Genomic DNA, 72,089 nt, shown 5'->3' with positions numbered 1-72,089 from the left:
AATGAGATGTGTAGTGCTCAAATGCAAGAAGCCCCACTAGCCACAATTAAGGTATTAAACAATTGGAGCACAATGTCATTAAATAATTCAATTTAGTCTGGCCCGAATAAATTTTCAATTAAATTTCACCGTAGGCTCTAAAAATTATGCCAAACACAATGGCGTAATAAATTTCGGGTTCTGTGGCCGATAAGGCCCTCGATTGAATTTCCCAAGCTGATTATTCGAACAGATATTCCTATGGTGAACAGGTAAAACTTCAAAATCATATATATATATATATTCACAGAAGGGCACACAAATCATATCAAAACATATAATCACAATGACATTTGGGACCAATTAGCATAATACAGAACAGGGGTATCACAGTCTTCCCCCCTTTAGGAAGTTTGGTCCCTCAAACTTAATTTACCTTCGTCGGGAAATAAATGTGGGTAGCGTAAACGCATTTCCTCCTCTTTTTCCCATGTAGCATCTGTCCCATAGTGTTCCTTCCATTCCACTTTCACCATTGGAATGGATTTGTTTCTCAATTCTTTCACTTGTCGATCAATAATTCTTTCCGGCCATTCAGTATATTCCATATTTTCATCAATAGCAACCCGGTGATAATCAATCACATGTAACGGGTCTCGGAGGTAACCCCTTAACATCGACACATGAAACACGTTATGGATCTGCTCGAATCCCGGTGGCAAAGCAACTCTATAAGCCACTGGACCAAGTTTCTCCAAAATTTGAAACGGCCCAATGTAACGGGGCGACAACTTGCCCTTTTTCCCAAACCTGACTTGGCCTTTCATCGGAGAAACACGGATGAATACATGGTCGCCGACCTCATATTCAAGAGGTCTTCTCCGAACGTCTGCATAATTCTTCTGTCGGTCTTGAGCTGTTCTGAGCCTTTGCCGAACAGTTTTGATCTTTTCAGAGGTGTCCTGTACAATTTCAGGCCCGAGCAAAGCTCTGTCCCCGACCTCTGTCCAACAAATAGGTGATCTACACCTCCTACCATACAAAGCCTCGTATGGTGCCATACCGATGCTGGAGTGGAAGCTATTATTATAGGCAAATTCTGCAAGTGGCAGGTAATCTTCCCAACTCCCCTGAAAATCCAAAGCACACATGCGAAGCATATCTTCCAAAGTCTGTATTGTTCGTTCTGACTGCCCATCTGTCTGTGGGTGGAATGCAGTGCTGAACCTTAGTTCTGTTCCCATAGCTTCCTGCAAACTCTTCCACAATCTAGATACAAACTTCGGATCTCTATCCGACACAATGGATACTGGAACTCCATGTAAACGGACAATTTCATCAACATAAATAGTAGCCAACCTGTAAGCAGTAAATGTAGTTTTGACAGGCAGAAAATGTGCAGATTTAGTCAGTCTATCAACTACAACCCAAACAGAATCCATACCGCGGGAAGTCCGAGGTAGGCCAACAACGAAATCCATGGTCACATGTTCCCACTTCCACTCAGGAATGGGGAGAGGTTGAAGTAGACCGCCTGGTTTCTGATGTTCAGCCTTAACTTGCTGACACTGAAGGCACTTGGACACATGTTCTGCAATCTCTTTCTTCATTTTAGGCCACCAATAGGTTTGTTTCAAATCCCGATACATTTTATTGTTACCCGGATGCATAGCAAATACGGATCTGTGGGCTTCATCTAAGACCCTCTTCTTTAGCTCCGGAATAACTGGAACACATATTCGGTTTCGAAATTTCAACATTCCATTCTCGATACTGAACTTTGCTTTTGGGCTGACTTCAAATTCATCAATTACCTTTCTGAGGAACTCATCCTCTTTCTGTTTTTGCTTGATTTCATCAACAATTGCCGGCTCGGCTGTAATAGCGGCTATCAATCCGCCCTGTTCGCACACTACCACTTCAATTTCAGACTTTTCAAAGTCTTGCAAAATCTCCCTTTGTTCAGTAAGCAAGCAAGCCATACTCCCTGTTGATTACCTGCTCAAGGCATCAGCCACTGTATTAGCTTTTCCGGGGTGATACTGAATTTCTAGGTCGTAATCTTTTATCAATTCCAGCCATCTTCTCTGACGCATATTCAACTCTTTCTGCGTGAAGAAGTATTTTAGGCTTTTATGATCTGTGTAGACTTCACACTTTGCCCCATACAAATAATGCCGCCAGATTTTCAAAGCAAAAACAACTGCGGCCAATTCTAGGTCATGTGTTGGATAATTCTTCTCATGTGGCCTCAACTGTCGGGAGGCGTAAGCAATAACCTTTCCGTTCTGCATTAACACACAACCCAAACCCTTATAAGATGCGTCACTGAAAATCACAAAATTTTCCGTACCTGAAGGTAGTGTCAAAATTGGTGCAGTGGTCAATCTTGTCTTCAATTCATGAAAGGCTGATTCTCTTTCACTATTCCACTCAAATGGTTGTCCTTTACGTGTCAATTGGGTAAGAGGCACAGCTAATTTCGAAAAGTCCTTTACAAACCTTCTGTAGTACCCAGCTAAGCCCATGAAACTGCGAACTTCTGTCACATTAGTTGGTGTAGGCCAATTCACAATTGCTTCTATTTTCTGCGGGTCCACTGAAATTCCTTCCTTGTTGACCACGTGCCCTAAGAAAATAACCTCATCCAACCAAAACTCACATTTCTTTAACTTAGCAAACAGTTTTCTTTCCCGAAGTATTTGTAAAACAGTCCTCAAATGATGTTCGTGTTCAAGTCTATCTTTAGAGTATATTAAAATATCATCGATGAAGACAACAACAAACTCATCGAGGTAGGTTTTAAAAATTCTATTCATTAAGTCCATAAATGCTGCCGGAGCATTAGTCACTCCAAATAGCATAACAAGAAACTCAAAATGACCATACCTCGTTCTGAATGCGGTTTTCTCAACATCTTCTGCCTTAACCTTTAGCTGATGATACCCGGATCTCAAATCAATCTTAGAAAACACCTGTGATCCCTGCAACTGGTCAAATAAGTCATCAATACGGGGTAAGGGATATTTATTCTTTATCGTTACCTTGTTCAATTCCCGGTAATCAATACATAGGCGTAAGGTACCATCCTTTTTCTTTACAAATAACACTGGTGCGCCCCAAGGCGAGGTACTGGGCCGGATAAACCCTTTATCAAGAAGGTCTTGCAACTGTTCTTTTAATTCTTTCATTTCGGCTGTAGCCATCCTGTAGGGAGTTTTAGAAATAGGTTGGGTGCCTGGCACAGTCTCAATAGTAAACTCTATCTCCCTGTCTACCAATTCCCCTGGTAATTCGTTTGGAAACACGTCTGGGAATTCTCTAACGATGGGAATATCATTCAATTCAACATTCACGGATTGTTCAGTCAATACATAACACAAATAACCCTGGCATCCCTTCCTGATCAATTTACATGCTTTCATTGCAGATATCAAATATGGTGGAGGTACTACCCTATTTCCCACAAACACAATTTCTTTCTGTTCTGGTGGTTTAAATACAACCCTCTTTGTCACACAATCTATAGTGGCACAGTATTTGGTCAACCAATCCATGCCCAAAATTACATCAAAGTGTCTAAAGTTTAAGGGCAACAAATCTACATACAGGGTAGCATCCTCAATATGCATGTCACAAAACCGATATATATAGTCACATAACACAGATTCCCCCGATGGAGCAGACACACATAACAAATATGGCAACAATTCTAGGGGTCTTTTCAGTCTAGATGCAAATGCATATGTCACAAATGAATGCGTTGATCCAGAATCAATTAACACAAAAGCATCCTGATTACATATCGAGATAGTACCTGAGACAACGGCATTGGCATTCCGTGTATCACCCGGAACGAGTGCAAAGACTCTCCCTTGTCTCACTGTATCCCTAGTAGCAGCAGATCTCAAAGTGTTTCCCGGCTTCGGGATCGATGCAGTGGAGCTAGCAGCTATTTTCCCACTATTCTGATTACAGTCTCGGGCTATATGCCCTTGTTTCCCACACTTAAAACAGGCTCCCGATGCACGGTAACAAACTCCACGGTGCCTTTTGCTACAGGTGTTGCACATAGGAGTCGTGTCTCGGGAAGAACTTGAGGTAGTTGAGGAGCCCGTGTTTTGCTTTTTCAGAAATTTCTTCTTCAAAAAGAAGCCTTGTCTTTTGTTGCCTCTCCATTCGGTTGTCGGCTTAGCTTGTCTAGCTATATTAGCCTCTGATATGATGGCCCGGTCAAGCACCCCAATGTAGGTCTCCAATTTCAGGACATTCACCCGCTCTAGGATGTCACTTCGGAGCCCACCTTCAAAATGCCTTGCCTTCTTATAATCAGTGTCAATTACGTGTGGTGCAAACCTGGCCAACTCAGTAAATTTGGCCTCATACTCAGCTACAGTCATACTGTCTTGTTTGAGTTCCATGAACTCTGCCACTTTCCTGTCCCGGACACACTGCGGGAAGTACTTGTCATAGAAGATTTCCAAAAATTTCGCCCAATCAATATCTCTGTGGTTTTCCCTCATCAACATCCACCATCTTCTCGCTTCATCTTCTATCATAAAGGTGGCTAGAAGCACTTTCTGTGTATCCGAGCACGGAAACACCTCAAACAGTTTTTCAATCCCAAGTACCCAAGCTTCGGCTTTTAAGGGATCTAGTCCACCATGGAACTGTGGCGGTTTCATTTTCTTGAATTCCTTGGTGAGAGCGATTATCCGATCATCATTTTGATTATCTGGCACAGGTGGTGCCGGAGGTGGAGGTGGCGGATGTGGTTGCTGCCACTGTTGTTGCCACTCCTGTTGCTGTCTCAAAGCTTCTGCCATTTCCTGAATCAGTCTTTCCATTCTGTCCAGTCTGGCAGCAGAGGATTCCTCTAACTCATCACCTCTGGTTCTCACCATCTGATTAAACTTGCATTATATTCCATACCAAAGGTACACAAGTACACATACACTAAGGAGCACATATTTCCAGATAATCCGTAATGCAAGTAGTTCACAACTTACACATATAATTATTCATAACAAAACATTTAAGTATATAATCAATGCTTCCAAACTCGTATTTATCACATGAATGCATCCTAGGTCTCATCTAGACGCTTATTGCTCTTTTTGGACAAGTGTGTGAGTTATTAACTCGTGCTCTGATACCACTCTGTCACGACCCGAACCCGCCCCCGTGGGTTAAGGACGTAACCGGCCAGTAATCATGAGATTACCTACGGCCTCAAACTGTTCTAAACGTATTTTAACAGAGCTAATGGGGGCCAAACGGAAGCAAAATTAAAAACTTTGTCCATAGAGCCGTGCTTATATGCACATCAAACAAACCATACTCAGATACGATAATAACTCACATCAAAGGTACAGCTTCACAAAATTCATTACAGACAGGATCGTCCAAAACGAGTCAACCTATAACAGACTATGTACAGACATGCACTGGGTCCTTGCCAACAAGACAAAACATAGGTACATAATAAAAGGGCAAGGATGGTCTCATGCGCGAGGCACAAGGCTGACTCTCCCAAAACTCCTGTTGTTCCTAGCAGACTTCACTGGGGCTGGGTTTGGACTTCCCTTGGCTCACCTACAAATACATGAATGAGCGTGAGCGATAGCCCAGTGAATAATATCAAATATAACAGTTACATAACAATATGTAGATCAACGTGCTCTAAACGGCCTTGGGCCCAATTCATACTTCTGTTTAACAGCAAAATATATATAACTATACGAAATGCAAGTCAAGTAACTGTAGTTCCAAACATTCTGGCCTTTGGCCCATCCGGGTTTCCATTCATGGCAAAACGGCCTTCGGCCCATCCATTCATGTCAAACGGCCTTTGGCCCATCCATTCATGTCAAACGGCCTTTGGCCCATTCATTCATGTCAAACGGCCTTTGGCCCATTCATTCATGTCAAACGGCCTTTGGCCCATTCATTCATGTCAAACGGCCTTTGGCCCATTCATTCATGTCAAACTTTTGTCCACCATCCCAATTAACAACTCATAATATTTATAGGGGAATAGCAATTGGACATTGACAAGTTTTCAAATATTGATATTACTCACAGTGATCGGCTTGTGGATGCGCCCTGGAGCTTGACCCTACACATTTCATGAATACAAAAGGGTCACTAACAGTTCAATCCGTTCTTTAATTCACATATTCCTCTTTAGGCTTTGTTCGTATCTCATTAACTCATTTACAATGCTTAACATATGCCTAAGAGTGCTTACAAGTGAAAGAGAACGGAAAACGAATCACAGAATGCATGAACAAAATTCCAGGAAACAGGGTCCCCGCTCGAGCGTAAACTTCTCCGCTCGAGCGGACCCTTAAGGCCTGCTAAAGTACTGGTTGCACGAAAGATGCGCTCGAGCTGAAGGCCTGTCTACAAGACTCCGCGCTCGAGCGTGAGGTGTCCCGCTCGAGCGGACATCCAACTCTGCAAAAAAATGCTGGGAGCACGATTTTCCCGCTCGAGCGGCCATTACCCCGCTCGAGCGGACCTCAAAAATCTGGGTTTCCCAGATCGTGTTCTTGAGCTCCAATACGGTTTTCCATCTACATTTCTTGCATGCAATGGCCCACATTACACATTTACACATGCTAACATGCTACTAATACAAGATTACAACATTAGGAAGCTCAATTTCATGATTTATCTACATGCATGTCCCAAAACATCTCAAACCCATCATCAACATGCTCAAATTCAAACATTCAAGACTTATACTTCCATGATTTGTACATGCATGTGGGAGATGCTCATCATTCCCAACTCAGATGGTACAAATGGCGATTACAACATGAGCTTTAACCAAAACTTTACATGGATCATTTGTTTCAAGCTCAAACATGCAAATTCAAGGTAATCTCTTACATGCATGAGTTCTAAGACTTCAAACTCAACAAAAATCAACTTATTACATGCTCTTGATTACAAACAACTCTTGAACTCACAAGATTACAAGTTCAATTCATAATTTCAAGAGTCAATGGCTTACCTAGAAGTCCAATTCTTCAATCTATGGTCCAATTTGAGTTGGACTCCAAGATTCCAAGCCCTCAAGATTAAACACAGATTTTTCTCTCTTCTCTCTCTCTAAAGGTCGGCCCTCTCCTCTCCTTAGAGTGAATATCAGCCAAAATGAAGGTATATGAGAGAATGAGATGTGTAGTGCTCAAATGCAAGAAGCCCCACTAGCCACAATTAAGGTATTAAACAATTGGAGCACAATGTCATTAAATAATTCAATTTAGTCTGGCCCGAATAAATTTTCAATTAAATTTCACCGTAGGCTCTAAAAATTATGCCAAACACAATGGCGTAATAAATTTCGGGTTCTGTGGCCGATAAGGCCCTCGATTGAATTTCCCAAGCTGATTATTCGAACAGATATTCCTATGGTGAACAGGTAAAACTTCAAAATCATATATATATATATATATATTCACAGAAGGGCACACAAATCATATCAAAACATATAATCACAATGACATTTGGGACCAATTAGCATAATACAGAACAGGGGTATCACAGTCTTCCCCCCTTTAGGAAGTTTGGTCCCTCAAACTTAATTTACCTTCGTCGGGAAATAAATGTGGGTAGCGTAAACGCATTTCCTCCTCTTTTTCCCATGTAGCATCTGTCCCATAGTGTTCCTTCCATTCCACTTTCACCATTGGAATGGATTTGTTTCTCAATTCTTTCACTTGTCGATCAATAATTCTTTCCGGCCATTCAGTATATTCCATATTTTCATCAATAGCAACCCGGTGATAATCAATCACATGTAACGGGTCTCGGAGGTAACCCCTTAACATCGACACATGAAACACGTTATGGATCTGCTCGAATCCCGGTGGCAAAGCAACTCTATAAGCCACTGGACCAAGTTTCTCCAAAATTTGAAACGGCCCAATGTAACGGGGCGACAACTTGCCCTTTTTCCCAAACCTGACTTGGCCTTTCATCGGAGAAACACGGATGAATACATGGTCGCCGACCTCATATTCAAGAGGTCTTCTCCGAACGTCTGCATAATTCTTCTGTCGGTCTTGAGCTGTTCTGAGCCTTTGCCGAACAGTTTTGATCTTTTCAGAGGTGTCCTGTACAATTTCAGGCCCGAGCAAAGCTCTGTCCCCGACCTCTGTCCAACAAATAGGTGATCTACACCTCCTACCATACAAAGCCTCGTATGGTGCCATACCGATGCTGGAGTGGAAGCTATTATTATAGGCAAATTCTGCAAGTGGCAGGTAATCTTCCCAACTCCCCTGAAAATCCAAAGCACACATGCGAAGCATATCTTCCAAAGTCTGTATTGTTCGTTCTGACTGCCCATCTGTCTGTGGGTGGAATGCAGTGCTGAACCTTAGTTCTGTTCCCATAGCTTCCTGCAAACTCTTCCACAATCTAGATACAAACTTCGGATCTCTATCCGACACAATGGATACTGGAACTCCATGTAAACGGACAATTTCATCAACATAAATAGTAGCCAACCTGTAAGCAGTAAATGTAGTTTTGACAGGCAGAAAATGTGCAGATTTAGTCAGTCTATCAACTACAACCCAAACAGAATCCATACCGCGGGAAGTCCGAGGTAGGCCAACAACGAAATCCATGGTCACATGTTCCCACTTCCACTCAGGAATGGGGAGAGGTTGAAGTAGACCGCCTGGTTTCTGATGTTCAGCCTTAACTTGCTGACACTGAAGGCACTTGGACACATGTTCTGCAATCTCTTTCTTCATTTTAGGCCACCAATAGGTTTGTTTCAAATCCCGATACATTTTATTGTTACCCGGATGCATAGCAAATACGGATCTGTGGGCTTCATCTAAGACCCTCTTCTTTAGCTCCGGAATAACTGGAACACATATTCGGTTTCGAAATTTCAACATTCCATTCTCGATACTGAACTTTGCTTTTGGGCTGACTTCAAATTCATCAATTACCTTTCTGAGGAACTCATCCTCTTTCTGTTTTTGCTTGATTTCATCAACAATTGTCGGCTCGGCTGTAATAGCGGCTATCAATCCGCCCTGTTCGCACACTACCACTTCAATTTCAGACTTTTCAAAGTCTTGCAAAATCTCCCTTTGTTCAGTAAGCAAGCAAGCCATACTCCCTGTTGATTTCCTGCTCAAGGCATCAGCCACTGTATTAGCTTTTCCGGGGTGATACTGAATTTCTAGGTCGTAATCTTTTATCAATTCCAGCCATCTTCTCTGACGCATATTCAACTCTTTCTGCGTGAAGAAGTATTTTAGGCTTTTATGATCTGTGTAGACTTCACACTTTGCCCCATACAAATAATGCCGCCAGATTTTCAAAGCAAAAACAACTGCGGCCAATTCTAGGTCATGTGTTGGATAATTCTTCTCATGTGGCCTCAACTGTCGGGAGGCGTAAGCAATAACCTTTCCGTTCTGCATTAACACACAACCCAAACCCTTATAAGATGCGTCACTGAAAATCACAAAATTTTCCGTACCTGAAGGTAGTGTCAAAATTGGTGCAGTGGTCAATCTTGTCTTCAATTCATGAAAGGCTGATTCTCTTTCACTATTCCACTCAAATGGTTGTCCTTTACGTGTCAATTGGGTAAGAGGCACAGCTAATTTCGAAAAGTCCTTTACAAACCTTCTGTAGTACCCAGCTAAGCCCATGAAACTGCGAACTTCTGTCACATTAGTTGGTGTAGGCCAATTCACAATTGCTTCTATTTTCTGCGGGTCCACTGAAATTCCTTCCTTGTTGACCACGTGCCCTAAGAAAATAACCTCATCCAACCAAAACTCACATTTCTTTAACTTAGCAAACAGTTTTCTTTCCCGAAGTATTTGTAAAACAGTCCTCAAATGATGTTCGTGTTCAAGTCTATCTTTAGAGTATATTAAAATATCATCGATGAAGACAACAACAAACTCATCGAGGTAGGTTTTAAAAATTCTATTCATTAAGTCCATAAATGCTGCCGGAGCATTAGTCACTCCAAATGGCATAACAAGAAACTCAAAATGACCATACCTCGTTCTGAATGCGGTTTTCTCAACATCTTCTGCCTTAACCTTCAGCTGATGATACCCGGATCTCAAATCAATCTTAGAAAACACCTGTGATCCCTGCAACTGGTCAAATAAGTCATCAATACGGGGTAAGAGATATTTATTCTTTATCGTTACCTTGTTCAATTCCCGGTAATCAATACATAGGCGTAAGGTACCATCCTTTTTCTTTACAAATAACACTGGTGCGCCCCAAGGCGAGGTACTGGGCCGGATAAACCCTTTATCAAGAAGGTCTTGCAACTGTTCTTTTAATTCTTTCATTTCGGCTGTAGCCATCCTGTAGGGAGTTTTAGAAATAGGTTGGGTGCCTGGCACAGTCTCAATAGTAAACTCTATCTCCCTGTCTACCAATTCCCCTGGTAATTCGTTTGGAAACACGTCTGGGAATTCTCTAACGATGGGAATATCATTCAATTCAACATTCACGGATTGTTCAGTCAATACATAACACAAATAACCCTGGCATCCCTTCCTGATCAATTTACATGCTTTCATTGCAGATATCAAATATGGTGGAGGTACTACCCCATTTCCCACAAACACAATTTCTTTCTGTTCTGGTGGTTTAAATACAACCCTCTTTGTCACACAATCTATAGTGGCACAGTATTTGGTCAACCAATCCATGCCCAAAATTACATCAAAGTGTCTAAAGTTTAAGGGCAACAAATCTACATACAGGGTAGCATCCTCAATATGCATGTCACAAAACCGATATATATAGTCACATAACACAGATTCCCCCGATGGAGCAGACACACATAACAAATATGGCAACAATTCTAGGGGTCTTTTCAGTCTAGATGCAAATGCATATGTCACAAATGAATGCGTTGATCCAGAATCAATTAACACAAAAGCATCCTGATTACATATCGAGATAGTACCTGAGACAACGGCATTGGCATTCCGTGTATCACCCGGAACGAGTGCAAAGACTCTCCCTTGTCTCACTGTATCCCTAGTAGCAGCAGATCTCAAAGTGTTTCCCGGCTTCGGGATCGATGCAGTGGAGCTAGCAGCTATTTTCCCACTATTCTGATTACAGTCTCGGGCTATATGCCCTTGTTTCCCACACTTAAAACAGGCTCCCGATGCACGGTAACAAACTCCACGGTGCCTTTTGCTACAGGTGTTGCACATAGGAGTCGTGTCTCGGGAAGAACTTGAGGTAGTTGAGGAGCCCGTGTTTTGCTTTTTCAGAAATTTCTTCTTCAAAAAGAAGCCTTGTCTTTTGTTGCCTCTCCATTCGGTTGTCGGCTTAGCTTGTCTAGCTATATTAGCCTCTGATATGATGGCCCGGTCAAGCACCCCAATGTAGGTCTCCAATTTCAGGACATTCACCCGCTCTAGGATGTCACTTCGGAGCCCACCTTCAAAATGCCTTGCCTTCTTATAATCAGTGTCAATTACGTGTGGTGCAAACCTGGCCAACTCAGTAAATTTGGCCTCATACTCAGCTACAGTCATACTGTCTTGTTTGAGTTCCATGAACTCTGCCACTTTCCTGTCCCGGACACACTGCGGGAAGTACTTGTCATAGAAGATTTCCAAAAATTTCGCCCAATCAATATCTCTGTGGTTTTCCCTCATCAACATCCACCATCTTCTCGCTTCATCTTCTAGCATAAAGGTGGCTAGAAGCACTTTCTGTGTATCCGAGCACGGAAACACCTCAAACAGTTTTTCAATCCCAAGTACCCAAGCTTCGGCTTTTAAGGGATCTAGTCCACCATGGAACTGTGGCGGTTTCATTTTCTTGAATTCCTTGGTGAGAGCGATTATCCGATCATCATTTTGATTATCTGGCACAGGTGGTGCCGGAGGTGGAGGTGGCGGATGTGGTTGCTGCCACTGTTGTTGCCACTCCTGTTGCTGTCTCAAAGCTTCTGCCATTTCCTGAATCAGTCTTTCCATTCTGTCCAGTCTGGCAGCAGAGGATTCCTCTAACTCATCACCTCTGGTTCTCACCATCTGATTAAACTTGCATTATATTCCATACCAAAGGTACACAAGTACACATACACTAAGGAGCACATATTTCCAGATAATCCGTAATGCAAGTAGTTCACAACTTACACATATAATTATTCATAACAAAACATTTAAGTATATAATCAATGCTTCCAAACTCGTATTTATCACATGAATGCATCCTAGGTCTCATCTAGACGCTTATTGCTCTTTTTGGACAAGTGTGTGAGTTATTAACTCGTGCTCTGATACCACTCTGTCACGACCCGAACCCGCCCCCGTGGGTTAAGGACGTAACCGGCCAGTAATCATGAGATTACCTACGGCCTCAAACTGTTCTAAACGTATTTTAACAGAGCTAATGGGGGCCAAACGGAAGCAAAATTAAAAACTTTGTCCATAGAGCCGTGCTTATATGCACATCAAACAAACCATACTCAGATACGATAATAACTCACATCAAAGGTACAGCTTCACAAAATTCATTACAGACAGGATCGTCCAAAACGAGTCAACCTATAACAGACTATGTACAGACATGCACTGGGTCCTTGCCAACAAGACAAAACATAGGTACATAATAAAAGGGCAAGGATGGTCTCATGCGCGAGGCACAAGGCTGACTCTCCCAAAACTCCTGTTGTTCCTAGCAGACTTCACTGGGGCTGGGTTTGGACTTCCCTTGGCTCACCTACAAATACATGAATGAGCGTGAGCGATAGCCCAGTGAATAATATCAAATATAACAGTTACATAACAATATGTAGATCAACGTGCTCTAAACGGCCTTGGGCCCAATTCATACTTCTGTTTAACAGCAAAATATATATAACTATACGAAATGCAAGTCAAGTAACTGTAGTTCCAAACATTCTGGCCTTTGGCCCATCCGGGTTTCCATTCATGGCAAAACGGCCTTCGGCCCATCCATTCATGTCAAACGGCCTTTGGCCCATTCATTCATGTCAAACGGCCTTTGGCCCATTCATTCATGTCAAACGGCCTTTGGCCCATTCATTCATGTCAAACGGCCTTTGGCCCATTCATTCATGTCAAACGGCCTTTGGCCCATTCATTCATGTCAAACTTTTGTCCACCATCCCAATTAACAACTCATAATATTTATAGGGGAATAGCAATTGGACATTGACAAGTTTTCAAATATTGATATTACTCACAGTGATCGGCTTGTGGATGCGCCCTGGAGCTTGACCCTACACATTTCATGAATACAAAAGGGTCACTAACAGTTCAATCCGTTCTTTAATTCACATATTCCTCTTTAGGCTTTGTTCGTATCTCATTAACTCATTTACAATGCTTAACATATGCCTAAGAGTGCTTACAAGTGAAAGAGAACGGAAAACGAATCACAGAATGCATGAACAAAATTCCAGGAAACAGGGTCCCCGCTCGAGCGTAAACTTCTCCGCTCGAGCGGACCCTTAAGGCCTGCTAAAGTACTGGTTGCACGAAAGATGCGCTCGAGCTGAAGGCCTGTCTACAAGACTCCGCGCTCGAGCGTGAGGTGTCCCGCTCGAGCGGACATCCAACTCTGCAAAAAAATGCTGGGAGCACGATTTTCCCGCTCGAGCGGCCATTACCCCGCTCGAGCGGACCTCAAAAATCTGGGTTTCCCAGATCGTGTTCTTGAGCTCCAATACGGTTTTCCATCTACATTTCTTGCATGCAATGGCCCACATTACACATTTACACATGCTAACATGCTACTAATACAAGATTACAACATTAGGAAGCTCAATTTCATGATTTATCTACATGCATGTCCCAAAACATCTCAAACCCATCATCAACATGCTCAAATTCAAACATTCAAGACTTATACTTCCATGATTTGTACATGCATGTGGGAGATGCTCATCATTCCCAACTCAGATGGTACAAATGGCGATTACAACATGAGCTTTAACCAAAACTTTACATGGATCATTTGTTTCAAGCTCAAACATGCAAATTCAAGGTAATCTCTTACATGCATGAGTTCTAAGACTTCAAACTCAACAAAAATCAACTTATTACATGCTCTTGATTACAAACAACTCTTGAACTCACAAGATTACAAGTTCAATTCATAATTTCAAGAGTCAATGGCTTACCTAGAAGTCCAATTCTTCAATCTATGGTCCAATTTGAGTTGGACTCCAAGATTCCAAGCCCTCAAGATTAAACACAGATTTTTCTCTCTTCTCTCTCTCTAAAGGTCGGCCCTCTCCTCTCCTTAGAGTGAATATCAGCCAAAATGAAGGTATATGAGAGAATGAGATGTGTAGTGCTCAAATGCAAGAAGCCCCACTAGCCACAATTAAGGTATTAAACAATTGGAGCACAATGTCATTAAATAATTCAATTTAGTCTGGCCCGAATAAATTTTCAATTAAATTTCACCGTAGGCTCTAAAAATTATGCCAAACACAATGGCGTAATAAATTTCGGGTTCTGTGGCCGATAAGGCCCTCGATTGAATTTCCCAAGCTGATTATTCGAACAGATATTCCTATGGTGAACAGGTAAAACTTCAAAATCATATATATATATATATATATATTCACAGAAGGGCACACAAATCATATCAAAACATATAATCACAATGACATTTGGGACCAATTAGCATAATACAGAACAGGGGTATCACAGTCTTCCCCCCTTTAGGAAGTTTGGTCCCTCAAACTTAATTTACCTTCGTCGGGAAATAAATGTGGGTAGCGTAAACGCATTTCCTCCTCTTTTTCCCATGTAGCATCTGTCCCATAGTGTTCCTTCCATTCCACTTTCACCATTGGAATGGATTTGTTTCTCAATTCTTTCACTTGTCGATCAATAATTCTTTCCGGCCATTCAGTATATTCCATATTTTCATCAATAGCAACCCGGTGATAATCAATCACATGTAACGGGTCTCGGAGGTAACCCCTTAACATCGACACATGAAACACGTTATGGATCTGCTCGAATCCCGGTGGCAAAGCAACTCTATAAGCCACTGGACCAAGTTTCTCCAAAATTTGTCCACCAATTGAGTCAATGAACTTATAGAACTTACATAGAAGTAAGCAATTGGACAACAACATATTTCAGATGTCTTTGTTAAGATATTACTCACAGTGATCGGTTGGTTGGTTTGCTCTGGAGCTCGACCCTACACATTCCATGAGCACAAAAGGGTCACAAACAATTCAATCCGTTCCAAATTCACATTTTCCTCTTTAGGCTTCATTCTTATCTCTTTAACTCAATTACAATGCTCTATGCATGCCTAAGAGTACTTGAAAGTGAAAGAGAACAGAAAAAGAAACACAGAATGTCTTTTCAAATTTTCAGAAAACAGGGTCCCCGCTCGAGCGTGGACTTCCCCGCTCAAACGGACCCTTGAGGCCTACAAAAGTGCTGGATGCATCAAAATTACGCTCGATCGCAAACTCTGGCGCTAGAGCGGAAGGCCTCTCTACATAGCTCTCCGCTCGAGCGTAAACTTACCCGCTTGAGCGGAAACCATGCCTGCAGAAAATACTGGAAACACGAACTTCACGCTCGAGCGGCGGTTTCCCCGCTCGAGTGGACATCAAAATTCTGGAAAATCCAGAACATGTTCTTGAGCTTCAATTTGATGTTCAAAGGTCTCAAATGCATGATTTTGGCTCAAACTTCACATATACATATTCTAACATGATATAAACACCAAATTACAACACAATGAAGCTCAATTTCACAATTTAATCACATTCATGTCTCAAATTAACCTAAACTCATCACCAACACATCAAATTCAAACATGCAAAGCTCACATCTCCATGATCTACACTTGCATGTGAGAGATATTCATTATTCTCAATTTACTTGGTGAAGAGATGATCAAATACATGGATTTCAAACAAGATTCATCATGGATTACACAATTTATGCTTAAACATGGAAATTTATAGCAATTTCCTACATGCATGCCTCTAGTGACTTCAATTACAACAAAATCAACTCAATTTCCTCATAATCAATTTAATCCATGTTCTTGACCATTATTCAAACTTGAATTCACAATTTACAACATTAAACTCATGAATTCACTTACCTAGGAGCTTAATTCTTCCAATCTATGGCAAAATCTTGAGTTTAATCCTCCAATTCTCCAAACCTTAAGCCAAGATTACACAATTCTCTCCCTCTCTCCCTCTATAGCCGGCCCTCTCTCTATTTTTGAGTTCAAATCAGCCAAATGAAGTTATAAGGGGAGAATAGATGGTGTAGTACTTTATTACAACAAACCCCACTAATTCCAATTTAATAATAATAAATAATTGGGCACCAATTCATCAATTAAATCAATTAATTCCGATCTGAATCAATTTCCAATTAAATTTCACCGTAGGCTCTAAAAATTACGTTAATCGCAATGGCGCAATCAATTTCGGGTTCTGTGGCCGATAAGGCCTTCAATTCAATTTCCAAAGCAGATAATCGAATAGATATTCCTACGGTGAACAGATAGAAATTCAAAACCACATATTTTCACATAATGGCACACAGAATCATATTAAATATATAATCATACTCATATTAAGGACCAATTAACATATTACGGAACAGGAATAGCACAGAAGAAGTTCACAATATTATTTTCTGTAACCTAAGGCCGCTCACCCACACTCATATATCACACCCACTCTCTTATTCTCTCTTCTTTATATCTCTTCTCTCTTTCTCCAAATCTCTTTCTTTACCCATATTCCTCTTATAAATTTGCTCTCTTCAAGCCCTAATTCATCACACACATCGATCCCCGTGATTCTGTTATGCGTTTTGGCCTTGCAAGCTCCTCGGCTTATGGCAGAGCCATGGTGTGGATTGAGAAGCATTGAGGCTCTTATTGAGCAGTTTCAGCTTAAGATTGCAAATGTGTTTATTTTTGTTTTAAATTTGTAGTTTATTTGTTGATATAATTCGTTAGTAAGTGGTCAATTATTTATGTTTTGTTACCTAAGAGTTTCAGGACATTGCATGATGAAAATGCAGTTGTAATTCTAGATATCTTGTTCTATATAGTCTTTAATTGTAGATTATTTTCTTTGTTTTATTGTAAGTTATCTATGTTCAATTTTGTAGTGTAATTTTTTTTGATTTGATCAAAATACAAAGAAAATTATGAACAAATTAGAAAAAATTGGTCAAAACACAGAGAAATTTGTAAGCAAATCAGAAAATTTTCAAAACACAGAGATAATCAGTAAAATTGAGCAAACCAGAAAAATTTGTGTTTTGAAATTTATCTGGATCGAAATTTCTCTGAAAAAATGTTAAGGGACTCCAACCACAATAAAAATATTGCATGTCATTTATCCTATAAAATCTTAATATCATGTATGTTAAAAAAAAATTTCCATAAATTAATTATATAATATTAAATCAATAAATTAATTATATAATATTAAATCTAAGTTCGTTTCATCAGCAACATCTCATTCTAATCTTGTAACTTATTGATGAATGGTAAACACGCCAATGAATCCAAATTTCAACCGCTATAAAAAAATGCTTAAAATGAGCATGCTAAGAGGCAACTAGGGTTTTAAGTTTCAAATAATAGTTGACTTTAATCATCTTAATTTGTTTTAATCAGTTAGTGGCATTTGAATATTTGCCAATAGTCAGACAGACTACGAAACAGGAAGGTGTTTTTTTTTAGAACTGATTAGCATATAGATATGTCAAGTATTAAAACCTTTTACATTTTGCCGTCTCGTGAGCTGGTTTGATTACATCACGAGCTATTTTATTCTTTGAAGATTCATCTCATCTCTTTTGTAATTTTGATTGGAAAAAATTATTTATATAAAAAATTTATACAAAAAATAACAAGAATAATGTCTAAATATTATTTTTGGGTTTTAAAAAAAAATAAAATAAATTACCCACATTAAAACACGTCATTATGTATAAATTTTATATTTGTATAACATTTTTTATTTTAAAATACTAATGCTAAAGAACCTTTCTCAAATATTGATGCTATTGAATACATGTTTATATAATAAAAAAAGAGGTAAGGCTTCCCTCTCGTCCTCATTTAGATTAGAGAGGACTGTTTGGGCCCATGAAACCCATTATAGACCCTGTTTTGATAATTTGAATAGTTCATTTTATTGGACCTTACATGTATATTATTCACACACAAAATCGGGTCAATCCGATATTCGTAATCTCTTCATTTTATTAAATTTGTAATTAAAAAATTCGATGATCTATTTTTAAAACACATTGACCGTTAATTTTTCAAGATGCAAATTTTATAAAATGAAAGGGCTACGGATATCAAATCGACCTAATTTTTTTAATAGATAATATATGGGCAAGGCTTGATAAAAAAAATGGTTCGAATCATTGAAACTCAATTATATGTATATCATTCATAAAAAAAATCAGGTCGATCCGATATTCGTAACCCTTTCATTTTATTAAATTTGTAACCAAAAAATGGATGATCCATTTTTAAAACACATTGACCTTTAATTTGTTTTAGATACAAATTCTATAAAATGAAAGGATTATGAATATCGGGTCGACCTAATTTTTGTAATGGATAATATACGAGCAGAACCCAATAAAATGAACAGTTTGGATCATTGCAATGAGACCCACAATCCCCCACAAGCCCAAATAGTCTTATCCAATCTAGATTAGGACCGAAAAGAAGCTAATCCCATAAAAAAATTATGTAAAGCTAAGTACTTCGAATTCATATTCTTTAAATATATAAAAAAAAAAAGAAAAAAAAAGAAAAAAAAAGAGTAACTTAGATTTTACTCTATATATAACTTTACTACAAAATAAGGTCCCATGTAATTCGCTATTCATAAGTTTACTACAAAATGTTATAATACACATCACAAACAATCATAACGTTCAATATAAAAAATCATAACTTTTTTACGATGTGCACCATTTGAAAGGATACACATTGTAAATTTCTCCTATAAAATGACTCTAGATTACTCTTTTTACTTTGTTTCTTTGTTTCTTTTTTTATTTTATTTTAAATATTTCAAAATCCCAAGTTTAGAGTTTCTAGATATTTTTGAGGATTTGAATTTGAGATCCCTAAGATTATTGAAGAAAAAAACTCAATTACTAGAAACCTAATGAAGCAAAATGAGGAAATTAGAATGGTATGACCCAATGGAAATATTGTATAGACTTTTGAAGGTATTGTTAAGATTGTGAACCCAATGGTATTATTAATTCCTTTTTGTGTATACCCAGTGAATCTGTCCGTACCTTCTATGAAGGATTGTCTATTCTTTCCTCTGTTACTCTTTTCTTATCATAACATTATACATCTAATGTTAGAAAAAACAATCAATCACTGAAATAATCAACCAAGTGATGTAAGATTTTGGTGCTTTCTTTTCTTGGATTTGGATGTTAATGGTGGATATGGATCTGGATTCGCTGTATATGAATATATATCTATGTACTAGTTTATATATTGTAGGAGAGGGTTCAAGAAAAGAGTTGGAAAATTCGAAGATCGAATTCTCTAGAATATGATGAGAGGCTTAGATTCTTCAATAATCTCAACTTAGGAACACAACAACAAAGGAGATGATGGAGATAAGAGATTGGGTGAAGAAGAAGGCAAAATGGCTAGAGAATAGAATAATGGCAAGGCTCTCCCATGGATCTCCCACTTTCACTCTCAAGGTTGATAATGGAGAAGGGAAATTAGTTCTTTTCCAAGAGTTAAAAAATCTCCAAAATCCATCCCTTGTAAAGCTATGGGTGGGTGCTATTTATAGGCACCTCATGATGTAGGATGGAGCCCATGTGCAAGGCACATGGGGGATATTCTCTCTAACCACCTTGTCCGAGGAGGTGACCTCTCCGAGGAGGTGACTTCTCCGAGGATGAGAAAACCCCGAAGAGGAGATCAATCCCTCGGCGAACCCTTCTTCTTAGCCACACCTAACCAATGATCCCCAATCATCCCAAAGGGTCAGGGGTAGTCCCAGAGGACGTCCTGCCGCAAAATATTGCCGAGTCTCATGGACCCCCCGGGGTCGTGCCACCTCGACCCGGGTATAGGCTAGTTTAACCGAAGAGTGAATTTGTCTCCACTCACCGTCCTCGGGATCGGGTCCTTTGTTCGAACTCCATTACGCCCATGGTTCTGGTGCGTAGATCCCGGAAAGCTCCGAGTCCGCAAGTGTTCTGGGACTCATTAACGGAGCGACTTCTAGATTGCGTCTGAATCCGTTCGAAGCCAAGTGTTTAGGACCTCTAGGTTCGTGGATCCGAACCCTTTCGAGTCCGAGTGCCTCGGATCTCTAGGCTTGCTTAATACCCTTTCGAGTCCGGGCCCGAGTAAGTCTCTAGGTTCGTGGATCCGAACCCTTTCGAGGCTTAGAGCGATTCAATCCGTTTGATGGCGATAAATCTGGGTCCACCGATTCTTGGACTTGCGATAAATTCGGGCCCACTAATCTTGGGCTATTGGGCCTAAATAATTTAGTGGGCTCAAATTAGCCCCTCTTACATATATATATATATATATATATATATAATATAATTAAAAATGTAATTAAATTATAAACTAAGTTAAAGAAATTAAGTTATGACATTGAGAGTATTTAGACTAATATGTGATTTTTAATTAGTTGACATGTCGTTAGGATAAAAATAGATTCTACTATTAGCACCTATCGCTGTACTTTGGACCTCTCAATTCTTCGAACCCCTACCCAACAAAATGAGTTCCCACCATTTTCTTTTTAAACCCCCACTTTAATACCAACTATATCCCTAACCCCAAATCCAAACCTAAACCTAGCCCCATTCCCAACCACCACCTCCAGCACCACTACCTTGCCTCCTGTAGCCCACATTCTTCTGCTTTTTCTTTCTGAAAGACCCATCACAAAGAGAGAAAGAGTCTTTTTTTTTTGTTTTTTTTTTCCAGATCTAGTTTTTCCCCTCTCTCTCGCTCTCTCTCTCTTCCCCTCACATCTTATTCTTCACAACAAACGCAGAGCACCACAAATCACCTCCATTTTTTCCCCAAATCAGAAGCTTTGTCTTCTACATCTTCCTAGTTAAAGCCACCGGAGCTACTGAGATTCGCGCACTTGCTATCAGGGACGAGCGGCGATAGGCGGCGACTCAAGCGACTGCTTCAAGCAACAACCACTTAAGGAACTACTATCTGTTCCACCTTGATCTGGGAGCTTCGGACACTGAGCGGCTTGAGCTGGCTAGGGATGTAAAGTCGGAGCCATTGGTTGTAGAGTTTGGAAATGTGATGGTGGTGGGTAAGACGAATCTGGTGATTAGTCTAATGTATCTATGTGTATAATCTTTCATCGGAGATAGAAAGAGAAGTCGTCAACAATAATGGCAGCGGTGGTCGCCGGTGGAGATGGTTAGGGTTTGGGAAATTAGGGTTAGGGTTAGGGTTTGGGAAATTAGGATTAGAATGCTAGGGACGAGGGTAAAAATGTAACTCCATGTTTGGACAAAATTGGAATTAAAAAAAATAAAAGAGAGGGGGGTCCAAAGAAAAAAGGTAAGTGCTAATAGTAGCACTATAAAAGTATTATATGTAACATGAGAGGGAGAGAAAGAGAATATGATAGAGGGGTACTATTGTCATTTTCCACTCGTTGTTAATGAAGTTAGTGTTACATTTTTGTCCAAAATCACATGAGACCTTTCTGATTTGTGTGGCCGAACAAATAGATTATTATTTATGACTTAAGTGCTTAACGTATGGCCGAATACAAGTCGGCCATGCCGGGTGAGGCAAGTATAGAAGCCGAGTACGAGCCATATATGGATGCTGAAGGAGCCGACCACACCCTTTCATATTCAGAAGGCCCAGGGACAGGATTAAAGCCTAGAAAGTAGTGGGCCCATGAATGGGCCCTGGAGGAATCATTATAAAAAGAAGAGCCATGCTTAAGGAGAAGTGGAGAAGAAAGTAATAGAGAAAGAGGATTAAGAAGTTCTGTTTGGACAAAAGAGTATTTATGAATTCATTTCACCATAATTGGCGCCGTCTATGGGAATACTCAAGCACGTCCATCATAGACGTTACTGACAACCCTCCATTCTTAGCAGATGATGTTACACCAAATGTTACACCAAGAATTATGCTTGGTCCGGAGAATATCAACGCTCGAAGAGCCTTGAATTTTGACCCAGTCGTTCAGTCTTCACCTTCAACCTCCATGCAAGAACCATGCAGACAATCATGGATCAAGCAAAATGAAATGAGCAGCGTCTGGAAGAGATGGCAGTTAATAACGAGCGCTTACGTAAAGAGCTGGCTCTGGAGTTAGCTAAATCTCAATAGACCGCACCACATCATGAGAGAGGCCGGTCGCCTGAACACCAGAAGGGAACTCAACAACGTCGACATCGGAAACACGATAGCAATAGCGCCTCTGACTCATCAGCTCAAGAACCTCCGAAAAAAGGGTGTGTTGGCATGTCCAATTCATCTGGGAAAGTCCATACATGCAGCAAAGACAAAGGAAGAAAGATGGGTCAGACAGAGAAGACATGCATAACCCTTTCGTACGACGAATTGCTAGGGCCGTCCTGCTGAAAAAATTTAAAGCCCCGACATTTACATTGGATGATGGTAAGTCTGACCTAACGGACCACATTCACCATTACAAGTAGGCAATGACATTGCACACTGATGATGATGCGCTTATGTGTTGCATACTCCCAAGTAGCTTAGGTCCGTTGGCAGTTCGGTGGTATTACAAACTTGAACCAGCCTCGATCAAGAGTTTTCACCAACTCCAAAAATCTTTCTAGGTAAGATTTATCACCAACGAGGTCTAGCCTAAGCAAGTCGACTCGCTCTAGGCAATGCAAATTAAGTCAGACGAAACCCTCCGTGAATATTCGACGCGCTATTGGGAGTGTTTCAATTTGGTTGACGATGCCTGTAACGACTCCATGGCCGTTATTGCCTTTAAGATGGGCTTGCAACCTGACAGTCCATTTCGAAGCTCATTAACTAGACTACCTCCTAAAATAGTGTGAGCTTTAATAAAAAGGTTGAAGAGTATTGAAAAGTGGAGAATGACGCCCTCCACGTTAAAGTCGGATAGAAGGTCGCCGAGATGGCTGAGCCTATCTTGGTACAACCGATAAGCATAGCCCCACCGGAAAGGAGCCCTGAGTGTCAAGGCAAGTCAAAACGAGAAAGTCATTGTGAGCCGCGCCGATCGAGCGAGCAATATCAAGTAGATAGCAGACACCCCAGGCGGTCCGAGAAGAAGTATACTGAGTTGACCGAGCCGATCAGCAAGATACTTCCCAAAGTCCAGCATCAGCCTTTTTTGGCCAAGATGATTGGACCCCCCGACATAAGATGCAGGGATCGACGATGTGAATACCACAAGGACCATGGATATGAAACCGACAGATGCTACGCCTTGAAGGACCACCTTGAGAAGTTGGTACAGGATGGTCGACTCTTCCAATACCTTCCCCACAAGATCACTCAACCTAATGCAGTGGCTTTACACCTGGACTCAACTCCGATGGGCACTATTCATATGATATACTATCTTCCGACGCCGACCGGCATCCATACGATCCAATCCCAAGTATCTCAACAGTGTCCATCCAAGCCATCTACACCAGCCAATCGGCCCCATCAGACTGGCAAGATTAACTTTGACGACGCAGATCTAGAGGGGCTGATCTTTCCCTACAACGATGCTCTTGTTATCGAGTTACGAATAAACAAATTCGTTGTCGAACGTATTCTGGTTAACCAAGGGAGCACATTAGAGATAATGTACTACAAGACGTTTTTGAAGCTCGGCTTTACGGATTCAGATCTATTACTAGCAGCATATCACTTGTTCGGCTTTAACGCGAATCTAGAATACCCTCTAGGCAAGGTCACGGTTGCGGTACGTGCAGGCACTAGGACCCGCGATATGGAGTTTCTGGTTATTAAACTACCATCGCCATATAACATCATCATGGGAAGAACTTGGTTGCACTTAATGCAGGCCGTACCAAGCACCTATCACCAGCCATTCTACTTCCCAACACAACATGACATTGAGCAGATTCGAGGCTCTCAGAAGTCGGCAAAGGATTGCTACCTTACTACTTCCAACAAGAAGCCAAGGGAGCTAAAAGTTAATTCAAATGAAATCTTGGACCGGGAGAACCTCGAGGATGTTGGAAAATGCCCCACTCATAAGGCAACTGAGGATCTTATGTGGATTCAACTCGGTCATGAACCAAATAAATTCTTCCTGATCGACGCTTGTTTAAATGTCAATGAACGCTAGGAGTTAATTTCATTCCTAGTCGGCAATAGTGATGTATTCGCTTGGACTCCTTATGAAATGCTGGGAGTAGACCCCACCATAGCACAACACCATTTGAACGTGGACCCAAAGGTTAAGCCCATCATCCAGAAGAGTCGCCGATCGGTAGCCGAGCATACTTCGACTGTTGTCGAAGAAGTTGACAAGCTTCTTGAGGCCGGTGCAATCCACGAAGTGAATTACCCCACCTGGTTGTCCAACACTATTGTTCTAAAGAAGAAAAACGGGTCTTGGCACGTCTACATAGACTTCACAGACCTAAATAAGGTCTGTCCCAAGGATTGCTTCCCCTTCCCACGAATCGACCAATTAGTGGATGCAACTATGCATCATCAGCGTATGAGCTTCTTGGACGTATACAGAGGATATCACCAAATATTCATGCATCCCGAGGACAAAAAAAAACAGAATTCCTCACTCCGAGGGGCACTTATTGTTGCAAAGTCATACCCTTCGGCCTGAAGAATGCCAGGCAACTTATTAGAGGCTTGTCACCACCATGTTTAAGGAGCAACTCGGTCGTACCATGGAGGTGTACATTGATAATATGGTGGTAAAGTCCAAAGAAAAGTATGTCCACTTAGCCGACTTGTCCACAACCTTCAACATCCTCCGGAAATACAAGATGAAACTTAATGCCTTAAAGTGTGCGTTCGGTATCAGATCTGGCACATTCCTGGGCTATATTGTGAACTATCGTGGAATAGAGGCCAATCCGAAACAAACTATAGCAATCTTGGAACTCGGCTCCCCTCAGTCATTAAAAGAAGTACAAAAGTTGATGGGAATGGCCGCGACCCTTAATAGATTCATTAGCAGTTTTTCGGATCGTTGCCGACCATTTTTTCACACCCTTTGACAAGGGACATCATTCATTTGGACCCCCGACTGCCAAACCGCCCTAGATGGATTAAAAGCTTATCTCCGTTCAATACCGCTCTTGACAACTCCGTCGCTGGGCAACACATTCATCTTGTACCTTGCGGTCTCAGATCGTGCAATCAGTGCTGTATTGCTCAAAGAAGAGCTAGGGGAGCAACGACCCATTCTCTATGTTAGTAAAGCAATGGTGGATGCCGAGATGCGATACCTACCACTGGAAAAGCTAATTTTGGCACTGATAGTTGCCGCTAGGAAGTTAGTGCACTATTTCCAGGCCCATACAATAACTGTGCTGACGGACTACCCTCTCCAAATAGAACTTCGCAGTGCAGAATCATCAGTGCGCATCTCTAAATGGGTGTTAGAACTTGGCCAATATGACATTCAATTCTCTCCCAGAACGGTTATCAAGGGGCAGGTTTTGGCTGACTTTTTTGCCGAATTTACTGGTTGTCACGCCGACTTTAAGCAAGAGCAGCCAACCTTCCAACCTCAACAGAAGTGAAGGATGTACATTGGAGATATTTGGCAGATGTACTGCGATGGTTCATCCAACAAACGTGGTTGTGGGGCCAAAGTAGTGATTATGACTCCCGAGGGTGGTGAAATCGAGCAAGCAGTCAAGCTCGGCTACGACGTATCAAATAATGAAGCCGAATATGAGGCTCTGCTTATCGGCCTTCGTAACGCTCATCGACTCGATGCTAAGCAATTACAAGTTTTCTGCGATTCAAAGTTGGTTATCAATCCACTAAAGGGGGAGCATGCAACTAGGGACGACTGAATCACAGCTTACATGAAAACGAAAAACTCATTACTGGTGAAGTTTGACCACCATGACCTGAATCAAATTACGCACGATCAAAATACCCATGCAGATGCTCTTACTTGCTTGGCTTCTGACATCAATTCGGAGGTTAAGCGGACCATTGAAATGGGATTCGTCAGTGAGTCAAGTATTGATCCCCCGGATTCCATTTCGATCAATGTTATTGACATAGGGCCGAGTTGGATGGATCTCATTATCACCTTTTTATCTTGAGAACAACAGCTCGCGGACAAGAAAGAGGCCTATAAGTTGTGGAATAAGGCCCTACATTACTATTTGGATCTTGATGGAAAGCTCTACAAAAATTCCCTCTCAGAGCCGTATCTGGAATATGTGCACCTGGACTTGGTAGAGGATTTTTTGGCTGAAATACCTAAAGGCAATTGTGGCATCCATTCTGGAGGGCGTTCACTAGCCCACCGAGCTGTAACCCAAGGATATTACTAGCCTACCATGCGAACTGATGTAGAGAACTACGTAAAGAAGTGTGAGTAATGCCAAAAATTCTCTCATTTGATTCATCTACCTATGGAAGAACTGAACTCTGTCACTAGTCCTTGGCCTTTTGCTCAATAGGGTTTGGACATTGTCGGACCACTACTAAGAGCTCCATGAAACAAATGATTCTTGATTGTTACAACAGATTACTTCACGAAATGGGTTGAGGCAGAACCATTGGCTCACATCCGAGACGTAGATGTCAAACATTTTGTCTGGAGGAACATTATAACCAGATTCGGCATACCGCGAGCGCTCATATCCGACAACGGTACCCAATTCGATTGTGGTGTCTATCGTAAGTTGTGCGACATATACAGCATTAGATCATACTTCTCCTTACCAGCCTATCCACAGAGCAATGGCCAAGCTGAGGCCTCCAATAAAGTGATCTTGGATGGAGTCAAAAAATGGTTAGAAAAGGCCAAGGGCAAGTGGGTTGAAGAACTGTCTAGTGTACTTTGGGCCCATCGTACTACTCCAAGGCGACCTATCGGTGAAACACCCTCTACCTTATGTTTTGTCACCGAAGCTATTATTCCTCTTGAAATCGGTTTGCCCACTCTAAGATCAAAAGCATTTGACACAAGATAGAATGACATGATGTTGGCCCTGGATTTGAATTTGAATTTGATTGAGGAACGTTGCGATCGGGCTTTTGTGCATATAGTGCGCTATCAACAGCAACTCGCCAAATCATATAACTAGCGCCGTAGCTTGACTTTTTCGCACCCCCTTTCGGAAGTCGAAATAAGCCCTACAGTTCGGACTCCTGCGATTCTGAATCCAATCTCATAAGTGCAATGTGAAATAGATAAACACCAAATAGTCCAAATTCGACAAATCTTTTGAAAAATCGATTTTGAATCTAATTGCCAAAAATGGACTACGTTACCAGATACAGAGTCGTCACCTAAATATTTTTAAAAAATTTAGGAAACCCATGACTCGTGCGAAAGGCCACGTGTCCGTCATCACCAAGATTGTCTCGACTCGGGAACTTAGGTACGAAAGGGAAAGGTCATAAATGAATTGAGCACCACTGCTCGCTCGATCAAAGATCGGCCTCTACTAATCATGATATGAATCTTATGTACATTATATGTTCTTGTTCCAGTTTATTAGGCTAACATTACTATGTGATGCGCACACACATAATTATAGACTAACTTGCAAAAATTGGAACACTTGATTTCATGTTTATTTTGAAAAGTTATTTCAAAATATGTATCACTTGAAAAAGTGATCGCATATGAAAATGTACTCAAATTTTTCCAATTCAAGCAATAAGCCTTCATCCACAGGCATTCAATCAATTATAGCACTTAAGCAATTGGCCTCATGGCAACAATCATACGTATGCAATATGCTAAAACGAGTAAAGGCTCACCTAGCACTCCAAGCTAAAATAAACAAAACAGTTAGAAAAATGCTTGATTCCTAACTATGCGATATGACTAATGCAACACATACGATATGCAATCTAAATAGGCTCGGTTACTTAACATAGCATATGAAATAATTTGATAACATGCAATCTAAGTACACATTCAAAGAAATATTTAAACTAACAATGTAGTTAGGCTGATGAACCGAGCCTCAGTGCATGCAATACAAGTGGATGCAAACATGAAGTATGCTAAACAAAACGTGATGCCCCCAAACTAACCATCAAAAACTAGTAAATAAAAGGGAGAAAGACGTGGGATTGAAAGACATATACATTATTACAACATTGCACTCTCACGAAGGAGAGTCCGAATAGCTAACTAATTATTACAACACAAATTAAATTAGCTAAACTATTTAACTAATTATTACAACAAATGAACTAACTATTCTAGCTAATCAAATTACAACACTTTACCAAATTCAACTAGCTACGAATAATTAATTACAACAAATATTTAAGCTAAATATTTAAACTAAATAGGCTTGATATGCGAGGAATGCTCATGCACGTGCTCGGTTTCCACCCGAAAAGCCACTGTTTTGCTTCCAGAAGGTCTCTGTTGCACAGTAGAACACCCATACCTCTGTCCACTTCTAGAATAGCTCTACTCTGCTAAAAAAACACACTGCTAAATTTTGCATTAGTGGCCGATCGGCTAGGAGTGAGGACCTGCCATCAAAGGTGGCCTGTTGGCCCTGGAAAGTGGCATGTCGAGTGCTGATGCACAGTTCATCTTGCTGCAATAGAGAACAAACAAAGCATGCACAGGGCATTCTCAAGGGTTTGTTTGCACAATTCACCCCTCCTTATCATGAATAAATCAAAGGAGTAGTAAACTTGGTCCACAAACTATCAACTCAAGCAATTTTATTGCATGATGGCTCATGAACCAAAGTGTGCAAGTTCAATGAATGTAACAAAATAAGACTCTAACCTCTTCCGTTTCATGAGTTGATCAAGGGAAGTGGTGACCTTGGAAACTTGAACCATTTTATCACTAATGAGTATGAAATGCCTCAAGCTTCCATGTGTTCAATTAACATCTGATTGAACACAAAACCATATTCTTATCTTGCACACTTTTAGTCCCATTTTTAATTACTTCATTTTAAATTACCAACCATCCTTTAATTCATAGAGTCCAATGGTAAGTTTAAGTCCTCTAAACGGAAATAGGGCTCAAACCAAGTATTGTTTTGGGCATGAAAGAGACATCATACTGTTGGTAATGAACCCGAAAGGAATTAAACCATTAAGCATGACATCTCAATATCATGCTTTAAATAAACAAGTTGTTTGAACCACTTTCAAAGCAAAACAAAAGCCAAGAAAGGAAGGAGCTTACAGAGGTGATTAAGAGTGATCACAAGTATAGAAAATCATAAATAAATGCAATCAACTCAAACAAGATGGTGTCGAAGGCCTAGAACACCAAACTCATGAGGACAATTACACTATAAGCATGCAATACAAAGTTCAAATGCAACTATCAACCAAAAATAATGCTAAAATAGTCCTAAAACATGTTGGAATTAAGACAAAAAAAGTTATATTAATAAGCTAGATTAATAAGCTAAAATATAGCACAAGCTAGGCTAGTAAGCAAGACACAAGAAGGGGAGGCTAACCCCTCCAATTTTGGACTTCAAAACATCATTTTGGTCACTGAAATAACTCTGAAAATCAGTATTTAAAAGCTCAAAAAAAGATAGTAAAAGGATGAGAAACACAAGGGTAAAGGCCTTCAAAGCAAGGTACAAAGAAGGGTGAACCACCCGTTAACCTTTGGTGGCCTTAAAACCCAAGCTTCAGCCTAAAAATACTGAGTTTTTATAGCCCAAAAATAGTTTGACAATTGCAATAAAAAGAGTAGATAAAGCTAGCAAAGAGGCAAAGCTTTATACCTTTGAAGAGAAAAGCCAATTTCAAGCAATAATCCAAGTCAAACACACCCCCAAGAGCTCAAACAAGGCTCTAGGATACCTCAGCTCAAGTATGGAGAGGTTTGGTTAAGAGTGTATATGCAAAGATTAAGGATGTATAGGCAAAAGTGTAGAAATTTGGAAGAGAGAAAGAAAATTATAGAGAGAGGATAAATTTTGCTCCAAAATTTTTCTAACCTTAAAGTAAGAGGGGAGGCCTTCTATATATAGAAAACATGAATTCCCCTCAAAAACATCTAGCCCTACACGTTGGAGCAGATACATGCATCTGTGTAAACAGCTGGCACAGCTGTCACAAAATATCTGCAAAAGACATTGGTGACCGGCAGGCCACATCAGTGGTTGGCAACCAAAAGTGATAGCCAGCAACCCAAAAAGGTGGCCGGCAGGCCACCAAGGGTTACAGGCTTGAAAAACTCAGGGTTTGGTCCAAAAACAAAAGCAACAGGGGTGTAGGGTTTGAAAGGTTGAAAGTTGTGGCATTCCGCTGAGGACTTCGAGTACTTGACGAACATATGCATTCATTATCGGGTGTGCAAGTGATGACATCCAAGTCGTAAGGGCCGTCAAAAATGAGATATCCACAAACATGTACAGCCGCACCGTTACGTCCCCGAAGAGTTGGTTTTTAAGAAAGTGCTTCACCTCACTAAAAATCCGGCCGATGGCAAGCTGGGCTCCAATTGGCACAACCCATATCAAATCGACTCAATTGCTGGGATAAGGGCATATTGGCTCTCTGACATAGCTGGAAAAAAGCTTCTCTGACCATGGAATGCCACCCACTTACGCAAATTTTATCATTAAACTGATGTAAGAACTGTCCATGCTTTTCAGCTTTTTAAATTATGTAGCAATCACGTATTTATCGTCTGTTTCCACCAATATGAATATATTTGTTCTATTCATTGTAGACATCCTATTTTTGACGACCCGTACGACTTGGACATTATCGCTTGTGCACCCAATGACGGGTTTATTTGCTTGCCAGGTGCTTGAAGTTCTCAACAGGATGCCACGGCTTTGCGTCTTTCAAACCCTACACCCTTGCTTCCTTATTCTTGGACTAAGCCTTCTTCTTCTTTTTTTCTTTCTAACATGCTCCTTCTGGTGGCCTGTCGACCACCAGTATAGGTTGTCGGCCTTGGTGTCTTGTTGTCAGCCATGGCCTCTTGTTGTCGGCCATTGGTGTGGCCAGTTGGCCATCAGTGGTGGTCGGTTGGCTACCAATAGTAGCCAACGGCCACCAGTTGCTTTTGCAGATATTTTGTGACAGTTGTGCCAGCTGTTTGCACAGATGCACGCATTTGTCCCCATGTGTAGGGTTAAATATCCTTGTAAGGGTTTCATGTTCTCTATATATAGAGGACCCTCTCTCACATCTTAAAGGTTAGAAAATTTTGGAGATCAAAAATTTTCCTCTCTCTCTACATTTCTCTCTCTCTCTCTAGCAATTCTCTACACTTTTGCCTATAAGTCCTTAGCCTTTGCTTACACCTCTTTAACCAAAGTGGTTCATCTTTGAGCTGAGGTTCCTTGAGGCCTTCTTGGAGCTCTAGAAGGTGGTTTTGGCTTGAATTATTGCCTAGAATTGATCTTTGCTTCAAAATGTATAACACTTGCCCTTTTTACCTTGCTTTACATACTTGTTTTTATATCTTTTTCCCACTATTTTTTGGCTGTAAAACCTCTATTTTTGTGGGTTAAAATTTTTGATTTTAAGCCATTTAAGGTTAGGGGGTGGTTCACTCTTCTTTATTCCTTGCTTGCAAGGCTTTTTCACTTGTGTTTCTCACTTTTAAACTATCTTTTTTTAGGCTTTTGAACTCTAAATTTCAGAGTATTTTCAGTGGTGAAAATCAGGTTTTGAAGTCCAAATTTAGAGGGGTTAGCCTCCCCTCATTGTGCCTTGTTTGCTAGCCTCGTTAGCTCTATGTGTTAGCTTAATTTTCTAGCCATTTATAGCTCAATCCTAGCATGTTTTAAACTCTGATGTGGACTGTTTTAACTCTATTTTGGGTTGGTTAAGTCATTTGAGTCTTGTTTTGCATATTTTTAGTGTAAGTGTCCTCACAAGCTTAGTGTTTTAGGCCTTTAGACACTACTTGTTTGAGTTAATTACATTGTTTTAGTACTTTTCTCATTTAAATTCAGCAAGCATAATCTCTGCAACCTCCCTCATTTCTTGACTTTTTGTTTGCTTTGAGAGTTGTTTTAACCTTGGGATTGTTTAAGTTTGAGATTAAGGTCCATGCTTAATGGTTTGATCCTCTTTTGGGGGTTCATTATCAACAGCATGACACCTCTCTCTTGCCTTAAACTACCCCTTGTTTGAAACTTCCTTCTCTTTTAGAGGACTTCTCATCAATGGACTTAATTGGTTAAAGCATGGAGGGGTAATTAAAATGAGTAACTAAAAGTTGAAACTAAAATCGTGCAAGATAAGAATTTGATTGTGTTTTGGTGTGTTCAATCAGACATTAATTGAACACATGAAAAATTGGGACATTTCATACTCAAAGTGATGAAATGTACCAAGTTTCCTAGGTCTCCATTACCCTTGATCATGCATGATAGGGTGAAGGTTGTGGATCTTGTTTGTGCATTTAATGAAATTGCACACTTTGGTTCATGAGTCATCATGCAATGAAATTGCTTGAGTTGATGGTTTGTGTACCAAGGTTTGTCTCCCTTTGATTTGTCTATGAAAAGGGGGATGAATTGTGCAAACAAACCCTAGAGAAATACACTGTTCTGCTTTGTTTGCTCTCTGTTACAGCAAGGAAGTTCAATCAACGGTGGCCGACTGGCCCCCTGTCGGCCACCAAAGTAAATTCAGTAGTGTACTTTTGAGATAGAACAGAGTTGGTCTGGAAAAGGAAATCAGTGCAAGTGTCCTACTGAGTAACAGAGGCATGCAGCAGCAAAATAGTGGCTTTTCGGGTGGAAACCGCGTTCATGCATGAGTTCCTCATCGATCCTTGGGATCCATGTTGTAATAGATTAATGTTATGCTTAACTAGTGGCTTTTGTAATTAGTTAGAATAACTAATTCGTATTATGTTGTAATTATAATTAGTTAGCTAGAATAGCTAATTAATTCGGTTAGTAATAATTTGTTAAGTAGTTTAGCTAATTCAATTTGTGTTGTAATAGTTAGCTTAGTTAGTTAGCAAACTTATTCATTCGGACTCTCCTTCGTGAGAGCCCAATGTAATAATGTGTATGTCTTCCAACCCCACATCTTTCTCCCTTTTATTTATCTGCTTTTGATGGTTAGATTAGGAGCATCACGTTTCAATTAGCATATCGTATGTTTGCATCCATTCATTTGTCTTGCATGCACAGAGGCTCGGTTCATCATTCAAACTTGCACTTTCGTTGATTACTTCGTTGAATACATGTTCAAATGTATGCTATGAAATTGTTGTAAATAACATATTAAGTAGTCGAGCCTATTTAAATTGCATATCGCATGTATTACATTAGTCATCTTGCATAAGTTAGGAATCATGCATTTTTTTTCTAACTCTTTTGTTCATTTTGGCTTGAGTACTAGGTGAGCCTTTACTCGCTTTAGCATGCTTGCATAAGCGTGAGTGATTGCCATGACTAGCATGCTTGCCATGAGGCTAAGTGCTTAAGTGTTGAACTGTTTGAGTGTCTGTGGATGAAGGCTTGTTGCTTGAAATGGAATGATTCAATGAATGTACATTTAAGCCCACTTTGTCAAGTGGCAAATTCATAAACTTTAAGCCCACTTTGTTAAGTGGCAAAATCAAACTCTTTTTTTTAAAGCAAACATGAAATTGAATTGTTCTAATTTGAGCAAACTAGTCTATACCTTGTGTGTGCGCATCACAAAGTAAATGCTAGCCTAATGAACCGGAACAAGAGCATATAATATTGATAAAAATCATATCACGATTAGAAAAGACCGATCTTTGATTGGGCGAGTGAGGGTGCTCAAATGCATTTATGACCTTCCTCTCTCGTACCTAAGTTCCTGAGCCGAGACAATCTTGGTAATGACGGACACATGACCTTTGGCACGAGTCATGAGTTTCCTAAATTTCTCCAAAATAAAATATTTAAGTGGCGACTCTGTATCTGGTAAAGTAGTCCAATTTTGGCATTTTTGATTCAAAATCGATTTTCCAAAAGATTTACTGTTTACCAATTTCACATTGCATTTGTGAGATTAGATTCAGAACTGCGGGAGTCCGAACTGTAGGGCTTATATTCGACCTCTCGAAAGGGGGGCGCGAAAAAGGCGAGCTAGATACATTCATCAATGGCTTTAGCTTGGCTTTTATTTGCTTGGATCTCATATGAATGGTAAAAAAGACTTTGAATTCGGAGCGCCCCTCGTGGTTGGCACGATCGGCCGAATAAAGCCTTCGAATTCGGAGTGCCCTTTGTGCTTGCACAATTGACCATCAATTAAAGACTCTGAATTTGGAACGCCCCTCGTGCTTGGCACAATCAGCCAAATAAAGCCTCTGAATTCAAAGCGCCCTTTGTGCTTGCACAATTGGCCATCAATTAAAGACTTTGAATTCAGCGCGCCCCTCGTGCTTGGCGTGATCAGCCGAATAAAGCCTCCGAATTCGGAGCGCCCTCTGTGGTTGCACAATTGGCCATCAATTAAAGAGACCAAATTCGAAGCGCCCTTCGCATTTGGCATGATCGACCGAACCGAATTTTGAAGGCTTTTTGTGCTCAGCATAATTGGCTGTTGATTAGATACTCTAAATTTGGTGCAACTATCAATCCATAGATTGGCGTAATAAAATTGGCAGAATAACTTTTTCCCATTTTTGTATTCTAAAAAGTGGTCTCACAAAAGCCATACATCATATTGAGTGAAAGAGACAAACACGATATGCACTAAAGTCCATTAAACATAATTTATTAAAGTAAAAGCAAAAGAAATACAAAGGCCTAAATCCACTAAGCTGCTCAAGCCCTCTTAGAAGTCGCCGCAGCCTCTCCGTCGTCAGCCTCTTCTTCATCGTTCGTTTTCTCGACGTCATAGGCCTTAAATGGAAATTTGTAATTTTGGTACAGGGGTGACGCTGAATCCATGCCTGTAGCTTGAAGCGCCTTGATCCATCCGTGTTTGAACCCGCGGTTCTCACATCGACATAAATCATCGGCCAGTTTTTACTTCGCCTTCCCAATGCTGATTTTCTGCCCATCAAAGAAACCCCTCTCATAGGCTCGCAATCGTATGGCCTCTTTGGAAAACACAACCGTCGTGTCTCAATCGGCAATAGCGTGATCAATCAGCTGTTGGTTCACTTTATCGGTAATAGCCGTAGTCGCCGATACTGAAAGATGTTTTTTGGTGGCTTTAGCTTTTCGCCATTCGCTCTCAGCCTTCTCGGCATGACGTTCCAAATCAAAAATTCGGCCGTCCTACTATGCTATCTCTTGCTAAGCGATTCGCAGGCGCATGCTAGTCTCGTATACACAATAGAACCCTTTAAGGGATCCATGGACACCCTCTCTGAACACTTCGTACTCGTTTCGCCCAATCATGGATTGTTGAACTTCGAGAGGAAATATCTACCTGGAAAAATCCACTGCCACGTTTGGATCATGAATGATTAAGTCTGTCTCAGTCATAGGCTTATTGCCAATAAAGACAGCAAGGCTTAGAGGGCATGGTGGCCTACTCGACTCGTGTCGGCCAGACCTCTCGCTATTTTTTTGTTGCGTCCCGCCCTGTTCGTTTTCTCTGCCTCACCCCTCGTTGGCGATCTACTTTGACGACGGGGTGAGCGACGTTTCTCCCGCTCTTCTAAAGCTACCGTACTCGCTCTGGCAGCACCGCCACCTTCTTCGCGATTTATCTCTGCCTCCAGTTTTGCCAAACTTTTTCCTTCACCTTTGTTGTTAAAGAATAACCTGCTAGACATATGTATACATTGTTCGTTGCACAAGGCTTCTGCCTCCACTCTGTTCGATGGCCACTTCGCGGTTTGGGTTCTATATCGTCTATTTAATGACGTCCCCTACATTAATGACAATGCAGCTTTTAAGATGCGCCTACGGTCACCGAAATGCATGCTTCGTCGCTATTTCAGCACTAGATGTCTCATCAACGACAGTGACAACCCATGTTCAACTGGGGCAAGGGCAGATATGTGAATCTATTCGTCGTTTTCCTTCATTTTGCCGAATTTCCCCACTTCTCCACTTGAACACTTATTTTCTTTATTCGACACTAAATGCATCATCAACGGCGGTGGCAACCTATGTTCAACTGGGGCAAGGGCAGATATGTGAATCTATTCGACCTCTTCCTTCATTTCACCGAATTTTCCCACTTCCCCACTTGAACACTTATCTTCTTTATTCGACATTAGATACATCATCAATGACGGTGGCAACCCATGTTCAACTAGGACAGGGGTAGATATGTGAATCTATTCGACCTCTTTCTTCATTTCGCCGAATTTTCCCACTTCCCCACTTGAACACTTATCTTCTTTATTCGTCACTAGATACATCATCAATAGCGGTGGCAACCCATGTTCAACCGGGGCAAGGGTAGATATGTGAATCTATTCGGCCTCTTCCTTCATTTCGTCAAATTTTCCCACTTCCCCACTTGAACACTTATTTTCTTTATTCGGTACTAGAAGCGTCATCAACGAAGTGGCAACCCATGTTCAAGTGGGACAAGGGAAGATATGTGAATCTATTGGGCCTCTTCTTTCATTTCTCTGAATTTTCCCACTTCCCCACTTGAACGCTTATTTTCTTTATTTGGCACTAGATACGTCATCAACGGTGGTGGCAACCCATGTTCAACTGGGACAGGAGCAGATATGTGAATATATTCGGCCTCTTCCTTCATCCGCCGAATTTCTCCTCTTCCCTAACTATTAAAGCTTTCAGTCTTGCGATTATTCTGCGCTAAGTGCATCAGGTACTCCCTACATTATTTGAACATGGCCAACTTAACCAACAAGGTTAAAACATTAAAAACATTCATCATTGAAACAGTACTTCAAACATTTATCATTTTAGCATTCATCATTCTAACAAACAAGGTTAAAATAAAACATCAAAACAGGCATTTTCATTCATAAAGTGTACTTCAAACATAGGCCACTTTATCAATGAAAATGACCGACTTCTACAATAAACAAAACAAAAGTATAGGTACAAAGGAAGCTTCAAAAAGACATCAAAACGGCATCCTAACAAAAATACAAAGAAAGCTAAACTAATTATCTTCAAACTCCTCCGGATCGGACTCCAGGGGCTCCACCTCCAACTGCTCATAAGGAATTGGCTGCTCAAGTGTTACATTGGCAGCCGCTAGAGCCTTCAACCAACCGTGCTTGAAGCCGCGGTTCTCAAACTTTAACGCCTCATCTGCATATAGCTCATTTGTTGCTGTTTCTCCGGCTTCATGTACTTTGGTCGCATCGGCCTTCGCACGTGCCTGCGCCTCTTTCACTTTCTCCAACTCGGCCTTTAATTTGACGTTTTCTTCCTTGGCCAACTTCAATTCTCAGTCTATATTGTTTTCCCTTTCTTTGGCGGCTCGAAAGAGCAGATTGGTGTGCTTGGTCCTCTCCTATTCGGCATCCGCCCTTAGCTGTTCTTCATCAACTCTTCTGGATTTGGCTTCCACCTTCTGTGTCGCCATTAAAAAGTCGGCCACAGCAGTTTCGACCTTGCGTTTTTCCTCTACAATTTATCCTTTTAGAATGCCAAATCTTTCTATGGTGTCATAGTGTCGGCAGCTGATTTCTGCAATTCTCCCTGCCGCGTACAAAACATCGTATAACAAAGCTAGTAGTCGGCACAAGAACGATATAACAATGGAAACGACTTACCAATATTGTCGATTGTGCTGCCAAAGCAATGAAAACGACATCTGGCTCAGCACAAAAGGTTGACTCGTCAGACGGAAGTGAAAGTGCCAACGCAACACTCAACGTGACGGCGGGATCTTTGATGGCCGATCCACTGGCCAGAACTGGCGAACATTTGGACTGGATGATGAATGGCTCAGCCGAGCAGGAGAAAGTGCCTCTATTCTTTGCCATTTGTCAATTGGTTCTTCTGATGGCTCAAGGGTCTCGGCAAGCCGTTTTCGCTTCTTTGCTTTATCTTCTCAGAGCCTAAATTTTCCGTTTGTTGTCGACTAGGTACTTCAACAACTTCATCCATAATCAACTGTTCATTTTCTGGAACAGCCACTGGAATGGGAGTTTCCAAGCCACCCCCAGAACAGGCTCTCCTCCTTGTTGCCATATTTTCGACATTCCTACTTCTGGCGAATTGGGCAAGCGACTCTCTGCCTATCTTTTCAGAATCGACCCCAAGTAAATCTCCTAATTCAGTGAAAATATCGTCTTTAGGAGACGTAACTGTAGCTCGGCCAGAAATAGAGGGCTGGCTGCTACCCTCTAGGATGAACTGCTCGAAGGCCAACTCAAGCTCTCTGCTTAAGTCTTGGTCTTCTAAATGGGCTTCAAGTCCAAATTCTTCGCCGTCTACACCTTCTTCTAAACGGTCTTCAGGTCCAGCCTCCTCGGCGTCTGAACCTTCGAACCCAATATCCTTAAAACATTTGAAATTAGGGAAAACAAGTGCCGTCAATTGTTGTTTCCCCCTCGGCACAGGAATATGATCGCCCACTGAAAAGGTTGAGTAGGTGGGATCGTACTTTAGCAAAATGTGAGCGGGACGCCCTTGTCCTTAAAGATTTAAACGCCCTTTGTATTTACGGACCGTCTTCACCTAACTAAGAACGACTTTGTTAGCCGAATGGAGGGTTCTTTTTAAGTCGTTACTTGCACACAACAAATTGGGTTGGCATCGTATTTTTTAGCCGAAGAAATCTTATTACACACCAACTGATCAGCCACCTGGCTCGGCTTTCCGTCTTGGTACAGGGTCTTGGCAATCCTCTTTCTCGCCGAATTTCTAATTGCCTTGCACGGCGATCATAACATCATTAACTCTTTTTCCAAAGCTAGCAAGCATAATCATTGAGAAGCGGAGAAGAAAGTAATAGAGAGAAAAGATTAAGAGGTTCTGTTTGGACAAAAGAGTATTTTTGAATTCATTTCACCACATGATTATTTTTTAACGACAAGAAGATAAAATGTTATTGCATTAAATCACAAGGGAATAAAATAGATTTTGTCCATATATATATATATATATATAGTTACTTAATAGAGACCCTAAAATATTCTATCACAACCTTATATAAGAATTATGTTAAACCTAATCTTAGAAATGTCAAACGATATATTGATATTTTTATTATATAATATTTTTGTGAATAGATTGTAATGATGGCAAGTTGCTGTAAATGGTGGTTCCATCGAATTAAACGATTTTGGTTTAAGACCAAACTAAATATTTTGTAAACAAACTGTGATGATTTTCACTAATTTGTCAGGGTCTGAGGTGCCTGTTGTGCGCCTAAGCACAACAGGGTTTTTGTGAGTCAATCCGGCACCGTATTGATTGATTTAGTTTTTTTAATATTTGGGCTCGATTTTGAGTCTTATAATCATAGATTTTTCAAAAAATATATTTTTCACAGAAAATATTTTTCTATATTTGGTGATTGTAGTGGTGGAACAAAGTAGAGCTGGAGGTGTGGAATGGTGGAGCGACGATAGATGCAATGATGGTGACAGCAATAGTGGTGGTAATTGTAATGTGGTGGTAGAGGTAGGGGTGCAACTCGGGCGGGCTCAACCCGAGCAACCCGAGCCCAGCCCGAGTTTTTTTAGGGCTTGGGCAACTATATCTTGTAATCTGGACGGGCTTGGACAGATTTTTGATGCCCGAATTGCAATTCGGGCCGGGCTTGGGCAGAACCAATGGCCAACCCGAGCAACCCGAACCCGAACCCGAATTCAATTTAATATATTATATAAATTATATAATATATAATATATAATATATATATATAATTTAATAAATTATGTAATATATATAAATTAAGTAAAAGAGTTAGTCTTAATTTTTATTTTTTTTTTTTTTTTTTGGTTAGTCTTCTATTAAGTAAAAGAATTAGTCTTAATTTTTATTTTTTATTTTTTTTTTGGTTAGTTTTCTACCATTAGATTAGCATCTTTTATGTCTACCCTTAGATCTACCTACAGGTTTCTGAACTCGGACAATTCGGGCAACCCGAGTTCAAAATACAAAGCTTGGGCCGGGCTTGGGCAACAATGTTCGGATTCATAGTCGGGCTTGGGCGGGCTTGGGCAGTGCCAAATACAATTCGGGTCGGGCTTGGGCAGACCCCCAGCCCGACCGAACCCGCCCGAGTTGCACCCCTAGGTAGATGTGAAAATGATAGTGGTGATGTGGTGATATTAGCAAAATTTTAATTCGTAAAAACGTTATCCGCCTTTTAAAATTGAAAAATATTTTTCACCTAAATAGGCTTGTTTTTTATTAATCATGAAAAATATTTTCAGTTAATTTTTATTTTTGATTGTACTAAATACCAAAAAATATAAAAATAAAAATATTTTTTTATCCAAACAAATACAACGTTACCAAGTATAAAGACATTTAACTCAAGAATCCAACCAATTCTATTGGACCCATAATTTTAAGATCCAAAACTGAACCAAAATATTGAAAAAACCAAACCAATTCAACCAATGGGTTTTAATTAACATCGATTTTAATTAACCAAACAAATATTGAATAAAATAAAATCATGGTGTGCTGCCTTGCACATGCGAAAATGACTCCACAACTCTCAAAACGGCGCCGTATTCATTCACCGCAACCCTGCTATACAGCAGGTACTCCGGATCCAATTTGTCATAATTGAAATACATCTCAACAATGTATTGTTAGGTTTCGTGTGGGAACATATCGGATTTGTTTGGTTTATTTTTGGGAGAGTTATTTTTGAAAAAATTTTGGGGAGAGAGTTTAGAAATTTTTTTAGTTTGTTTGGTTGTATATTTTGGGAGAGTTGTTTTTTTGGGAGTTTGGGATAATTTGAGTAGATGTATGTGAGAGAAAAAATGATTGAAAATGAGAGAAGAGAGAGAAAAAATGATTGATTGACGTGTAAAAGAGAGAAAGTGATTTTGAAAATTTTTTGAGAAAAACTCAAACCAAACAATTTTTTAGAGATTTTTTTCTAAAACTTATCTCCCAAATGCAAACCAAACATACCCATTATTTTAATAATTTTTTGATTTTTTAATTAAAATATGAAATAAAAAAAATTAGTATATTTGAAATAATTTTTTAGTTTTTTATAAAAAAGATAAACAAAAAGTAAAGGAAAAGAGAATTTTTAACTTTTTAATATAGATGATAAACTTTTTAATTTTTTAATATTCTTTTTTTACCTTTTAATTAAAACACTCGCATGACAAACGACACCTTAGTCAGGAAAAAAGATTTTGGGGTTATAGTTAGAAAGCTCAACCACATATTGGGAAGTGTCCAATAAGATATTTATTAGTATTTATCTGTCTCGTTTGGGAACAGGTTAATTTAGTAAGTTTTTAGTTATTTGGCTAAAATATGAGTTGAAAAAACTAGTATATTTGAGATAATTTTTTGATTTTTTACAAAAAGATGTGTAAAAAGTAAAAAGAAAAAGAAAATCTTTGACTTTTTAATATGAATTGTTGACTTTTTAATTTTTTTAATGACTTTGACTTTTTGACTAAAAAAATTACTTACCAAACGAGACTTATAAAATGAATAGCCACAATGCAATCCGGCTTGATTTTACCCTCTTTATAATTTTCACAGCCATACACTACTATGGGAAGTTGGCTACAAGAAAACTATAACCACTTCTATCATATTGAGAATGATAGTGGTCATTCACACATTTTACATTGCATCAAACTCCATTAAATATGCTGCAATTGTTTATGATTGAATTCAAAGAGAAGGAACGTGTGAGATGTAATAGATATTAGTTAATTTGGTCGTTTCACCACTTTCGTGAAGAGTATTAGTTAATAGTACTGAGGGTAAATTATAAATACACTTTTTGAGATTTATTTAAATTATAAATTATTTCTTGTGATTCTAAGGATTATATTATGCCCCATATAGCTTCTAATTTTATAACAAACATGTCTTTTTATTAATAAATCATCAAGTTAATTAACAGTTTTTAATAATGTTAAAATTTTATTTCAATTAATAATTTAGATAACTTTATTACTGTATAAGTGAATAGTTAAAAATTTTACTTTTTCAATTAATTTTATTAAATAAAAATTTATGATAGAGAGGTATTTATAATTTTTCAAACTACAAAAAATAATTCGTATTTTAAGCAAATTTCAGAGAGTGTATTTATAATTTATCCTCGTATTAAAGAGTCTGTGATATTTTGATAGTTAAAATATTTAATTATACACTTTTATAGTTAAAGGGTAAAGTGATACTTTATAATAGTTTATGGGTAAAATGATATATGGGTGTGTAACATATATCCATATTTTACAGAATTTCACACACATTTTTCTTTTTTCTTTTTTCTTTTAAATTCTTTCTCAAATCCTCCAACCAAACATAACCTAAATATCACAAAATTAGAATCAGGGTGATAAATCCTATAACAAGGATTCTCAACTTGATTCTAATAAAGTTTTGGATACTTTTTTATTTATTTTTATAGTGCATTTTTTTATATATCAATTTACAAATACAAAAATATTACATTAAATAGATCACTATTACTAAGCCCAACAGTCACTAATTGTTAGATATAACCCAGTAATTGGAGAGAAATAAACATTATTATAAAAGATATCAAATTTCTCTTTATAAGAGTTAGATTCAAAATCTCACACCATAAGTGATGTTACACAACCACCAAGCCAAAGATCCTCATTCCATGATGCAATTCAAGCAGGCCTAACTCACATAACCTTAATTAGGGGTGTAATTTTGGCCCGGCCTGGCCCATTTAGGTTCGGACCAGGCCGGGCCCATGTCGGGCCTTGTAGGCTGCTGCCAAAAAATGGGCCGGGCCAAGCCAGCCCACAGACCAGAAAACTAAGCCCAGACCCAGGCCCTGGACCAGGGGTATTCGGGCTATGGGCAGGCCAGTGGGCCGAGCCCATGGGCTCGAGCCTGGGCTCAGGCTTTGGACGGGCCTAAATAATTTTTTTTTATTTTTTCTACCAAAATTTTATTATTTTACATTAAAAATAGCACTGGACATCGGGTGGACTGGGCTTTTGGCCGGGCTTTGAGCAAGCCAATGAGTCGGGCCCATGGGCTGAGTTGGGCTTCAAAACGATGGCCCAGGCCCAGGCCCAAAACCTCTCAGGCTGGGCTTGGACCTAAATGGGTCTTAATGGGCCGGGCTCACCTCGGGCTGCAGGCGGACTTTGGGCCACCCGCAGGCTACGGGCCAAAATTACACCCATAACCTTAATCTAACTCATAAAATTTTAAGAAATGAACAATAAAAATTTATATTTGGTGTAAATTTAACCAGGGTGTTTAGACTTGGTGATTTATTTGTAATGGTTGTTGGACTTGTAAATATATAATTGTTCAATTTGATGTAATTGTTTTCATATTTATAGTCAAGCTCATATCAATTGATTTAAAAAAAAAAAAAACCTTTACAAATACAAACAAATCTTTAAGACTCTTTTCATACGTAAATATGAACAAAGAGAAAGATTGTTGATGATGTTTCCAAGGACCGGCTAGTAATAAGAGCAATACATGTACCGTTTGGTAACACTTACGTTTTCAGTTTTCTGTTTATATTTATAAAAATTTTAAAAACTCAAATAAAAACTTGTTTGGTAAAATTTTTGATTTATAAATCAGTGGTCTCAGTTTATAAATTTGGCCAAAAAATGAAAACACAAAAAATGTGTTTCCATTTTGGGTTTTCAGTTTTTTTTTTTTTTAACCACCCAACACTAGCCACCACCCGCCACCATTTTCCACTACCGTCTTCCGCCACCACCACCCACCACCCACCCCCACCCCCACCCCCACCTGCCACCACCACTCACCACCCACCTGCCACCCACTCGCCACCACCACCCACCCCTTGCCACCACCACCACCACCACCACTACCACCCACCACCCACCTGCCATCCACCACCCGCTACTACCATCCATCGCCCGCCACCACCACCCGCCACCTACTTGCCATCACCACTCACTACCCACCTACCACCACCATCCACCACCTACCACCACCAGCCACCTGTCACCCACCCACCCACCCACCCACCCTCCCCCACCACCACCACCACCACCACCACCACCACCACCACCATCACCCACTGCTCACCCGCCACCTACTTGCAACCACCACCCACTCGCTACCACTTACCACCCGCCACCGTCACCCACTCACCCACCCACCACTACCACCACCACCACCACCATTACCCACCACTCACCCGCCACCTACTTGCAACCACCACCCACTCGCTACCACTTACCACCCGCCACCGTCACCCACTCGCCCACCCACCACCACCACCACCCGCCACCATCCACCTCCACCCGCCATCCGCCACCCACTTGCCACCACCATCAACCACCCGCTGCCACCACCGCCACCACCACCACCACTACCCACTCGCTACCACCCACCACCCGCCACCGTCACCCACCCAACCACCATCACCACCTACCACCACCCACCATCACCTGCCATCCGCCACTCATCTGCAACCACCACCCGCCACCGCCACCGCCACCACCACCACCACCCACTCGCCACCACCCACCACCCGCCATTGTCATCCACCCACCCACTACCAACACCCGCCACCTACCCGCCATCCGCCACCCACCTGCCACCACCACCCGCCACCGCCACCGCTACCGCCACCACCACCACCGCCACCACCACCCACTCGCTGCCACCCACTACCCGCCACCGTCACCCACCCACCCACCCACTCGCCACCACCCACCACCACCAGGTACCCACCATCCACTGTCACCACTTTCCACCACCCGCCACCGCCACCACCACCACCCACTCGTTACCACCCGCCACCATTACCCACCCACCAGCTACCCACCACCCACCGTCTTTCGCCGCCACTTGCCACCACCGTCTTTCGCCGCCACTTGCCACTACTTGCCATTTTTCACTCTTTTTTATATTTTTTAAATTTTGTAAACATTTTGTCAATTACCAAACGCGTTTGTAGTTTATATTTTTCTAAAATTAAACAAAAAATAAACAAAAACCAGTTTATAAAATTTTTGTAAATATAAACTGAAAACGTAAACGTTACCAAACATACCAGGATGTTTGTTTTTTTTTTTTATTTATTTATTATTTTGTAAATAAATAAAAAAAAGTCAGCATACAAATAATTGACAACAAACAGAAGAATTGGAGGAAAGGGAACTAACAGAAAATATTAACAATTTATTTGGGAGAAAATTATTTTCACAGCCACCATCACCTGGCCACGCCACCTCAACTCACTGATATGGATCCACACACAGATGATGGAAACTAATGCAATATGAAGTAAACTCAATAATAATAAATGAAGTAAACTTCTTAAACCTATAAATAAATAAACAAACGGTGGTGCTAGATACACCCATTAGTGTACCAACACTAGTTATGATATTATTATTGAAACCATTCATTATACAAATTACAAATACCAAAAACTTCTTAAATTATATAACACCATCAATTGATACACTAACTGATGCATATAATATTATTTTGAAAAAAGAGTAATTATTTTACCCAAGATTACCTTTCCATTCATTGCTCTCTACATCATCGACATTGTGTAGTTGAATTGGTTCAATGCTCAACAATTAACCAGAGGTCCTAGGTTCAACTTCTACTGCAAAGCATGCCCTATATAAACTCGCAGAGGAACCCATCTTCAAAACACAAAAAAATTCCTCAATTCTTACAGCAAATTCATAATGCAATAACAATGGCATGAAACTGTATTTTCTAATTTAAAGAATTTCTAAGCCGGAACTGAAAATAAGCATATGTATAGCAGATTATGAGTGGGCAAATGATCCAATCAGATAATGTTACATCCCATATAACATAAACTAAATGTATTAATACAACACAAAAGGCGCTTTGATACTGGCCTGAAACTGCAGTTTATAATTCGAAGACTTTACAGGGCAGAAGGAACAATAAGCTCAGGAAATTTCTCAATATTACGTTACAAGACAGCACAGTATAGCAGATTACGAGGGGGACTCAAGATCCAAGCAGCTTCTTCGATCTGGCGTATCCAAAAATAAGCACAAAAACTAATAGAAAGAAACCAGTACAACCTCCAGCGAAATAGCCGAATATCCCATTAATATTGTACAATGGACAAGGGATATTCATACCAAACATCCCAGAAACCAGATTACAAGAAACAATAGCAAACGATGCGATGTTCAATATCAACTGGAGTTCAATAAGATCATTTCGCTGGTTGTCGAGTTGGATATTGACATAATCCTCTGTGTCATCAATATACTCACGAACCTGCAGATTCCATTGAGAAATTTTTTTCATAATACCATAAAGAAAATGAATGTAATCATTATTCTCATGCGTACCGTTTGAAAGAACAACATCAATGCATTATACTAAATACACATCAATAGATCCAGTGCCAAGAAAGATTACAAGGTGCCAAACTAATCAACCTCACCCCGGATGGCTCCGTCTCGTTTGGTTTTTGGTTTTGTTTTAAAATCATGATTTGAGTGTGAAATTATAATTTTGTAAGTTGTGTTCAGAAAAAAAAAAAAAAAATAAAATAAAATAAAAAATAAAAAATAAAAATGTTTGGTCGTGAGTTTTGAAAATATTTTTGAGTTATATTTTGAAAAATTTTGGATTTATTATTATTTTTAAATATTTAAAAAAATTTAAGAAAATTTTATTTATTTTATTTTTAATATTTTAAACTCAAAATACAGTTCCACACTCAAATCATAACCGAATATATAACTCAAAACTCAATTAAAAAACTATTTTAAAAACTCATAACCAAACACATAATACAAAACTCAATTCAAAATATTTTTTGAAAATTTTAATTAAAAAAAATTCAAAAAAATAATTTTTATTTTGTTTTTTAAAATTATTTTTTATTCTATATTTTTTGAAAAAAAAATTTCAAAATATTTTTTTATTTTTTCACAAAATAATAATAATTATTTTTTTAAGTATTGGCTAAATAATTTGTAATGATTTAGATATATATAACGATCCAAAAAAATTTTAAAATGTTAAAAAAAAAATTAAAAACTTTTAAAATATTTATAAAATAAAATAAAAATTATATATTGAAAATAAAAAATAAATTTTTTAATATTAAAAAAATACAATTCAAATATTTAAAAAAATAATGCGCACAATTATATGAAGTACAATGCACATTAAAAAAATACAATTCAAATCTTTTTTCAAAACTCATAATCAAACAAAATTTCTCTTTTCAAAACTAAACTCAAGACTCGTAACTTAAAACACAACTCTACACTAAAATCAACTAGTTGGCCACCATACCTTCTTTAGGGCTTAGTCCCAAAAAAGTCATGGGTTCAATTTTTCTTAGAAGAGTTGAATTGAGGGTATGCAAACACTTAAGCTCTTTGCCAAGAGTGGTGAGATTCTCTCCCATAGGTGATAATCTAACAACTAACATTTACCAATTGATTAAAAATAAAAACAAAAAAAATAAAAACACTCAAATTATGATTTTAAAAATAATTTTTAAAAAAAATAAAAAAGAAAATTTGAATTTTTTTTTTTAAATAGAATTTTGAAAAGAGTTTTGAGTTGTATACTTGGTTATAAATTTTGAAAATTGAATTGAGTTTTAAATTATGTGTTTGGTTATGAGTTTTGAAAAAAGTTTTGAAATTTTTTTATTAAAATTACAATTTGAAAAGAGAACCAAACGGGGCCTCACATCAGCTTTCAATGACATTCTTCCATCACAAAATATGAAACTAAATACACAGACTATGTCTGGATGGGGCAAGAATGGAGGGGCTGAATGAAAATCTCAATGAAGCAGCCTTCATAACGTTGCTTGGGTGCATCCAAGAAGTGGAATGTGATACGGGCTACCTTTCCGAAGGCAGAATGAGATTAACATACTAAATGGGACTCAAATGATTTTTTTCTACCGTCATTGCCCAATTAGGATCTATCTTACCAATGGTCTTGAAGGCAGGTGGATCCAATTAATTTCACGACCTCAATAAGTGTCCACGTTGTCTTGCCTAGCAAAAACTTGAAAGATTAATACTGAACTTCAAACTTCTCATTTGCATGAAACTAGCATTCCGTTTGTTTTGTTAAAAAATAATTTCCGCAGAATTTTTTTTGGAAAATGTTTTTCACAAATAGCATTTTCCTATGTTTCGTTGCGTCCTTGAAACAATTGTACAAGTGGTTGCATTAGTGATGGTGGGATGGTGGTGGGGTGGGAACATTTGTTTCTACAATCCACAGAGCATCAAGAACCGTTCCATGGAAAGTACTCTACAGATAGAAAGGACAAATTTGTGAGGAGCTATTGACTTTTGTCTCTATAGAAATTGACTCAGAAGATCGTACAGCAGCTGCAATATTTCGGCAATCAACCAAAGTTGTATTTCCTAGAGTCACATAGGTGGTTGGTTGGGTTGAATAATCCAACTTCACAAAATGCTTAACCTTAATTCTATGAAATTAGCTTGTCATCCTTCAATATATACAATGTACAGTGAAAATTCAATGTAGGAACAATGTCATAAGATGGTTTAATGTGATTAGTTTATTTTCGACTATGCTCATGCTATTGTCAATAATAATAACACTTACAGATAGTATCTTGTCACGGGTACCATCCAGCTGCATGAAATAAGCCTCGAGCAACATTTCTAGATCTTCCACATCGTGGTCATTCAAATGGTTGCTCAACAATAAACTTCCACTCCTGTTAGAACTAAGACGGCGAAGTTGATGTCCAGCACTGACAATGCTGTTAGAAGCTGTACCTGCTAAATAAGCCTCAAATTGCTGACTCTGAATCCATTTCCTTGTTAAGTATAAATGTGCCATGTCTTCATTGTCATCTAAAAGATGTACAATTTCATCACGCACCTAACAACCATTTGCTCCACATTAAAGGCAATACGACAAATAAATGAAGAGGCATAGAATCAATCTCATGCAACAACATCAATACACGTTTAGTATAAAAGCTACCAAAACATTATCAGTAGATGCTTCCGTAATTTGAACTTTGCAAGGAAATGGCTCAATTGACAATAATGACAAGAAATAGGCCTCAATTAAAATTGAGAGACTTCAGCTACACCTTCATAATTTTATGACGATTGATGATCCTTTGGTCGCATTTATTGCACAATTTTGATAGATGTACAAACTACTTGTGGGAATCAGAGCATATCCCGCCAAAAGAAGTCCATGTCTAAACTCTTTGCTATGCTCATACACGCACAGTTCAATATTGAGTTCTCTGCAGTATATTTAACTGCTCCTGCATGGAATGGCACCACAAGGGGGTGCTGAAATCTATGACAATTGACATGCATTATGAAGCATGCCACTAAATTACAAGATTAGAGCACAAAAAGTGTAGGAGAGTGCAATTAGCCTTGAACCATTAGAAGCCCTAATTTTCCCACTAGATATTAGCATCCAACGGCACAAAAGCTGTACAAACCAGTTTCTAAATTATCTCAACACACTGTTCTACTTCAATGGACCTCTCCTCCCCAAAGGACACCTGATTCATCTTACCAAATAGCCACTAGAAGGATACACCAAACACATCCATAAATTCTTTACATGCAGATAAACAAAAGAGGGAAAATGAATGCAACAGGACCCAATTGCCGCCAATTTAGCCGACGACCAACATCTACACTCCAACCTGGTTTTACACTTCATGCAAAGAAGATACACAATTTAAAATAGACTACTGGGGATACATGGGCTTTCCTCTTTTCTCATGTATAAGTTTTCCACATCAAAGTTGATAAAACAAAAATAAATAAATAACTAGCAAGTGCACCAACACCATGAAGTAATCTGTTGTAACTAGTAGAAAAGAGAAATCAATAATGTATACCTTTTGTACCCGTGCAAGTAAACTGGTCAGATTGCTTTTCAAACTCCTCACGTGCTCAAGATTCTTGGTACTAACATTCCTCGCCAGTTCATCCAATACAGGGTAAGCATCTCTCTCAAGGTCTGCTACACTAGAGTCCAAATATGTACAGACAACCTTCAATGCAATCTCGAGAACTTGAAACTCAAATGGGAGGCCACACTGCAAACCTTCAACGGCTTCAGGAACGGGTAACCATTGTCCCCCAGATGATAATTGCATTTCATTATCTTGTACATCCATTTGACCCCCTCCTTGACTTTTGGACACGCTTTTATGAGGAAGTTGTTGCCGCAGCTGATCCACAAACGGAAGAACCTCCTGGCAGAGAGGATCAAGCAACAGCACTTCTTCAGCTGTAACTATAGCCTTTATAAACTCTAAGTTGACAACCATAGCTTTCTCCCTAGCTGCAGAAGGGAACAATACAAATTCACTCTTATCACAACCAATCATTATATACAAACGTATGAATCTATGCAGGTATCACTGGCAGCAAATGAAAATTAAATAAGTAAATTCCACCCAGATCATTACAACAGAAAAGAGATTAAGGGTTTTCTTGATGAGTTGATGCTGGACTATATGAATAGAAAAAAGAGAAGCTATTAGGGGATAAAGAAACAAAAAGAGATGGGACTACGGGATTGTTTGGCAACCCCATTAAATGCTTAAATCTAAAAACTTTTAGTGACCTATTAAGTTTGTTAATTAACATGTTCAAACTCAAAATTTTACATCAAAGAGATTCAACTCATCACTAAAGGATATATGTGATTTTGACTTGTATTTATAATGGATAAACTTAAACTTTCAAAACTTTAATACTTGCGAATATTCAGTACTATTAATGAGGTTTCAGAAGACTCGGAAGTGTGAGCCTTCCTGTTCTATTGAGCTAACACCCTTCCATCCTTGCCTTATTTTCATTTTTAATTTTAGAAAAATCCACATTCCTACTCATTCTCCCAGGAACTCCAACTATGATAAGTAATCTAAACTCAAACTCATGTATTACCCCACTCATACTCAGTAAAAGCAGCCATATACCCTGATTTTAATGGCTGGTTGTGCTGCATCCATTTTCACATCAGAGCTCTGCCACAATGCTTCCACGTTGTGGAAGATGCTACACAAGTAGATTGACAGAGTGATTGTGATGTGAGATGAATCACTCATCCAGTTTCCACAACAAGAGAACAGGCAAAACTCAATCCTCAACACCCGTATCACGGGCTGATGATACTTTTGATGACATGTCAGCCAAAATCACGTCAAGGTAAGACTCAAAATTCTTCAACTTTCGAGATGCAAAACAATTATAAATGAATGAAAAAAAAAAAAAAATTCAATTCAAGGTCATGAAAAGTAGATAATAAAGTCCAACTATATATATATATATATAAGGCACTATTTGGCATCCTCTATTTTAGTACACTTTTTTCTCTTTTTATTTTTTTTACACTTTTTTTCATTAAAAAATAAATAAATAAATACTTATTTAGACATTCTAAACACCCAGTTTGAAAAAGAAAATTTGTCAACAAGACCTGTTAAGGGCATATATCCAATCCTTGAGTCAAACCTATCAAAACTTAAATTTGTGTAAAAATCACCAAAAAAAAATCCTCCACTCCTTGACCCAAACTTATACCAAAATCAATGGGAAACTAGTCGAAGTGTATTTTGTGGGTCCTAAATTTACCACTTTGAAGCTTGTACTAAAATTTATGGTTCCATTGGAATTCTTCATATCAAAGTAAAAAAATTAGAGTAAAGTTTAGAGTTGTGAATGAGAAAATGAGTTAACCTAGAAGATGAAAGACTGAAAATGATTACCAAGGATATGGGAGGAGTGAGAGAAGACAGGGCCAAGGATCCTCAAATCCCTAGCAGGAATAGAGACGCGCTTGATGATTGTGCTCTTGTCGCACTCCATGAGCTCCGATTGCCCCAACTTATCCAATCTCATCCACAGCTTCGCCCCTCCTGCCTTCTTCTTGGTCTTGCTCGACGACCCCGCCACCATCGCCGACGTCGAATTATTATTCGGCGACGGAGGCGCCGGCGCCGTAGCCGTCTGACTCGACTTCTTAGGGCGGCGACGGCTCATCTTCCGGCCAAAACAGAACGGCCCCTTCCCCATTCTCTCTCTCTCTCTCTCTCTAATGCCTCCCTCCTTCTGCTGTTTTTGGATTTTGAATTTCTCACTCTAGATTTGTGTCTATGTCTCTCTCTTTCTCTCTAGACCATGATTGCTTTAAACTGTCTTCTTCTCCTTCTTCTTCCTCTCCCGCCATAGAAAAGCCTTCTCCGGATTGTTTTTGATTTTGTTGTTGTTTTTGTTTTTGTTTTTTAAACTTTCAGGTTTCAGGCGTGGAGCTGCAGGCTGCAGCTGTGTACGTCAAATTTGGATCCCTCTATTACTTAATTTAAAATTATGGGGAAGAAAAAAAATTTATAGAGAATGCTTAGTTTCACTTTTTAAAAAATATTTTTTAAAAAATTTTATTTTCTTATTTTTTTGTTTTTATTAATTTTTTTTAATATTTTAAATAATTTTTAAATTTTTAGACATACTTAATTTAGATGTATCTAAAAAGTAAAAAATTGATGAAGAAAATCTTTTAAAAATTCACTAAATGTCCAAAATACAAAAAAAATACGAAAATTCAGTACATTTTTTATATTTTTATGTATTTATTAATTTTTTAAAATATTTTTTAACAAATTTTTTATTTTTTAGATACATCTAAGTAAGGTGCATCTAAAAAGTAAAAAAAATGTTTAAAATTTAAAAAATATTCACTAAAAACAAAAAAATACGAAAACCAAAAAATTTAATTTTCAAAAAACTTAATTCAAATAACTCAAACCAAACACACTGATAATTATTTTAGAGAGTCGCCTATTATGAAAAAATGTTTAAAAAATATGGGGATGATATGATTTTAATAAGCTAATAAATTAATAAATTGGCTTATTTCACTTTTATGGGGATGAAATTACATTCCACCCCTTGAGGTTTCTAATTTCGTAACAAATTGTCACTTTTATTAATAAATCATGAAATTAATTAACAGTTTTTAATAATATTAGAAATATGTTTCAATTAATAATTTAGGTAATTTTGTTATTGTATTAGAAAGTGTACGGAGTGCAAATATTCTGGGAAGCCCGTACTCCTTTCTTCCATGCTCATGTTTGTTCGATCGACCTGCGAGCACAACGGCGGTGAGCTACCCGGCGGTGTGTGGCCGAAAAACCCCTCTGACGATCAAGTTAGACACACACAGGGATAGAGAGAGAGGATTGAGTGTTTAATGTAAATCTCACCAAATGTTTTTCTGCCTCGACATGGGGGGCGCAGGCTCGCTTATATACCTTCTGCGCCCCAAATCTACTCTCATTAGTCTCTCGACACGTGGTGCTGCTATCCCATCTGTCAGCGCAAATCTAGCTGAACATCACCTAACCAAACTGCCAGCCCACACTACTGGGAGTTCGGCAGCCGGGCTGCAGCATCTCGGCTGCCAAAGGCCGTGCTGTGCTGCTAGCCAGAGCGCTCCGCTCGCCAAGCTCAATGACGACCGAGCTCGGTTGCATTCTGGCATAGCCGAGCTCGGGACAGCTCATGCTAGTTAGCCGTCGGCCTTCCTGCTGGGCTAAACCACGAACCGTGGAACCCAGTGAGGCAGCGGACATCTCGGCCGAACCATCACTCGACCGGTTTCTGCACACTGAAGCCAAGTAACTCGGTCCAACCATGCCTTGCCTCAGCCGAGCAAAACCTTTCAGGACAGGCCTATGCTACCACGGCCCAACTGTGTTCGGCCCAAATCTACCCGGCCATTACCACAACCCAATCCAGATCATAAATCTCCCTCTCAATTGCCCCTTAATCCCCTCCGCGCAAGCGTGACTGGGATTATTTGTTCTGACTGGGGTAAACTCTTCCTCGGTCCTCGATTTGCAAGACGACAGCTGGGCTAGTTGATATGACTGGCTTCCGAACTTGCCCGGTCGACGCCTCGACTTGCCATCTTGTCTCTTCAGTACTGACGCCGCCGCCAATAGGGACACGTGTCGCTCGCCTAATTGGCCTCGAGCAGCCAACCATTACGTCCCTTCACATTCAAATTTTTGGCGGTTCTTCACCCCAACAAACACGCCATCTCCCCCTTCATTTCACTCTTACTGACTCCCCTTCATCTTTCGATATTCCAGAGCTCCGACCTCCATTCTTGTTCCTTTTCTCCATTCGTGCGTGAAGACTTAGATTCAACCCCCTTCCTGATAAGTCCTTCGAGCATTTTATTGTTATTTCAATGGATATTTCACATATTAGGGCACAAAATCCGTAGGTTTTAGGACATAACCCTCCCAAAACCTACACTTGCCCTTGTTCTCTTCGTTGTTCTTCAATCCCAGTGATGAACACATGAACACACGAAGAACTGGAGCGGACTAGGCTCCAGGTCGCCTTTTGATCCAAAAAACAATTAGACCGACCAATTTACAAGTTTGCCAAAACCTTAGTAGAAACTGAGGTAGACAGAGGACTTGGCCGCTTGACCGGGCTAACAACTGGTCTGTTTGAGCGACCGAGCTCCTTGGTTTGCCTTCGCGACCGAGGTGGTCTGGCACACTTCATGACCGAGCTAAAGTCAAGCTCGTTTTACGCGACCGCGCTTCCACTTACACTTGCCATCATTTTCCTGCAGAGTCCAAGGGGACCGCTAACTAATTACCGAGGCTCTCAAAGACCGAGCAGCCATTAAACGCCAGCCTGTGCCAAACCACCTCAGCCGAGCTAAACCAGCTGGCTACACATGGGGCGCTTCCACTTCCTTGTTGACACTCCGGCCGTTTTGGCCGTATTCCGGGAAGAGTACGGTATCCCGGCCGACGTCCATCTAGAGCTCAGCGAAATTGAGACAATCCCTTGGGTCAGATTAGACCAGTGCCCTTTCACCGTGCTATCCATCGTTGAAGGAGGCCTCCGCTTCCCGGTCAACCCACTGATGAGCGAATTCTTGCGCCGCACCGGGCTAGCACCCACTCAAGTCTCGACCAACACTTACCGAATAATCAACGGAGTCCACGAGTTGAACAACCGGCTAGGAACCAACTTAGGTTTAGCCGAGATACTCCGTCAATACACCCTTGGGCACACGGGCGACGGCCTCGCCTATTACTTAAAAATTCGACCGGGTAAAGAAAAAATAGTGACCGGCACCCCAGACAAGAACTTACATGACGACGACTTTTTCTGGGTGTCTGGCAACTATGAAACGGCCGACATACCGGGCTGGTTTATTAACAAGAACTTCGGCGAGACATGTAAGCCGTGCTAACTGCTCGGTCAGCTTTTCTTTCTTCACTATTTTGTACTTGACACTTTTCTTCTTTCCTTTGCAACGATCCAAGCCTTGCAAGCTAACTACCACAATCCCAACGAAGCAGCCATCAGGACCGTGCTCTGTTACCGCAACCGGGATTGTAACGAGCTTCTCGGCTACACTCCAACATATCGGTATTCTGCTCCACGCCGGATTAAGGTCACAGACTTTCTCCGTGCTCCATTACCTCCTCCAGATCCCACACTGCCAGACGTCCCCTTCATCCATTTAACTGAGGCAGAAGAAATGGCAAAGAGAAGTCGTATCAAGAACCTTCTTACAGCAACCTCCACCGAGATACTGAGCATACCAACCCGCTCTCCTGCTGCCGGTCAATCCAGCGAGGCCGTGGTGGCGTTGGCATCTCCCGCCGACGGGCAAGCAAGCCAAGACATCCACCGTGCTGGGAAAAGGCCTCGTGCAGACCCATCTGCCGAGCTAGTTGCGGAGCTCAATACCGAGCAACCTGTTGTCATGGTCGACCCAACGCCCACGTGGAAACCACAGCTCAAACACCGGGGCAAGGAGATCCCGGTAACAGCTTCTGTCAAAGGCGACAAAGAGCATTTGCTCGCCTTTGACCTCACCAAAGAGCTCTTGCTACCGAACGACGTGGTTGGCAGTGATCATGTGCCAGACACCTGGTTGGTGAAGTCATCGGTCAAATCCATGACCAGGGTAAGAATCTCAAACTTCCTTCAAAATTTCTCAAGTGTTTGCTCGGTTTCCTTTCTAACCAAACTTTCTCCTTGTAGGCCATCTAGAAGCAGTACTTGGTCATGGAGCGCATTCACCAACTCCGGCAGAAGGCCAATGATTCTGCCAGCCAGGTTGCAAGCCTCCAAACCGAGCTCGGACGGGCCAAGTCTTCTCTGCAAATCGCGAATGCGGATAACACCAAATTGCTCGGCCAGCTTGGTGCCGCCGAGCAGGAAAGAGATGCAATAAAGACCGAGCTGGAGGCCTTGAAATAATCAAGGGAGAAGGAGCTGGAGGGCGCCAATAATGCCGGCTTCAAGGAGGCTGAGGAGAGCTACACAAAGTAGGTTCATGCCACCCAAGACATCTACTTCAAGGCGGGTTGGAAGACTGCTTGTGAACAGCTTGGCCAAGGATTTGGGACCGACATATTTGCCTCGCCTCCAGCTGTCTTCTTACTAACTTATCTTGTGTCATACGCCAACGATATCTTCAGTGCATTGCAGGCTGAGGCCGAGGAAGGACGAGAAGAAGAAGCCGGGGAAAATGCTCAACAGGGGAACCATCCAGAACAGCCCGCCGCCCAAAAGCAAACAGCAACAATCAACCTAGAGCCAACCGGGGACGAATTCACTGACCTTTCTCCCCTAGTTTAGTTTTCTTTGTTCTCTTTTTGCCTGAAGATGTAACCGAGCTAAGTGCCCCACCTTTTGTACTTATTTTTCTCATCAATGAAAAAACTCAATTTCCTTCAAGTGTTTGTACGGTCTTCAAGCGAAATAGCTTCAACCGAACAAAGTACCTCGGCAAGACTAACCAGCTTGAGTAATCGGAGTAAAACATTGCGGTTAAAGTCAATCGAAGTTGAATAAATCATCAACTAATTCGACCGGAATAAAACATCTCGGTTGGGAATCTCACGAAGTTGAATAGATCATCAACTTAGTAAAACATCTCGGTTTTAAACTAAAAGTTGAGCAAATCATCAACTTAATTAACCGGAGTAAAACATCTCAGATTTAAACTAAAAGTTTAGCAGATTATCAACTCAATTAATAGGAGTAAAACATCTCGGTTGAGAGTCTCAGAGTTGAGCAAAACATCAACTCAATTAACCGGAGTAAAATATCTCGGTTAAGAGTCTCAGAATTGAGCAAAACATCAACTCATTCAACCGGAGTTAACATCTCGATTGAGCATCTAAAAATTGAGGAAAACATCAACTCATTCAACTGGAGTAAGACATCACGGTTGAGAATCTAAAAGTTTAGCAAAACATCAACTCATTCAACCGAAGTAAGACATCACGGTTTTAATTTCAAAATCAACCGGAGTAAAACATCGCGGTTGAGAATCTCAAAATGGAAAAGCAACAATCAGAATGCTAAGGCAAAGATAAAACACTTCTATATATTGACAAAAAGAATATTACATTCTGAAGTGTAAGGCAAAAAATTCTTTTGCACAAAAAGAAAACAAAAGTTAAAAATAGTACAGTTTGAGGTTGGTCGCATTCCATGGCCGGGGTATTCCTCTGCCTTCCAGGTCCTCTAAATAGTATGCCCCCTTGCCCACCAGACCGATTATCTTACAGGGTCCTTCCCAGTTTGCCCCTAGTTTGCCTTCACCTGGCACCAGGGTATTGCCCATGACCTTCCTCAAGACCCAGTCACCTACTTTGAACGGTCTGGGGTGCACCGTTTTGTTGTATTTCCTTGAGAGCTCTTGTTGGTAGGCGGCCACATGGATGAGAGCCTTTTCCCAGTGTTCTTCCACGAGGTCTAATTCCAGGGCAATGACTTCGGCGTTCAGCTTGGGCTCAAAACTTTCACTTCTGAGGGTAAGCATTCCAACTTCCAAGGGTATGACCGCCTCCATGCCATATGCCAAAGCAAAAGGTATTTCCCCGGTAGATCGCCGCGGGGTTGTTCGGTATGCCCAAAGGACGTTGGGGAGTTCCTCGGCCCATTTTCCCTTGGCTTTCTCAAGCCTCTTCTTCAACCCATCAAGGATGGTCTTGTTTGATGCTTCGACTTGACCATTAGACTGGGGGTAAGCTGGGGTAGAATTGTAGAATTCAATCTTTAAGTCTTCACAAAATCCTCTGAATAGGCGACCATCAAATTGGGTGCCGTTATCAGATATCAGAATTTTTGGGATGCCAAACCGCGTTACCACATTCTGCCAGACAAACCGCTTGACGTCTTTCTCCTTGATTGTTGCCAAAGGCTCTGCTTCAACCCATTTGGTGAAGTAGTTTGTGCCCGCGATGAAGAACTTCCGGTTGCCTGGTGCAGTTGGGAGTGGCCTTACTATATCGAGCCCCCACATCGCAAAGGGCCAAGGGCTGGTGAGGGAAAGAAGTTCTCTGAGCAGTTCGTGAATTTGGTGGGTAAACTTCTGGCACTTCTCACACTTGCGAACATACTTCTGCGCGTCAGCTTGCATGCACGGCCACCAGTAGCCTTGCGAAATAGCTCGGTAGGCCAAAGATCTGCCCCCTATATGACTGCCACAGATGCCATCATGAATTTCGTACATGAAGGCGTCCACGCTACTCGGGTGCACACATTTTAGATAAGGACCGGTAAAAGACTTCTTGTATAAAGCGCCTGACGGAGAGAGCCAAAACCGCTCTGACTTCACCCGGACTTTATGTGCTTCCTTCTTCTCGGCCGGAAGGGTCCGGTCTCTGAGAAAAAGGATAATAGGGTCCATCCATGAAGGACCTAACTTGGCGCAGAGTACTTCTGTCTGCCCGGTTTCCTCAATGTTTGGCCGCGGAAGGAATTCAATCAGGAGAGGGTTGGGAGAGGTGCTATCGACCATGGAAGTAAGGCCGGCCAATTCATCTGCTCGGCCGTTTTCTTCTCGGCCAATCTGTTGGACCCTTATTGCCTGGAATCGCTTGATGTGGTCTCTGACCAGAGCCTGGTACTTCATCATTTTGTCATCCTTTGCTTCGTAAACCTTAGAAACTTGGTTAACCACAAACTGGAAATCATTGTAAACCATTAGCTTGGATACGTGCATCTGAAGCGCGCTCTTGAGCCCAGCCAAAAGCGCTTCGTACTCAGCCTCGTTGTTTGAGGCAGGGAATCTGAGGGTGATAGAATGTTCGATAGTAAGCCCTTCTGGCGAAATTAGAACTATACCGAGCCCGGCACCGTGACGGTTCGAGGCTCCATTAACAAAAATTTTTCACATTTCGCCAACAAAGAGTTTTCAATAGTCAGGTCCTGAGAGGCGTGAAGGTTGATGGGATCACGGTTGTTCGGCTGTTCGTCTGTTCAGCTGTTCGGCTGTTCGGCTTCGAGTTCTGTGCTGAGCGGTTCCACTTTAGCCTCCCTCGGCGATTCGGCGCTGGACTCAGCAAGTTGATCCGTAATGCCTAAGTCCGTAGGTGAATCGCCGGGTTACAGTATTAGGCCGGCTGCAGGCTCTATGTTGAGTGGTTCCATTTCTTCCCCCCTTGGTGATGCGGGACTGGACGGAGCAGGTTGGTTGGTGATACCCGACTCTGTCATTGCATCGCCGGGCTGTGGTACTGTACTTACCGAAGGTTCTTCGGTGGGGTGCGCAAGTTCTACGTCGCCTTCATTGTCTAGCTGTGTTATTGTGGTCTGGCCTGCATTCACCTCCTCATCTGCCGCGGCAATATCTACCGGGCACACCGGATGAGTTCCAGGTGAGAATTCAGCAACGAAGTCGGCCAATGTCTGAGCTTTTATGGCAGTTTGTGGCTGGAATTTGACGTCGAATTGTCCCAACTCAACCGCCCACTTGAGGATTCGACTGGAGAAGTCTGCCCGTTCGAACAAAGCTTTGAGGTGGAACTCGGTCAAAATGATGATTGTATGGGCATGGAAGTAGTGCGCCAATTTCCTGGAGGCCATCATCAATGCCAATGCAAGTTTTTCCAACGGCAAATATCTCGACTCTGTCGGTAGCAAGGTTTTGCTGACGTAGAAGATAGGGAGATGCTTGATTCCTTCCGACCGGACAAGCACCGCACTGACCGCATGTTGTGAAACGACCAGATAAAGGTAGAGCTCTTCGCCAGGTTTCGACGTGACCAACAGGGGCGCTGAAGACAAATACTCATTGAGCTCGACCAAAGCCTGGTCACATTTTTCATCCCATGAGAACTTTGATTTCAGAGCTTGAAAGAAGGGGCGGCAGCGATCTGATGATCGGCTTATAAATCGGTTAAGCGCGGCGGCCATTCCGGCCAGATGCTATACGTCCTTAGCCGAGCTCGGCTGCTTTAATTCTTGTACGGCTCTGATTTGTGTGGGGTCTGCCTCGATGCCTCGGTTCGTGACTAGGAAGCCTAAGAATTTTTCGGATCCCACGCCAAAGGCACACTTGGACGCATTCAGGCGTAGCTTGTGTTGTTTGAGAATGGCGAACATCTCGGCCAAGTCGGACAAGTGGTATGCTTGATGCCGGCTCTTAACCACCATATCGTCTATATAAGCCTCCATTGTCCGGCCTAGCAGAGGAGCGAACATCTTGGTCACCAGCCTTTGAAAAGTTGTCTCGGCGTTCTTCAAACCAAAAGGCATGACTCGATGGCAGAAGAGTCCTCTTGGTGTAGTGAATGAGGTGATCTCGCAGTCGGGGCCATGCATGGCAATCTGATGATAACCGCGGTAGGCATCTAAGAAACTGAGCCTGTTATGTCCAGCCGTCAAGTCCACGAGCTAGTCTATTCTGGGCAATGGAAAGCTGTCTTTAGGGCAAGCTCGGTTGACGGTCTTATAGTCGACACAAACTCGCCACTTCCCATTCTTCTTTGGTACAACAACTGTGTTTGAAATCCACCGAGGGTAGTGCACTTCCTGAATAGCTTGTGCCTCAAGCAAGTTCTTCACTTCCTCTGCAACTACCTCGGCGTGATGCAGCGCCGATCTCCTTGTTTGCTGAATGACCGACTTGGCTCCGGGAAAGACATTTAGGTGATGGCAAATAAAACTCGGATCGAGGCCGGGCATGTCATAAGGCGACCATGCGAAGACTTCGATATTGGCCATTAAAAACTCAACCATCTCGGTCCTTTCTTGTGCAGTAAGGCTTGAGCCGAGCAAGAAGAACCTGTCCGGATTCTCTGTATCAATTCGCACTTCGACCTATTCTTCGACGGCTTTGCCCTTGGCCCTAGTGCCCACATCGTCAAGGACTCCTCGGTCTTCCGGTCCCTCTATCATTTAGACGAAACCTTTGGCAGCTCGGCTCCCGTTGACTACCACGAAGCATTGCTTCGACATGACTTGATCGTCCCAAATCTCCTCAATTGCCCCCGTAGCCGAGGGGAATCTCATCACCTAATGGAAGGTCGACACTACGGCTTGCATAGCGTAAAGCCATCCCCTTCCAAGGATCAGGTTATAAGTAGATGGCACCTGCAACACCCAAACTCCACTTGCTTGACCATGGATCCCGCTTTGACCGGCAGGATAATTTTTCCCAAAGGCCACTCCGGTTGCGAGTTGAAACCAACCAGTGGCGAAATTGCTGGAGCCAAGTCTGTATCCCGGAGCTTAAGCTGTTTGAATGCGTCGTAATACATGATCTCGACTGAGCTTCCCTGATCAATCAAGATGCGCTTGACATCGAATTCTTTGACGCGGAGTGTGACCACTAAGGCGTCGTTGTGCGGCGTCTGAATGCACTCTAGGTCTCTTGTGGAGAAACTGATCATGTCTTTTTCTTCGATCTTGCCCCTTTTGATCACGGGCTGAACTGACAAAACTTCCCTCATGTGCTCCGCCTTCTTGATCATACCTCGGAGTTCACATACACGCGCCGGTTCCACTATGTCGTGGATGACATTAATCACTCCTTGAGGGGGCGCCTCCAAGTCACCTGGTGCACGCGGATCAACAGGGGCTTGATTTGCCTTCACGTCCTCGTCAATGTAAAGGTCCAGGTGTCCGGTTGCGACTAGCTCTTCCATGTGTTGCCTCAAAGGCAAACAGTCCTCTATCCGGTGGCCGCGCTCCCGGTGAAATATGCAACAGTACCGCGGATTGAAACCCTTCTGTCCGTCGCCCAACTTAGCAGGAAATCGGACATAATCCTCGTCACGGATTTCACTAAGTATACGATAAATTGAAATCTTAAAAATCGTGGTAGTGCATGTCTTGGCCTTCAACCTTCTGTTTGCATCAGCTACGTCGTCGCGGGGGTATTCATCTCGGTCATTCCGTCGACCCCTACCCCGGTTTCAACGATTTGAACCTCGGTTAGATTCCTCGACACAATCATTTGAACAGTTGGTCTCCTGTCCGACCGCGTGCACCTTGCCAGCCGACCTCTTGTCTGTTGCTACCGGAGCTACCCTTGCGGTAGATGTTGCCGCATCATCTTCTACTTGGATGTGCTCGTTGATGCGCTACATTAATTGGCCCATGGATGTCGGTTGGTGTATAGTAAGCGAGTCTGGCAGTCTATGTCCGACCGGGAGACCACGCTTATACTACGTGATTGGAAGGTTAACCGGGCAATCCAAGATCTCGTTGAAGGTTTCCTAGTATCTGGAGTTGTATGCCTTGAGCGTGTCGCTCAGCTCCATCTTGACACTGAAAAGGTGGTCAACTCCCTTCGGCGTCTTAGTGTTGGTTTTGAAACGCGTCACAAAGGCTTCCGCCAACTGCTGCCACCCTTCGATGCTTCCCCCCAGCAACCTCTCGAACTATTTCAAGCCCAGCTCGCCTAAACTTGACGGGAAAATAAGGCAAATAAGAGCGTCATTTCGCCTATGTCCGGCCATGACCTGTCGGAAGTGGCTTACATACATATATGGATTAGTTTTTTCGTCGTAGAGCTTGAACTTTGGCTGGTGGAAGCCCGTCGGAAGCGGTGTTGTTTCTATCTCCAGGGAGGCTGTGTCTAAAAGGAGTGGTGCAAAGAGGCGGGGTTGAGGCATTCCGACCCCTTCACTGGCGTGAACCCCATAGGATAGCCGCTGGAACGCCGGCACTCTCTGAGCCTCTTGTCGGCGAGCTTGTTCCTTCAAGACTGCCCGTAAATCCTCTGATCGAGCGGAATAAGAATACCTCGACGTCGTCGCCGGACGTGAGGGTTGATAGGTGTTGTTTTGCGCGCTGGACTTCTCTACGTGCGTGTCAGAATCTCCAACCTTGTAACTTCTGGTGATTGAGATGGACGGAGTACGCCGCTGGCTCTGACTGCCTGAACGGCAGGGTTGGGTGCGCTCACTGTGGTCTCACACTCCAACTACACCCTTCCCCTTGACATGCCGCTTAAGATCCTCCATCTCTGCCGCCATTCGCCGGATGATGGCGTCTTGGTCCTTTAGCTTGTTTTCCAGTCATCTGGTATGCGATTCTCTCCGCCACCGGTGACCGTCTAGACTTCGTGAATGACCAAAGCTTCTTCCGCACTTATCTCGCGCGTCTCTTGAATGTCCTCCTGGAGAAGTCTCCAGGTCTGCCATAGGAAGGATGGCGGGATGTCCTTCTCTCCGTCTGCCTGACTCCGAGGTAACTCCGTTGATGGCAGACAACGGAATCTCGTCGTTGTTCGCCATGGACGGCGATCAGATGAGCCTGAAAGACAAGGTTTTGTCTGTCAACTTCCCACAGACGGCGCCAATTGTACGGGGAGCAAATATTCTGGCAAGCTCGTACTCCTTTCTTCCAAGCTCCTGTCTGTCCGATCGACCTGCGAGCACAACGGCGGTGAGCTACCCAGCAGTGTGTGGCCGGAAAACCCCTCCGACGATCAAGTTAGATACACACAGGTATAGAGAGAGGGAGAGGATTGAGTGTTTAATGTAAATCGCACCAAATGTTTTTCTGCCTCGGCATGGGGGGCGCAGACTCGCTTATATACCTTCTGCACCCCAAATCTACTCCCATTAGTCTCTCGACACGTGGTGCTGCTATCCCATCTGTCAGCGCAAATCTAGCTGAACATCACCTAACCAAACTGCTAGCCCACACCACTGGGAGCTCGGCAGCCGGGCTGCAGCATCTCGATTGCCAAAGGCCGTGTTGTGTTGCTAGCTAGAGCGCTCCGCTCGCCAAGCTCAATGACGACTGAGCTCGGTTGCATTTCGGCATAGCCGAGCTCAGGACAGCTCATGCTAGTTAGCCGTCGGCCTTCCTGCCGGGCTAACCCACGAACCGTGGAACCCAGTGAGGCAGAGGACATCTCGGCCGAACCATCACTCAACCGGTTTCTGCACCTTGAAGCCAAGTAGCTCGGTCCAACCATGCCTTGTCTTAGCCAAGCAAAACCTTTATGGACAGGCCCATGCTACCACAGCCCAACTGTGTTCGGCCCAAATCTGCCCAGCCATTACCACGGCCCAATCCAGATCATAAATCTCCCCCTCAGAAAGGAATTATGAATTTTATTTTTTTAGTTAATTCTGTTAAATAAAAAATTTTAACAAGGAGGTAATTGTAATTTTTGAAATCACAAGAAACAATCTGTACTTTAAGCAAACCTCAAAGATATATTTGTAATTTATCCTATTTTTTATTAACAAAGATAGGGCAAATGACAAAAATAGTCCCTATAGTTTGGGGTTTGTGTCACTTTGATCTCTGACTTTTCAATTGTGACACATTTGACCCTGAATTTTGAATCTTGTTCCAAATAAGGACAATTGAATATATAATTAAATTTTTCAAGGGTAAAATTGTCAATTTGATAAAATATAAACTAATTTGACAAAAATAAACGTCAAACAAATATTTTTGAATTTTTAAAAATTATTTCCACCTACTAAAAATAAAATTATGTAAAATTGATAAATCTTTTCGACATTTATTTTTTTGGTTACCAAATTAATTTTTATTATGTGTTTGGATGATGATCATGTTAAATTAATTTTAAAAAATTAATCATGTAATTTTTATTAATTTTATCATTGGTGGATAAAAATAATTTTTAAAAAATTAAAAATATTTTTTTGACATTTATTTTTGTCAAATTAGTTTATATTTTATCAAATTGACGACTTTATCCTTGAAAAATCTAATAATATTTTCAATTGTTCTTATTTGGAACAAGATTCAAAATTCAGGATCAAATGTATCACAATTGAAAAGTCAGGAACCAAAATGACACAAGCCCCAAACTATAGAGACTATTAGTGTAATTAACACACAAAGATAGAATCCTTTACACTCCCCCCCCCCACTGAATTTAATAAGAATACAATTAGTTTTATATTTTAATATACTTAGCCTCCGTTTGGGAAGTGGGTTGGCTTTTTGGCTTTTTAGCTTTTTGGCTATTTTAGCCTGGGCTATTTTAGCCTGGTTTGGGAAGGGCTTTTTGGCTTTTTGACTTTTTTGGCTTTTTTTGTGAGAGAGGATTGTAATGATTATGGGTTGGATTTGATGTTTTGTTTTTTGTGGCTAAAATAGCCTATTTTGTTTTTTGTGGCTATTTTAGCCAAAAAAGCCTGGGCTTTTTCTTGCCAAACGGAGGCAACATAATAATTTTGTAAAATTATTAGTCTTATGAATGAAAAATAATATAACCATATTTTTTTTTTTTTTTATTTCAATGTCAATCTACTATATACTCTTTAATTATATCAAAAAAATATAGAATTAATTGTATTCTTCCAAATCTCAAAGGAGGTGAGTATAATTTACTCTTTATGGGTTGGCTTTCTTCCAGCCTAGATCTGTACTAAAAAATGTTGTTTACGCTGATGAAAAGATAAACTCACCACGGATATCATATTGATAATTTAAATTGTTCATTTATAAAATCTTTCATGTATATCATCTATACATAAAAAATTAATTTAATTTAATAATCATGTTACAAAAAAATAACAATTTATTTTTAAAAGTATCTGTATCATCTAAACTTTTAAAATAAGTACGATAAATAAAAAAGTTATGATTAGTACAATAAATAAATTTAATTTTTATAATGAATAATTTAATTTAATCGGATTTGACTTCTAAACAATTTTTGTGATATTAAATTTTGATTTAGAGTTTAGGTGGTTGGCCTTGGCCTTGGCATTGTTCGTATATTATTGTAATTTAAATTTATGGGCAAATTTCACTTAATCATGAACACAATCTGTTTGTCAACCAAAGTCCACCAGTAAGAAAATATTGCGGAAATTAGAGACTTTTGTTATTTGTAAATTGGCTGCAGTCGAGCCGAGCCGATTCGAAACAAGCTTTAGTATGTTTATATTTGTTTATTAAGATTTTAAAATTTTGCACTCGATGTCGAATTCAATAAAAATTTAACAAACCAAACTAAGTTAAGTTGGCTTAAATTTGACTCGAGCTCGAGCCTGTTCACGAGCCTTGACAAATCAAAAAATTTATAAATTCATACTTGCGTATAAGATTAAAGTTACAATTAAAATTTTGATTATACAATTATATATAAACATTCTTAAAAAAAAAGTCAACATTTTTCAAAATAATAATATTTATTGCAACTATTATATAAATGTACTATTTATAGTTAATTATTATTTTCATTTATATTTTTTAAATATATAAATAATATATTTATGTTATTTTTTATACATATTTTTATATTATTTTATATATAAATAATAAATATTAAACGAGTCAGTTTACGAGCCGAGTTTTAAAATGTTTGGGTTTGTTATTAAAAATTTATTGAATCGAGTTTGAATGAGTTCTTATAGAGCCGAACTTTTATAGAGACGAGTTCGAACCTGTTCACAAACGACTCTCTTCATTTGCAGCCATATTTGTTGGGGAGCAAAATCACTTTAATTTTGTCTTATTTATTTTATATGTATTTTATTTTCTCAGTGTCTCTAACATTGTTATATTTGAAAATAAGTAAATAATACTTTTACGTAGACGAAATGTTAATAAATAATGCATTATAATCTACAAATTATGAGAGTTATATATTTATATCTAAATAGCTTGAGTTAAAGCACACATGAAATAAACTACAACGGGTAAAAGTGAAGTAGGGGCAGACAACCACCAAGTAGGGGTCGAACAGCACCGGCCAGTCTGATCTCGGACTGGAGGCAAGCTGGTTCCTTTTTGGGAGCAGCTTGCCTTCAGTTCGAGATCAGACTAGACGGTGCTGTTCGGCTCGTGGGGGCCCATCACGTGTTCCATTTTGATAATCTGAACCGCTGAATGTGTAGAACTTGTCGAATACTATATATTTATAAAAAATCACGTTTATCGGATATCGATAGCTATGTGATCAAATCAGTTTTGTATTTAAAAATAAATAAACGATGAACAAATTAACGATTGACAAAAAACGAATCTGATGAGATAGTTATCTATATCTGATCAACGTGATTTTTAATAAGCATATAATACTCAACGAATTCTACATATTGAACGGTTCAGATTATCAAAAACAAGATCTATAGTGGCCTCCCACAAACTGAACAATACTGTTCAATTCAATCTCAGACCAAAGGCATACTGTTTCCTTTTTTTAATGTATAATTTCATACATATAGTAATTTTTTTTTCTTTCTTTTTAGAGAGATTTACCGTCTTTATGAGAAAGATGTTTCTTACCCTCATCCAATAAATTAATTATATAATATTAAAATCTGAAAAAGATGTTTCCTTATCCCCATCCAATAAATTAATTATATAATATTAAATCAAGTTCGTTTCATCAGCAACGTCTCATTCTAGTCTAGTCTGCCATCTTATTGATAAATGGTAAACAAGCCAATGAATCCAAATTTCAACCACTATAAAAAAAATACTTAAAATGAGCATGCCAGGCAACTAGGGTTTTAAGTTTCAACTACTAGTTGACTTTAATCATCTTAATTCGTTTTAATCAGCTAGTGGCATTTGAATATTTGCCAATAGCCAGCCAGACTACCAAACAGGAAGCTTTTTTTTAGAACTGATTAGCATAGAGATTCATCTCATCTCTTTTGTAATTTTGATTGGAAAAAATTATTCATAAAAAAAAATTATACAATACATAACAAGAATAATGTGTATATATTATTTTTGTAAGCAAAATTTATCTGTGTGTTTTGTTTTAAAATAAATTATTCACATTAAATCACGCCATTATGTATAAATTTTATATTTATATAATATTTTTCATTTTAAAATATTGACAATAAAGAACCTTTCTCGATATTGATGTTATTGAATACAATTTTATATAATAAAAAAAAGGTAACGTTTCTCTCTAGTTCTCATTTGGATTGGAGATGACTGTTTGGGCCCATGAGACTCATTATAAGCTCAATTTTAATGATTTGAACCATTTATTTTTTCAGACCCTACGTGTATATAATTTATAAAAAGATCAAACCGATCTGATATTCGTAATCCCTTCATTTTATTAAATTTGTAACCAAAAACATGGATGATCTATTTTTAAAACACATTGACCTATAATTTTTTTAGATACAAATTCTATAAAATGAAAAGGTTATGAATATCATATCAACTAATTTTTTTTTATGAATAATATACACGCAAGACCTGATAAAATGAATAGTTCAAGTTATCGAAACGAGACCTGTAATAAACTTCACAGGCCGAACAAGTCCTCTCCGATCCAGATTAGGACGGGAGAGAAGACAATCTCATAAAAAAATTATGTAAAGCTAAGTACTTCGAATACATATTCTAAACTATAGTATAAAAAAATAAATAAAATAAAAGCATGATTAACTTAGATTCAACTCTATATATAAAATAACTCTAGATTACTTTTTTTTTTTTTTTTTTTGGGAAATATTTCAAAATCCCAGGTTTAGAGTTTCTAGAATTTTTGAGGATGAGTTTGAGATCCCTAAGACTATTGAAGAAAAAAACTCAATTACTATGAACCTAATGAAGCAAAATGAGAAAACTAGAATGCATGTAACTAGGTTTGAGCACAAAGGAAAAAACATAAACCAGTGTGGTCTTACATGGCTCAGTCCAAATTCTTTAAACAGCTAATAAAATCATGATTTTATAATAATGTTTTCATCTATACGAACGGGAATTACGTTAAAGCTAATCTTAGTAATGTCAAAACTATACATAGATATTTTTATTATATAATATTTTTGTGAACAGATTGTGATGATGGCAAGTTGCTATAAACTGTGGTTCCAAATCGAATTAAACCATTTAGGTTTAACACCAAACTAAATATTTTGTAAACAAATTGTGATGATCTTCACTAATTTCTCAGAGTTGAAATACATCTCAACAATCTACTAATAGTAAGGGCAAAAGATTTTGGGGTTACAGTTAGAAAGCTCAACGACACATGTTGGGAGTGTCCAACAAGTATCGCACATTCCTAAAAGTCAGCTAAAAATTAATACTGTAATGCATTTTGCCACATGATTATTGCAACACTAGCAGAAAATAAGAAGCTACTATGTAACATCTGAATTGCTACAACTGTTTATCCACTGTGAATTAGTGTATGCTTTTCAAGACTCATTCTAGATAGCATCCATATAAAGATGGACTACAAATTCATGATACAAAACAAGGTATCAGAAATCAAAAACAACAAAAAAGAACAGCGACAAAGAGAACTCACTAAGAAGCAGCAGAAAGGGGGATTGGCTTCACTGCACTTTGGATTCGGCGAAACGCTGTTCTCACTCTTTCCCTAAGACCTTCATTTTTGCTCTCAACCTCACCGCTCTCTTTATCAAGATGTGCCACATTTCCATCAACGCTTATCACCAATTTACCATTCTCCCCAGCCTTCACATTTCCAAAAAGCGAAACAAGCAATGCGTGGCAGATCTTCTCCGCCTTCTTCCCATTTTCTTCTTCACTTATTGCAGCCTCCGATTCCACAACTACTTTAGGCATCTCCCGGCTGACATTCAATACCAGAGCCACAATCGAATCCGAGACCATGTCACTTATCGGATCCGCACTCCAATGCACCGAGATATGCTTCTCTGATTCCTGCTTCACCGTCACTCGGTCGTGCACCCGCAAAGCTAGGACCCCAGATTCATCATCCGTCGAAGAATCTACGCTCTCATATATTTGCTTGAGCCTGTGTTTTATCACACCAAAAGCACCGGAGTAGGGGATTGTAATCCTCTGAATGACGTTTGCAGTGGATAGCTGCGAGAAAACATGGAGATCATCGGGCGCCATGATCTGATAAGTGAAACCCTTCTTTACCAATAAGCCGCTGACGGTTTCGCTGACTTCCGGGACCTTTTCAGCCAGTTTTCCGATAGTTTTTGCCATTTTCTCGGAGTTGAAATACATTTCAACGGACTGGCAGTTCTTGGGGGTAATAATTTTGGAATTGCAGTCGGCAAATAGGGTAATAAGCTTCTGCTTGAGCCTCCCCATCTCGTTAGCTTCTCCGTGAACAAGAATTATGTTTGGAGGCATAAGTTCTTTCAAGAACGTACTCGTTTGTGAATAATCTGCATGAGCCGAGAAGGAAATGTAGTGGACCTGCATGTTGAGAGGAGCTATCAGACCGTTCATGAGGGTAACTTCTTTCGGTTCATTAATGATGGTTTTTGCAAGCGTTCCTTCCACAACATATCCGGGTATGACACAAGCATTTTTCTTATCGGAGCACCACTTGTCAAATAGCTGTCGGGACAACCCGCTTTGAAGCCCACTTGGACTTGCCATCACCACTGACGGTCCCACATCATCGAAATTCTCGATACTTTTCAACGGCGATATGTGCTTGAAATCAAAAGGGTTGGAATTGGCAAATTGGGTCCGGATCCTCTCATTCATAGCATTGATGTAGGTCTGGTAAACAGCCATGCATCTTTTTGCAAGAGGAGAGGCATAATATATGGGAATATTGTGAAGCTCGGGATGGTTCGACCAATACTCATCGAGGATCAGTAGGAGTTCTTGGGCACGGCCAAGGGCAAATGCCGGGATTAGGACACGACCCCCTTGAGAAATGGTAGTGTGAATTACATCGGTGAAGCGCTTCTCTCGGATGTGCCGGGGTTGGTGGAGTTGAACACCATAAGTGGATTCAATAATGCAAATGTCAGGGGAAAATTGTGGGATCTCGGCAGCACGGAGATGACGATCTTCTTCACGTGAATAGTCTCCAGTGTAGAGGACTCGGACACCAGCAATATCAACCATGAACATGGCAGCACCAAGGACATGGCCAGCAGTGTAGCACCAGAATCGAATACCATTTACTTCTAAGGTCTGATGGAAGTCAATAACCTGCAGGAAAGGGAATTTTGTGTCAAATGAGACTTAAAAACAGTTGACAACTACATTCCATTTAGTATTTTACATGGAATGATGGAATTGATATATGGTTGCATGAAAATAAAAGAAACAGGATTATGTACAGAGTATGATATTGGGCTTATCTTTTTTCTTAGCGAACAACCTTTTCTTTTTTCTTTTTCCAAATTTTCATATCAACTGAAAATAGATCCCTCAGAAGCACTACCACCACAATATATTGTGCAATGCATGCATGATTATTAGCTAGTTCAATTTCGTTAAGACTCATTCCCCTCTATCAAGTTGCTCACCAGTTACAACTCCTAAAATCATCAATTCAACCTGCTGGAAATTTGTGTTAATGCATATAATAAGATAGTGGCATATGATAGTGGTGTTGGTGGTAGATAGTGGCATGTATAGAATATGATAGTGGTGTTGGTGGTAGATAGTGGTATGTATATAATATGATAGTGGTAGATAATGGTAATATATAATATGTAAGTGGCACATAATGGGTTATAATGATATTTGTAATATCTCCTATATAAAGAGTGTCATTTGGTCTTGTAAAATAAGAAGTTTTGAATATAACAGA

At 40.3% G+C, this 72,089-nt stretch overlaps 3 protein-coding genes across 4 annotated transcripts in view; 1 reads left to right on the top strand and 2 right to left on the bottom strand.

The window, feature by feature from the left end:
• Positions 1-23,416: 23,416 nt before the first annotated feature.
• Positions 23,417-24,379, top strand: LOC145803976 (uncharacterized). Its single transcript, XM_082897378.1, has one exon. The coding sequence runs from the start codon at positions 23,417-23,419 to the stop codon at positions 24,377-24,379; it is 963 nt and encodes a 320-aa protein (XP_082753504.1).
• A 21,684-nt stretch (positions 24,380-46,063) lies between these two features.
• On the bottom strand, positions 46,064-52,624 carry LOC114287327 (magnesium transporter MRS2-4). The gene is made up of 4 exons (XM_028230644.2): positions 52,030-52,624; positions 50,152-50,600; positions 48,876-49,157; positions 46,064-46,538 (listed from the first exon to the last, which is right to left on the bottom strand). Exons 1-4 carry the CDS (start codon positions 52,334-52,336, stop codon positions 46,260-46,262), a joined length of 1,317 nt encoding a protein of 438 aa, XP_028086445.1. The 5' UTR covers positions 52,337-52,624; the 3' UTR covers positions 46,064-46,259.
• A 17,025-nt stretch (positions 52,625-69,649) lies between these two features.
• The window catches only part of CPSF73-I (cleavage and polyadenylation specificity factor 73-I), a 22,560-nt gene continuing 20,120 nt past the window's right edge, over positions 69,650-72,089 (bottom strand). For both annotated transcript variants that reach the window (XM_028230646.2, XM_028230647.2), the window contains exon 6: positions 69,650-71,482. In XM_028230646.2, coding sequence (XP_028086447.2) covers positions 69,839-71,482 — 1,644 coding nt within the window. In that variant the 3' untranslated portion in view covers positions 69,650-69,838. The remainder of the gene's footprint in view (positions 71,483-72,089) is intronic.

This window comes from Camellia sinensis, chromosome 12 (genome assembly GCF_055761805.1).
Source record: "Camellia sinensis isolate YWXY chromosome 12, ASM5576180v1, whole genome shotgun sequence".
NCBI lineage: Eukaryota > Viridiplantae > Streptophyta > Magnoliopsida > Ericales > Theaceae > Camellia > Camellia sinensis.
This window is presented reverse-complemented; position numbering and strand designations above follow the sequence as displayed.

Excerpts from the sequence above, each read along its gene's own strand:
- LOC145803976 (XM_082897378.1), top strand. The coding sequence starts at position 23,417 with ATGATTGGACCCCCCGACATAAGATGCAGGGATCGACGATGTGAATAC.
- LOC114287327 (XM_028230644.2), bottom strand. The coding sequence starts at position 52,336 with ATGGGGAAGGGGCCGTTCTGTTTTGGCCGGAAGATGAGCCGTCGCCGC. Across the intron at positions 50,601-52,029 it reads TCACTCCTCCCATATCCTTG|CTAGGGAGAAAGCTATGGTT; the intron begins GTAATCATTTTC and ends TCCCTTCTGCAG. Across the intron at positions 46,539-48,875 it reads CCCGTGACAAGATACTATCT|GTTCGTGAGTATATTGATGA; the intron begins GTAAGTGTTATT and ends TGGAATCTGCAG.